General features: G+C 41.6%; 1 protein-coding gene across 15 annotated transcripts; it reads right to left on the bottom strand.

Annotated features, from left to right (window-relative positions):
- Window positions 1-10,378: 10,378 nt before the first annotated feature.
- On the bottom strand, window positions 10,379-62,057 carry Fktn (fukutin). 15 transcript variants are annotated; one of them, NR_156448.1, is made up of 12 exons: window positions 61,969-62,010; window positions 55,955-56,157; window positions 51,422-51,559; window positions 46,125-46,184; window positions 44,829-45,032; window positions 41,037-41,314; window positions 38,505-38,637; window positions 33,398-33,668; window positions 31,416-31,545; window positions 29,022-29,155; window positions 27,668-27,795; window positions 10,379-14,990 (listed from the first exon to the last, which is right to left on the bottom strand). NR_156448.1 is itself a non-coding variant. In NM_001363128.1 (11 exons), the coding sequence occupies exons 5-11, from the start codon at window positions 45,009-45,011 to the stop codon at window positions 14,777-14,779; spliced, it is 1,200 nt and encodes a 399-aa protein (NP_001350057.1). In that variant the 5' UTR covers window positions 45,012-45,032; window positions 46,125-46,184; window positions 51,422-51,559; window positions 55,955-56,157; window positions 61,618-62,010; the 3' UTR covers window positions 10,379-14,776. The 15 variants fall into 15 exon arrangements, 7 of the variants coding, with proteins under 7 accessions (NP_001350057.1, NP_001350056.1, NP_647470.1 ...); XR_003954952.1 differs by lacking the exon at window positions 51,422-51,559 and adding an exon at window positions 36,238-36,393 and having other exon boundaries at window positions 10,380-14,990; window positions 61,969-62,057; NM_001363128.1 differs by lacking the exon at window positions 33,398-33,668 and having other exon boundaries at window positions 61,618-62,010.
- Window positions 62,058-63,088: the final 1,031 nt, after the last annotated feature.

Below are 63,088 nucleotides of genomic sequence, written 5' to 3'. Positions count from 1 at the left end.
AGAGCTGCTCCTGGGGAGGATCCAGGGGGATGGGCAGGTCCTGATGCTGCGTCAGGCTCCCTGGTCCTGCAGCTTTAATTGATCTGTCTGGATTAGCTACTGGGCTTCTAGTCCTCTGTACAAAATTGTCAGTTTCGGAAAAAACAAGGTGTTCCTGGAGGTTCTGCCAGCCCAGTGGGTATGGGTGGCCAAAGTCATTTTGACTAGAGGTTCCGTATCAGCCTTAACCAGTCTTAAACTTTCCTAACCCCTGTCCCCCAACCCCCCCCCCCCCCCCAGTAAACTCCATTCTCAATCCTCAGTTCTTGGTTTCAAGATGTTATTCGTCTCTTCATCCAGTCAGATATTCTCCCCTGCTCCCAACAACACATTATACATGGTATTCCCAGTTTCTTCTTCATACGAAATAGCTGGTTCTTGACATCTAACAGAACAGTGCAGCCATATCCTTTTTCCGTCATGGATTCTATCATTTTAAATAAAATTTTGGCAGTTTACTGTACAAATTTTGACCTTTTCAGATTCATCAATGGGTTAAGTTTTTATTTCAGTTTTTTGAGACAGGGTTTTGCAATGACGCCCAGGCTGGGGATGTGTGAGCAATTATCCTGTCTCTGTCATAGAAATGTGTAGTGACATCTGGCTGCTTTAGTTTCTAAAGTCTGTTTTTGTTTGTTTTTCCTCTTCTACTAAGTGTTTAAGTAGTTTTAAAGCTTCCTAGTATTTTTGTTGTTAATTGCAATGGCTTGTTATTAGTTTCTAATGTTATTGTGGTGTGCTTAGAGATGTATGCAGTATTTTTTTTTTTGGCTCTGATATATTTTTTGAGTTGTTTTTCAAACAACTTATAACATTTTTTAAAAGGGTCCTAGTCACTACAAGAGGAGCGGTACTCCTTGTTTGAAAGTCAGTGCTTTCTCATATACTCCCAGTAGGTCAGACTCTATATTCTTGGAAGGTTTGATCTTCTTCTTCTGTGTCTTGGATTTGTTCCTTTGTGTTTGCAGGAGTGTTGCCTTTGTTTTTCCAAAAGGGTCTCAGTAGGTAGCCCAGGCTGGGAACTCACTATGTAGACAAGGCTAGCCTCTCTATCTGACTTTTTCTCCCAAGTATTGGGATTAAAGGCAAGCACCACCAACCCCAGCTACCTTTAGGTTGATAAGTCTTTTGATGAACTTCTTTGGGGGCTTAAAGGTATGTAGGAATTCAGATGATTTAGAAAATGTACCCAAACCAATTAAAGATGGCCTTTGTTGGGTTTTCCACTACAAATTCTGTTTTATATTGAGGTTATAGCCCTTCTTTTTAAGTTTTTATCTCCAAATTCAACTGTGCATTTTAAACTTACAGGTTTTGTGAATGGTGTGGTATGCATATGTATGTGAGTGTGTGAGTGTGTGTGTGTGTGTGAGAGAGAGAGAGCATCTGTGTGTGTGTGTGTGTGTGTGTTTGTGAACATGTGTGGGTGAGTGCATGGAGGCAAAATTAATGTTGGCAGTCATCCCCAATCACTTTCTACTCTATAGAATGAGTCAGGGTTTCTTGCTGAGCCCAGAGAATGATCATTTGGCTCGTCTACCTAGCCAGCTTGCTCCGGTAGCCCCATTACTACCTTTGCAGGCAGGTAGACAGATCTGCCTGACATTTACAGAGGGATCTGAAGTCCTGTCCTAATACTTTCTCTACCCAGTGAATCATCTTTCTCTACCCCCATGCCCTGTGCCCATTCTTTTACAGTCCATTTATTGGTCTGGTGTGACTCTTGGCCAGAGGAAACTTTCTCAGTAACTTTAAATTTCTTGTACCCCTTTTACAAAGGACCCCCCTCCCCCATCGCTTTGCTGAGTTTTTCATAATAAATCTCATTTTCTGTTCCTTGCTCCATGGTGAGCTTCTGGAGAGCCGGGGAAACTCGCCACTCTCACATACTGGAGCTGCTCCAGAGAATGAATGCCAAGAAGCACTTTCTGTAATTGTTTTCGGTTATCTTTTACTTTTGTTTTTCTCCCCTCTGCTGTAGCCTCCCACCTTTCTCCCAGCAGACACAAAGCTTGTTTCTTGTGACTGTCTGCAAGGCCATGGAAAGGGTTGAGGCCATATGAGGAGGAACAGGAGCCAAAAGAGCACAAAGAGTACTAGTCAGAAGCTCGGGGCAGGACGGCAGGTTCATGGGGATGATGCCCTGACTCTGGTCAGGAATCTCTCCTTCCTCCCTCATTACTTAACCCTAAGCATCCGTGCCATCCTGGCATTTCACTCAAGGTCCCTCACTAGTGTGTTCTCTCTCTCTCTCTCTCTCTCTCTCTCTCATACACACACACACTCACACTTGTGCGCACACACATATGTACATGTATCTGTATGTAAACATACAATATATGCATACATATGCATATGTATGGACAATATATATATATATATATATATATATATATATATATATATATATATATATACAATGAATGTATATGTGTGTGTACTATATAAGTTACCAGGCAAGTTATAATTGTAGACAAAACAAAATATTATTCCTAACAAAGTTAAGTACTAAAATATATACCAAAAGGAAAAAAAACAAAACAAACAAACAAAGAAAGAAAACCAAATTGGGCACAGAGCCGACTCTGTTGAGTTGGCAGAGGCTACAGGCCCTCCTCAGTGTGGACTGCTCCATTTACAGAGCACACCACTAAACTCTGACTGATTAGCTTCCAGCTTCTGAGCCTCTTTCTACTTCCTCACCACAACAGCCCCCCTAAATAAGAAGGGGAGCTATGGATAAAAGCCAGTGAGATAGCTAAGCAAGCCATACAGAAGGGAAAATACACTGATCTGGCCTCCATTTCTGAGTGTGGAGGCAGAGGCAGGGGCAGGGGCAGGGGCAGGGGCAGGGGCAGGGGCAGGGGCAGGGGCAGGGGCAGGGGCAGGGGCAGGGGCAGGGGCAGGGGCAGAGAGTTGTTTCTCTGAGTCAGTCCAAAGAAGATATGTTAGAACCTTGAAACTAACACATAAAGAATATCTACTAAATGGGACCCACACATGCCCTGGACAGGCAGAAAGCATCTCTGAAGATGTCTCCTATAAAATGGGCATAATAACATCCATTGTTCAGGATACAAAGAAATGGCAAGTGTGTGGCGGCTTACTGTGGTAGTTATGACTTGTGCTTTGGCTCTAGAGGTGGTCAACTGACATCTGTCAGAGCACATATCGATGTGCTCAGACCATCGGTCATTCTAGGCAGAACACTTACTCTCCGGGCATCAGTTTTCTTAATGATAAATTGCAAATATCAACTTCAAGAGTTTTTATGAAGACTCCCTGAGCTATTCTTCTTCTTCTTCTTCTTTGTTTGTTTGTTTGTTTTTGTTTTTTAAGACAGGGTTTCTCTGTATAGCTCTGGCTGTACTAGAACTCACTTTGTAGAACAGGCTGGACTCGAACTCAGAAATCCGCCTGCCTCTGCCTCCCGAGTGCTGGGATTAAAGGCGTGTGCCACCACGCCTGGCTCCGTGAGCTATTCTATGTATTCTAAGTAAGGGGTATGAGGGCTGAGGGTGTGGCTCAGCTGGTAGAATGCTCGCCTAGCCCTGCCTTTCAACTGCACACCGACAACCTGGTGTGGTGCTATAAGCCTGTGTAACCCAGCGCTAACAGGGTGGAGACAGGGAGAACCCAAAGTTCAAGTTTATCGTTGGCAATGAACATTCTGAATTGCCTCCTTTCGCCTGCTCAGCCCTGTATTCTGCCCCTCTCCCCTTTGAGTGACCTGGACTAGTGCTGCGTTGAGGCAGTGTGTATGGAAGATCCAGAGCCAAGGGCCAAAGGAAGGCGATGCCAGTCACGAAACCAAAGCCTCTCTAGAGCATCCAGCATTTCACCAATGACTTCCACTCTCCAGGACCCAGTCTGTCTCCTTGGTAACACCTGCCCTTCCACATCCACAGCCACATCCACACCCACACATATATATGTGTGCTTGGAGGCCAGGTGAGTACTTCCGTCCAGAGCAAATGTTGACCACTGAAGCATAAAGTGGGCAAATAACTGCCTAAAGGGAGTGGGCATTTTTTTCTCCCATAGTTACCAATTAGAGGTTACCGAGCCCAGGGTGTGCCCTGCTGCCTGCCAACCATTCAAAACAAGACTGGCTTGGCCTTAACTCTGTAGGCCTGGAGCAGTTAATGCGTCTGTTTTTCAAGCAATAAACCCCAGAGCAGTGGAGAAAAGGAAGGGAAAGGAGGTGGGGTGGGCAGGGTCAGGTACCGGGGCAGAAAGGGGTGGGTGGGACTGTTTTCCCCTATTTATTCTCTGGTCTTTGTATAAGAACACGACTCATAGACTGGCTCCCTGGACAGGATTTAGATGCTCTGTGGGCAGCAGATAAGAGGGTAGCTTACTTGTAGAAAGTAAATACATTGAATATTCCCCATAAAGTCAATAGTGCCAGGCTTATCAGCTGTCTTCATTCCCCACACCATCCCCAGGGGACCAGACTTAAAATAAAGGCCACAGTTCCAGGAGCAAAGAGTGGAGGTGCTGGGTTGGGCTGAGAGGGGCCCCTGTTCCCCCTGGGCTGTATTTTAGGCAGGTGGGGGAACTCTGCCAGGCTCAAGCTGCTCAGAGCCCCAGGCACTGACAAATCCCAAAGCAAACACACACACCAGGACATGAAAGCCTGGCCTCCTTATCCCCCAAATCCAGCAGAGGGTTCCAGGAAGCTTCTTAGAAAAACTAGGAGATGTCACTTTAAATCCGATCAAGGAAGACCTACAAAGAAAATAGATCAACAAAGAAAAGCTAGCTTTCCCAGCAGGGTTCTCACCTCTGCCTTTAGTGACAGCTATCAGTGCTGACTTCTCCACTCAAGACTGTATCTGTCTTTTTAACCAGTGAGGATTTGAAGTCTTTGCAAACGATCTGAAACAAATGTTACAGCTGCTGTCTCAGACCCATTTTGAAGACCCCACCCTAATGGCAGCCGTCTGCCCTGAGCCTGGTTCAGCTCCCACCCACTGCCCACTGCCCCATTGTAGGGATTCAAGGCTGGCCCAGCACCATTCACTTGTAGTAAGAATTTGAGCTTTCTCTGGCTGAGGCAGCGGACTCTCTGGCTCGGTGGAAATGGCACGAATGAAAACATGATGGACTTATCCCACCTGATTGTTTAAGGCCCAAACATTTGTGTAGAGGGGCAAATAGAACAGAAGACGGAAGGTCAGTGGCTCATCTCAGCCACCCTCACAACTCCAGGAATGTGTGACCCTTCTGAGCCTGGGGTTTCAGGAGCTGAGAATGCAACTTGAGACCCAGAATTGAGCATCTTTACAGAGCCATCTCTGAATGTGAAGTCCATCCTTCCCTGATCTCCAGTTTGCAGCAGGTGCAGACATGTCTCTTGTCTCTTCTTCACATTGCCTGCACAGTGAAGCACAGGCCCTGCATGGAGTACAGGGCTTCCTCATCAACTTGATTCTTAGATTTCAAAAACTGCCTTCATGTCCTTCCCACAACCCAGAAAATCCTACTAGCAGCTTTCTTACCTCTATTCAACTGACTTCTAAAGTAGTTTTCAAAAGCCTGTGCAAGGCCTTGCCTTGCCTTGTCCTGTCGTACGTCCTCTGTGCTACTGAGCAAGACCACTACTAACCGATGCCTCCCTGCTCACCCTGCCCATGAGTAATTTTGATGTTGGAGCCCTGTTTGAGGCTGGCACTGGTAGGCTAGTGCCAGGAGTGACCTTATCTGAGCCATCTTGGGTTCAGTGCTTCCCTGGCTAAACATCACTTGGAACTCTAGGATCTCAGCAATAGATGGTTGTGGGTGCTGGGAATTGAACCTGGGTCCTCTACAAGAGCAACAAATGCTCTTAATTGCTGAAGATCTCTCCACGCTACTATGCTTCTCTTTTTGAATTCCTACTATATATGTTGTTTTTACAAACTCATAGTATTTAATACTCTTCAGGATAAAATCTAAAGAAATAATCTTATCTCCATTTTTAGGAGGCAGGTTTTTAGTTTTGTGTGTGTGTGTGTGTGTGTGTGTGTGTGTGTGTGTGTGTGTGTGTGCGTTGGGGGAGGGGAGACACTAGCACAAGCAGCATGCACAGGGGCCAGAAACTGACATTGAGTGTCTTCCTCTATTGCTCTTCACCTTATTTTTAAAGGCAACATCTCTTACTGAACCCAGAGCTGACCGACTGGGCTGTGCAGCCCACCAAGTCCACCTGCCTCTGCTCCCAACTCCCAGGGCTAGCCTTTCCCTGGCTGTCTGCTGGTACGTGCATTCAAGCTCAAGTTCTAATCCTTAAAGCACAGTCTCTGCACCCACTGAGCTAGTGCTTCAGGCCTTATTTTGCTTTTCTTTCATCACTGATTTACATGGATGGATGAGAACCTTTCTTTTCCTCAAAGATTTATTTCATGTACATGAGTACACTGTAGCCGTCTTCAGACACACCAGAAGAGGGCATCGAATCCCATCACAGATGGATGTGAGCCATCATGTGGTAGCTGGAAATTGAACTCAGGACCTCTGGAAGAGCAGTCAGTGCTCTTAACCGCTGAGACATCTCTCCAGCCTGTATAATAACCTTTTAAAGGTTTTGGGTTTTTAATTTTTATTTTCTGTCATTGCTGGAGATTGGGCTCAGGACCTCATACATACTCCCTAGCATTAGTGTACACAGCCACAGACTGACAGGCATGCACATGTGCACACACACACACACACACACACTATAGTTGTCTTAAATTACATTTATCAGAATAACCATTTAGCAGCTACACTAATTGTTGCTGGGTTTCCGTCTGCTGAAGAAGCAAAGCTATCCTCTTCCCATAAACCATCTATAGTATATTTGTGTGGCTTGTTTTGCTTTACTTTGCTCATCAGTGTCCATTCTTTGTTAACACTATGGTCTCCACTACAGCATTAGATTGTGAGGGCCTTAATAAAGTTCCACACTTCTTGTGTAGATAGTGGACTTTTTCTTAGTTATGGAGCTAGAAATCCATATTAAGGTGTTGGCAGTAGATGGACACCTCTTCCTGACCACACATGGCACTCTCTTTTCGAAACATTCTTGTCCTGCTCTCTCTTAACAATGATTCAATCACCCCTGGATTAGTAGTTACACATATATTTTCCATTTTACTTTAATTGGCTATTTAATGGTTCTGTTTCTACATCCCATAATATTTTGCATACTGAAAGTTAAGTTGGGACTGAAATATCTGAATTTTAAGGGTGCCCCTAACAATTATATAATATAAATAAATGTATTGCATACATTTAGAATTTTTTTCTTTTGGTCTTTTGTCTCTCTTACTATATAATTTTATATGTAAAAGTTAATATTGGGCAGAATAACTGTAGCATCACTGTAAGAAGCTGGGGGTAAGGGTTAGATGGATGGGGCATCTCTCTCAGAGCAGAGGTGAGAGGATCAGGGGTTGTCAGCTGTATTGTTTCCCCTTCCTTTGGTTCGGTTCTCAGGGGATTCCCACGGCAAACAGCAGAGGTCATCTGCCCCCCGAAGCCTGGATGCTGAGATAGATTCTCTGCCTGAGCATGCCGAGTGGTCTCTGGCATTTAGACCCAGATGCCTAACAGAGGTGCTATTCTTCTGCTAGCGCTGGCCTACCGTACCTGGCTCTTCTATGCTCCACCAACACCTCAGCTGGCCCTGCTTTCTCTGTACAAGTCACCATGCAGCTCAACCTCTGGAAGCCCACAGACTGCCCAAGCAGGGGTCTCCTCCTAGGCCTGGATGACATCTAGGGGACTAGCTCTAGGAGCCACCGTGAGCCAGAACCGTAAGGTAAGAAGAAAGCTGTTGGGGTGCGTAGCCCTGTAGGAGGAGGGGAAATTAGGGCATGGGCCACAGATCCCCTTAAGCCAACCTTTAGAAGATCTGGAGATACTGGCCAAGAAATCAGTGCATGGTAGGAGCCACTTACTTAGGTAGGTAAGTGTTGTGGGGTATTCACCAGAGGAGACTGCTCAGACTTTGGGTTTAAGCCAATAGAAAGTCTGTATTAGCCAGCCAGTGACTATACTGGGTATTCAGGATCCCAGTATAACATTGAACCTTTCTCAGGGTGAGCTTTTAAGCATGCAAACCATGGTGTGGGTTTTACATACAACACTCAGGTCAACAGAACCATTGCAGTCCCCAGTGGCTACAAAGCTGGCCAGCCCAAGTCTCTTCAACCCTGGCCTGATCTTCAAAACCTTATCAAGGGACTCTCCAAGGGAGGGTCAATAATCTCATGTCCTTGTGTGGGCAGAGGAACGGAAGAGCTTCAGGAACTTCGTCTTCATGGCCTTGAACATAAGGGGCATGTTTCTTAGTTCTGGAGATAGAAACCTTTTTTCAAGTCGGACTCACTTCTCGTTCAAGAAAAGATCAAGTGGATCATGCAGGAGGTCCCGGAGCACAGAGGCTCATGCTTGAGAGGACTCTGAAGTTTTCATGGAGGCCATGGTAGTTAAGACTGGGGTCAAAAATGTGGGGCCCTGGAGGCAGAGCCAAACACAAGACACCACCAACTTATGGCCCTGATCAAAGCCATGAAGACGAAGATCCTGAAGATCTTCTGTTCCTCTGCCCACACAGGGACATGAGATTATTGACCCTCCCTTGGAGAGTCCCTTGATAAGGTTTTGAAGATCAGGCCATGGTTGAAGCAGACTTGGGCTGGCCAGCTGTGTAGCCACTGGGGACTGCAATGGTTTTGTTGGCCTGAGTGTCATGAGTCCCAAGAAGGTAGCTGCTGGCACCCGTGTCCCAGGGCAGAGGTTATGGTTACTGGTGGAATAAGAATGAAACAGCTCACACTGTACTACATGAGATGACAGGTTGCTGTGGCTCTGCGCTGGGGTGCCTCATCCCTGCCCCTGAGAAGCATGGGCATCACACCCATTCTTGTATTCCAGCTGCTGCTGGTCAGCACTGATGACCGCTATATATGAGCTGGGGCTGCACTGATACACTGGACAACTTCACAAGGTCACCTCTGATGCTATCTTTAAGACCTGGAGTTACTTGACCCTTGACTTCCAGAAAAAGACTGTATTCACCATCTTGTAAAAACTCATGGCAGTCTTGCAGAGGTAGCACCAGGTGGTTTTTATACCAAGCATATACATTTTGAAAAAATGTTGGATTCAAGTTATTATTTAAAAAATTATTTTCAGACCAGTAGTAATAAGAATTGGCAGCAATTGTAACCAGTGGATTTCAAATGAGAAGACAAGGGTTTAAGATCTGTCATATCTCTACAGAGCAACTGCACTGTAAAACACAGGGGACTGTCTAGCTCCCGTATAAGATCGCAGGCCTATTAGGATGAGAGGAGACTCACATCTAGTTCCACATTAGTCTGCTCCTGTTCTCTTGCCTCCCCTCCTCTGACTGTCTCCCTCCCTTTCCTGAAGATTTTTTTTAAATGTGTTTCTTTTGCTTGCATGTATATATGTGCGCCATGTATATGCCTGGTGCCCATAGAAACAGGAAAGGGTGTGAGATCCCCTGGAACTGGAGTTAAGGACAGTTGTGAGCCGCCATGTGCATGCTGAGAACTGAAGATTGCTTGAGCTACTCTAGGTAAATCTGTCATACGAATTTTAGAAAATCATGGCTGAGATTATCATAGGAGTTGCACACCAAATCTATGCATCAATTTTGGCAAATTTTACATCTTCAAGTTTCCTAATGCTTGACACAGTCCCTCCATTTATATAGTCTTCTTTGGTTTCTTCTTGACATTTAAAAATATTTATTAATTTTTTTAATGTAGGAGTGATTTGTCTGCATGTACACCTACATGCCAGAAAAAGCCATCTAATCTCTTTATAAATGGTCACGCGACACCATCATTGCTGAGAATTTAACTCAGGACCTCTGGAAGAGCAGCTAGTGTTCTTAACTGCTGAGCCATCTTACCACCCCTGTTCTTGACATTTTTAGATGAACATAATTCCTTTACAGACTTTTGGGTTTGCATAAACTAGACCTTTCACTTCTTCCTCCAGAGGTATATATATTTTACAGTAGTTGGGCTTACACTCAACTACTATAAAAGACCTTTCTAGAGATCTCTGATGCTAAAGTATGACAGGCTTCTCCTCAGAGGGTGTTTTTCCTGGCTATCCTGAGCTGACAAGCCACACTCTGCATGATTAGAGGTGTCATGTGGTAGACTTTGTCACTGAGAAGTTTTGATCTCAGTGTATGTGTGTAGACAGACTTCCAGGGTTTCCAGACTTGAATTTTAGAAATACATATTTTGTGGCACAATTACTATTTTACCAGTTTCCAATGCAACTGCTTTTTATTTCTAGTTAAACTTTCAAAAACAAACACAAAAGAGCAAGAGATTAAAAATTTTTATTAATCATCTCAAAGTAGATTGTATATTACAAATTCAGATCAGAGTAATAATATTAAAACTATTTTCAGTAGTACCATAAACTATACCTGAAGATAAAACCAAATATTAAACTGGTAAGCATATACTGAAATTTCATGTTTAAAACATAACCTTGTCCAGAAGATTCACATACATGTGTCACAGTCATATGCCACAGGCTGACAGAGCTACATTTAATAAACTCATGAACCAGTTTTCATGCTTAGAATAAACTGTCATAAGGCTGTACAAGCTTATAATTTGTAAAGTGCATGACAGACTACTTTATATGACAGTGCCCTTCTGCGAAAGCTACTCGTAAGTAGACAGAAGTCTGGATGACTAAATGGGCCCTCAGAGAAATTCTCTTAGGTTAGGTCCAGGAATTATAGAAGCAGCATTTTAGCCTAGGTGTTCTGAAGGTGTGGGAACAAACTTCTCAGGGAATGTATACTTGCCGATTGGTCCTACACAAAAGGCATTGACACCGAGTTGGTCTGCCGCCTACAACTGACTACTTAAAATAGCATTATATATCCTGCTATTTTGCCTAGCTTAGATAAAAACCTAAATCTGTGGGCAGATTTATTCTCATTCTATCTCTGTCTCTCTTTCTCTCCCCTCCTTTGTCCTCCCTCAATACAGGGCCTTACACTGTAGCCCAGGATAGGCTGGTATTCACTAGGGAGCCCAAGCATGTGGTAAGCCTTCGGTCTCTGACTTCTGGTGCTTTGTACTGAATCCAGACCTCACACATGCTGGGCAATTAGTGTACCACTAAGCCACATTTCATACAGAGCAGGTAGTTAAATAAAACGAAGCATTCCAAAATCTTTGGTTCTGCAAATCATTATATATAGTGATGCTTGCTGCCCAAAGCTAGATTACAGAAAGGCAAGTCCATATCAGACTAGGCACACAGTTTAAGAGTAATCTGACTGGGCTTGAAAGGAAACAGTGCAATGCGTTAGGACTAGAAGACAGCAACTTGATCAACTAAATGAGAACCGGCCGGCTCTGCTTCAGGGGGAGGTAACGTAGCAATGACTCTGAATTCATAAATCACATAATTTGACCTGTAATGCTTAGATACAGTAAAAACTTTTCTTTATATTTATTTACTCATGTGTGTGTGTGTGTGTGTGTTTGGTGTCCTCTTGTGCTGGAGAGGAGCTCCGAGCACATCAGAGCCTGTGTATTTGAGGACAGGCAATTTGAGGTTCTCTCCTTCCACTATATGGGTCCTGGGGATCAAAATCATGTCAGACTTGGTGACAGTGCTTTCACCTGCTAAGCCATCTCACCAGAGCCTCAGCTCCAATTTTATTTCTAAGCAACTCTGTTGTGCGGTCTTCCAAGTTACGAAGGAACAGTGAATGAGGAAGCGGCACGTCTCATGAGTACTTACTTAACCCTGGTCCTGAATGGAAGCACCTTATACATCTCATTTAATCCGTTAAACATTTCAAGAGTCAGAAACCACAGGTAATGTCTTCAGACAGAAACTGTCTCCCCCACCCAACCCAATCAAGGTAAGAAGGTAGCCTGAGGATTCTGGAGAAGAAGGAATATCTCTGCTCAGCAATTTTGTCCCCACACGCCACTGAGACGCTGGAAAACTCATCACGCACTGAGGTGCCATGGAGGCTCCACAAAGACCTGATCCCAGCTACTCTTAGGGATGCCCGGTTTCAGTTACTATTATTTTACCTCAGTGGCCAAGGTCGGTAACTGTAGCCAAGAGAAGGCGAGGCAAGTTGTCCATGCTTAGGGAAGTAGCTGGCTGTCAGAAACTGACAACGTGTCTGCTTCTCAGGGTCTCCCTGGGACTATCCTCGGTGACGTGAGAACAAGTTAATATAAAAGGTATCTTCAAGCAAGCCAGGCAAATGGCAGCAGACAGTAGTCGCGTTAGGAGAATAAAGTTAGCGTACTCAGGGAGGGAAGAAAACTGATCTGCAAAGGGTCAGTCAGGTGCTGGGCACCCCCGACCCAAGGTCTTGGGCCACTCATCAGAGCTCCAAGGTCAAGAGCACTGGCTTCAGTATGACTGAATCATGGAGGTATTTTCAGACGTAAACCTCACCTGCAAATTCTGGGAAACTTTCTCCAAGGTGGGGCAGAACCTAAAAGCTAAAGCTAAACCAGGGTGAAGACAAGTTTGCCCATCGTCTATGGAGGGAAGACTGCAGAACCTCTGCACAGGACCAAGAGAGTTTGTATTCTGGACACTAGCAGACCTTGCCCTCCAATGATAGACGTGAGAGAAGAACCTGGAGCAGGGGTGGGTAAGATCTCCTGGCAGAAGGTGGGAGCTCTCAAGGAACGTGATGTAAACACGCCTACTCCTTGATATTGAGTACAAGCAAATGACCCTCTCCAGATAGGGTGGCTTTGTCCTCAAGGACACTGTTATCTGGTTGTTGTTACTGGGTTTGTTTTGTTTTTGATTTTTGTTTTGTTTTGTTTTGTTTCTAGGTGCATAAAAATATATAGGGTTGGCTATCTAAAACTTGGATACATATTCTATGGACTTATTTTCTAGGAAAGAACTGATTATGATCTGTTATTTGGGTACAAGTTTGCTAATAATTACAGCAATCTGATGAGATGCATATGGAGAGACAATATTCCTACAGAGAGGCTGCATCCTAACAGACTGCTGCTTGTCATACAACAAAGACAGTTTTCATGTTGAAATTAAAATTTGGAAGTAGCTGGCTTTAAGTTACTTCCTTCATTTTTTTGTTGTTGTTTTGGGGGTTTTTTGGGTTTTTTTTTTTTTTTGTTGTTGTTGTTGTTGTTTTTTCGAGAAAGGGTTTCTCTGTATAGCTCTGGCTGTCCTGGAACTCACTTTGTAGACCAGGCTGGCCTTGAACTCAGAAATCTGCCTGCCTCTGCCTCCTGAGTGCTGGGATTAAACCCGGCTCCAAGTTTTTCTTTTTCTTTCCTTCTTTTACTTTCTGCCAGCCCATTCCCTCAGCTACTCTTGTTCGTTTTAGTGACTACACATTCCAAGGGAGATCTGCAGGGCGGCCCTGAAGCACATCCCTAAGCAGCAGGGAGCAGAGCCCCTCCCCTTCCAGGCCAGGAAGACAGGCATTCACTGTGTCATCTCTCACTGAGAGTGCACAGCTACCCCAACCTACTCATGGGTGTATTTTGAGAAGAAAAAGAAAATCAAGGGGTCCCACATGTGCAGTACTTGGCAGTAGGAAGTCCTTGCCCTCTTACACACAGCAGAATGAAAAATCTAGAGATGGACACAGGCTTTAAAGACAGTGATCTGGAAAAAGGAATAGTTTCCAGGTTCATGTTAACCTTCCATTTTGGAAACTTGAAGTAATATTGGAATAGAAGAACAGTCATATCTTTATGCTAAATAAATTATTATGTAGGCCATAAATTAAACATGGAGCTATGGTTGATAAATAAATAAAGAGTATTTTTTTAAAAATTCAGAGGTATGTCTATTAGTATTTAGTGTGAATATTAAAATTAAGGGCAGAAGAGTTATACATTCATAAAATATAAAAATATTCATGAATAACTTCCATTTTTAAATCTAAGAATGATTGAAAATGAAATAAGGAAAGTAAGCTTTGGGATGTCACACCTTTCGGATAGCATGACTGGATGATTTATCAGCAAGTACCACTGCAGGTCAGGGAAAATATCCTATGATGTCAGGCATTCAAGCATCATCTAAGCACCCACTGTCCACTTCAGATATGAGAACAGTGTATGTCTTGACAATAGCTGATATGGGCTCTCATCTTCCCTTATAGAACCCCCTGTGCTTGAAGCCAACTGTGTACCACACTGCTTATAAAATGAGTTTGCTACCATCTTTTCTCTGTGAGACAAAGTCTAATCACTCACTGGAATATTAACTCATGTTCTACAACCTTAAAAGCAGCACTAAAAATCCTGAGGACAGGCAGGAGTGAATTATTCTTAACTAACATATCCTTTGTAAGCTTCATCCGATGAGCTCACTTTCCAGCATAAAGATTAATTAACATTTTAAAAATTATGATGGAATACATCATATCGTGTACCAGCTCTTCAGAGGGTGAGTAAGTTTCTTTCAAAAGAAAACTGTAGTGCTTACCAACAGGACAAGAGAGGCTGGCATTCGCTCATTCACCAGCTCCTCGTATTCCACCTGGTGCATCAACTCCTCAGGAAATGCTGAATGGCAGAACTAATTAGATGGCCCATGAATCAGAAAACCTTTTCTGTCTTCTAACTTGTCATTTCTCTTCTTTGGCTCTCACATCAGGCAAAAAACCAGTAGTGCTTTAAACAGTTACCCGCCTTCTTTCTGGGAAATGTGCCACCTGAGCTTAGTTTTCTCAGTACAACTGGATAACCTCATCCCACTCCGAAATAGGCCAGATGCCATTGGGCTGCACATTCGGGGGTGAGCTCTTCCAGTCCCATGTCTTGATAGGAATCTTCCAGGTCTTACCATAGTTGGCTTCAATGTAGTCAACCGTTTCACAGGGAACATGCACTTTGATGTCTACAAACTCAGTCCAGCACAGTGTAAACTTGGGAAACAGATACCTGCAGCAAAGCATAGGCAAGCAGGGAGCATTAGACCAAGTAACTTGGCTGCTGTGCATCTTCAAACCTGCCCAGCATCCCTTCTGTCTTCCTGGATTAATGCTATCTCAGTCTTCTTCTAGTCTCTACCAATCTGAAGGAGAGTTAATCCCATCCATAAGCTCCGAAGATGAGAAAAAATACCAACCAAACTATAAACTAAACCAAATCCAGGCTTGGTACTAGCTAAGTTACAGTGACTGCTACAGAGATGGGAGCCTACCAAGATTAGACAATCAAAATCAGATCTGGGATTGTGTTGGGAAACCTAGGGAAAGAGGTGTCATGGCAGAGTTTCCACAAGATGTAAAAAACGGTCACGTTCTTCTCTTGCATACTCTGGCGTTCCAAGGGATATGGACTGAATCCAATAGCACCTCTAGGCTTTCCCCTGCTCTACAGACAATAGCTTTACCTTCTACCTCCCTTTCCTCTTAGAATCTAAAGAGCATCTCTAAACCTGTCTAATACTGATTAAAATGAATCGCTCGCATCTGCTACACAACTGTAAGAATTTGTAAGCTTATGAATTAACCAAAAATAGGCATTTTAAAGGTACTTTGATAATGATGGGCATAGTGACACATGTCTATAATTGCGGCACTTAGAAGCGAAAGGCGTGAGGATCATAAGTTCAAGTCCAGCATTAGTCATGTAGTGAGTTCTAGGGCAGCCTGGACTACATAAGACCCTGCCTCAAAACACAAAATATTTAAATAGGTACTTCAGATTAAGTAAAATTATACATGATATATTACAAAGGAAAACTAAAAGTAGTTAGTCTATTTAGAGTTACATAGGTCTATATTTTGTGTTAAGATTCTTAATGAGAATTTTTTTTCTTCATAACTCAAAAAGGATTTTCAGTAATTAATCCTGAAATGGCAATAATAGGGACCATAAGAGTTTAATATACTAGAAAGCTAAAGACAGAGCAGTGAACTGGAGGAAAGGTATCTGATTATCACGTTTACCACTAAGTGAACCCCGAGAATGGATTCTGCTTTTGAACATCTCATCTCACCACTAAGTGAAATGAAGTCGTATGTGAAGGTCCATCTGAATAAATTCTAAAGAAAGCAGCAAGCGCCTCAGTAAAAGCCAATGGGCACTGGTGGTGAGCGGACAGCCCCACCCAGCTGGCCTCTCTGAGAAGATGGTCACATAAAGTCTCCTCACTGAGAAAGAAATAAGATGCTGCTTAGAAGCAACATCTGCTGGTCCCAATTTTACCCTGCACACTCATAGCCATGGAATTACTCATTTTGTCATGAGACAGAAGCATCTGTCATCAGCCTCCACCCTCCGCAATCACTTGCTGGTCAGCAGAATGTCCACCTGTCCCACACCATCAAGTTGACACAATGAACCTGAAGTGAGGCAGACATGATCTCCCTTAGTAACAGCAGCCAGGAAGCATCTCCTTAACTATTAGTTCTACAGTCTCCTCATACAGCTGAGAGGGAAAGACAACAGCTTTAGGAAGCATCTCCTTAACTATTAGTTCTACAGTCTCCTCATACAGCTGAGAGGGAAAGACAACAGCTTTAGGAAGCATCTCCTTAACCATTAGTTCTACAGTCTCCTCATACAGCTGAGAGGGAAAGACAACAGCTTTAGGACAGACGTCGTAGAAGGCTGCAGACTACACATACAATGCCTGGGACAGTGAAGAATCTGAGAGCCAACCCAGGACATGTAAAATGCAGACACACCATGAAAATCATACAAAAACAATCCAACTCTAGTGTTAGCTTTTGTTCCTACACCTGCCCCTCCCACAACCCCCAGCTGCCAAATCCCCTAAACCCTCCGTGATTCTTGTTTCTCTGCTCTGTCTATTCAACCAAAGAATATCTTAGCATCCTAGAATAGAGAGGCAAACAACCCATAAAACATTTTAACTAATTATGAAGTCAGGACATGGACAGGAGAAGGGCAGGAAGTCACACAGAACAACACACGCCATGTACATTGCCTGGGTCACCAGTAAATACTGATTGATCCTACATCTCTGTGTTACCTTAGATTTAAAAGCTATGATTAAGTCTGGCAGAGCAGTCTGTACTTTAAAGCCTTAGGATGGGATCCACAATGGGAACAGGTTTGAATTTAGACTACGGCACTCTAACTTAGGCTACACAGTTAGGAGATCTCGCTACCACAGAAACTGCCCCATCTGTTCCTAACTTGAACCACTTTGTGCTGCTTTTTCCTAAAATAGCAGTTAGTACAGTTGCTGGATTGGAGAGTGAGCGAGAAAGGAGGATAGGTTTATTTTCCTCCAAAATTCCTTGAAACCAATAAAGCCACTTTGTGGTAGTTAAGAATAATTTTGTCAACGTAATTGTACTATGTATGGACATAATTGCGAAATGAGAAGAAAGCGTTTCCGGCAGCCCAGATCACTGTATTCACTGGTGCTCATTAAGGAGGCTAAGTGAGACAGACCCATCAACTACAACTGCACTTGACCTTTCCACACACTTGCAAGAGCACAGCCAAACTCCCCTCCCCCCAGAACTTCTTTCAAGGCAACACAAACGGTTTATTAACATTAGCATCTTGTATAGTCATCCTCGCTCACTTTATCTGTTATTCCAGAGCCTAAACACCAGCGTTCCACTTAATAGGAGTCCACGAACACTGCTTCTGCTGACTGTAATGGAAAGGCTTCTGGAGTTTCACCATTAAACGTGGTGCTCGCTCTCGGTTTTCACTATCTTCCGTTCATCAAGTCAAGGACACCCCATAGCCCTTTTAATACAAATTTTCTTAAAAGACTTTTGCTTACAGAATTTTTTCAGTGACATCAATTCAGTCAGCAGCCCGCCCTCCAAGCCCTTGTGGCAGGCTGGGGATGGGATACCAGGCCTTCTGCACAGGGATGTGTTCCCTCCAATCCTTTACAGTAAAGAATCACCCTAACATGCGTGTGCACTAGGAAACTATTCTTTTAGCATGTTTCCACCTGGGCTCACAGTCTTACATCTTGTCCCCATTGCTGAAATGCTTGATCTAGGTCTCCTGCAGTAGTTTTTCATTGTTAGCACAACATAGACAGCGAGAAGTGTAAAGGGCCAGACATCTTGGGTTTGGGGAGTAAATATTATCTTTACTAACCCCACTCCCACACCTTGATCAATTGTGCTAAATGTATGCTATACAAAATTTTAAATTATTTTTTTAAACAAACCAACAGGTGGAATTGGCCTCTTACACTGTTTACTGCTTTATTAATTTTTTTGGTTTTTGGCTTGCTTCCTTTACCTGCTCTGCTGGCTTGCATGGTAAATGCTTTCACCACTGTGCCACCTCCCCAGCACCACTTCTGGCTTCTTCACTATGTCTCTGAGTACAGATCTGGGAGGCCTCAACCTTCTCAGCCTTCCTAAGTATTTGTAAATGTTACTTCTGCCTTGCCCTGAATGTGACTTTTAATTGTTGATCACTAAAACTTGATCATTATTATTGTAGCTTTTATATGACTATGGAACATCATCTGCTGCCCTGTATTATTGATAAGGCACACCTGGTACTCTCTTGTTGCATCTCAAGCTTTCACTCCTCCTGCCTTAGCCTTCTAAGTGTTCAGACCATACTATTACAATTAGTTCCTATTCCTTTTTGTTTCATATTTCATTTTCCTATTAATATGTATTAACCATATATAATAATGAGACTCATTATGACATCTCTATACTTTCCACTCTCAAATCTGTATATGTTTAACAATCCTGCTCTTACACATTCATCCAAGCATTAGACTCAACTCTTGAAAACCCACAGTCACAGCATGCTGGTGAGTATTTCTTTTTAAAAACTGTTAGGTGGTTGGTGGTGGTGCACATCTTTAATCCCAATGTGATGGGCACAGGCAGGTGGATCTTATGAGTTTGAAGCAGCCTGGTCTACAGAGTGAGTTCCAGGACAGCCAGTGTTAAACAGTGAGACCATGTCTTGAAAGAAACTGAAAAACAAAATAGTCTCTTTCACTAAACATTTCATAATTCTACCACAAGTGATACCATGTGGAAGGAGTCATAGAGGAATTGATATACTCTCCAGGACATAGGCTGAAATAGTGTCTGAGATCTTATGTCTCATTCTCTACTCCTAAATAAACATACACACACACACACACACACACACACACACACACACACGAGAAAAAAATGAAGGCAGCAGAGGAAGAAATACAATTTATATTATTAATGAGTAGACAAAATTAAGATTCTAGCTATAATTATTTTCTGTCAGATAATTTTTGAAGAATTTCTCTTTAGATGTAATAATTAGATAGAGAGGTTAAAGTTAGGAGTTCAAATTTCACGCCAGATTCAAAAGGATTTTAAAAATCATAGTCTGTTACCTAATTTGTCTAATTAGATGCCAAGGTTTTCATGCAATTAGGTCTTCCTTGGTCAACTTCACTGCCTCTGGCCCATACAGTGCTACTTCTCAATGTGCAATCTCAGACTATTTTGTCTTAGCATCGGTTTTCAAAATTATAAAGTATTTTTGTATTTTTAACCTAACTTAATGCTTTGAGGTGTAATCTTACAGGATGAAATGCATTTATTTTAAGTGATTAAAAAAAAAACCAGCTGGGCGGTGGTGGCACATGCCTTTAATCCCAGCACTCGGGAGGCAGAGGCAGGCAGATTTCTGAGTTCGAGGCCAGCCTGGTCCACAAAGTGAGTTCCAGGACAGCCAGGGCTACACAGAGAAACCCTGTCTCGAAAAACCAAAAAACCAAACCAAAACAAAGCAAACCAGTGAGTGGTGGCTGGTGGTCAAAGGCACTTGCTGCCATACCTGATGACCTGAGTTCAATCCTATACGGAAGAGAACCTGCATGGGAGCGTTTTTGATTCTAGATAGAGCCTGGGGCACTCCTGAGCTTGTGGCTAGTCCTCGGACTCAGCCTACTGGGAGCTGGAATTCCATATGCATACCACTATGCTCAGCCGACAATTCAAATAAATGAAAATGGACAGTTTAAGTCCCCCTCGCATCTGACTTCCTTCATCCATGTTAGTATATCTGGTAACTCATTCCCCTTCAGCACTCAGTAGTATTCCATTGTGTGAATACACAATGAATGCAGCTGCTCACCAGAAGGTGAACAGTTGGACGTCTGGGTAGCATGGTTAAAACCAAACCATTCTGCTTATCTGAATATAACTGTTAACACCTGTACATAAGTCTTGTAATGGAAATGTCTCTTTAGACACTATCAAATTAGTATCTTACAGAATTATGTTTAACAAAATACATGTTTGAAAAAATTACAACTTTGACTTCCCATAGATGTTTTGTAGTACAATTTTCTCCTTGCAATAAAGCAAGGCTCACTTTAGAAGAAACTGCCTCTTCAGTTTCTCCCTCAGTCTTCCTCTTACACCTGCTCCCCCCTCCCTCCCTGTCTGGAGATTCAATTACGGAGACCCAGGATATAATCGGTATATTACAAAATACAAAGATATAAATAGAGCAGGAGATGGGATCACTTGGGAAAAGCCAACACTTTAAATATCCTCATTTAAAGAAATTACTCAAGTCTGCCTTTTAGCTTTGCGGCTGTATGTCCTGCAGAGACAGATGTGTTTCTTGAGAGCTGGAGCTACAGGAGCACAGCATCAGCCTTGGGCTGGGAGTGCACGAGGGACAGCTCCGAAGCTAACTCCATAACACAGAGACAAGCACAATGACCTAGCTTCACTCTTTCACCTCTCCTGCTCACCACACAGCAGAGAGCTGATTCAGAGTCAAGCGGCACCTAGGTTTCACTCAGCCTGAGAGTTATCAAGACGGACTTTATCTGTAATTTAGGGCAGACAGGTTTGCAAAGGACTCTAAAACACTCAGCAGAAAGAACTTGTGTGGGGCTTAGGGGAGATCTATGACAACTCGGAGGGAGGGAAGATCATGTCTACAGGGTACTAAACTTTACAGAGAGAGCAAGTCAATGCCGTTGACTGGGAAGAGCCAGGACAATGAGGGGTGGCAATCTGGAATCACTGGTGGCATTCTTAAACTCCTGGATTAAAATAAAGGATCAAAAGCCAAGGAGTCTAAAATAATGTGGCACACTGGACTGACTCTTGGAACCGAAAGAGAATACTAACAAAAAACTAATACGAATAAAGTCTGGAGGTTAAACTTGATCTTTATGTTGTTACATAAAAAACAGTGTCTAAAAGACGACCAAAAAATACCTTCATTACCTCAAATAGGAAACTATTGTGTAAAAAGGGCACCAAGGTTCTGAACATAAAGACTGATAAACAGAATTACATTGAAACTAAGAACTTTCAGTGAGTAAGCTACTATTGAGAGGAAAAAGAATAAAGGGCATACTGGAAGGAGATTTTTTAATACATAGAGCTATGGTTAGTGAGAAGAGAACTGATGTCTCAGAGGAAAACCACTAAGATAGCTAATAAGTTCCCCACAAAACAGAGCTAGTCAATGAATACAAAAAAGTGGAAATTAAATCTATGGTATGGTAACAATGCATATCTAAGAAAAATGGTTAAAAACTAAAGAGAATATCAAGTGCTGCCAAGAACGTGCAGCAAGTGCGTGTCTTATAATACAATGATGGCCGCATGAAGGATGGCAAAGAACAATCCCTTAGCAAAGTCCTTAAGGTGAAACATATATCGAATGACCAGGCAACTCCACGTTATGCATACATATGCATAAGAAAATCAGCCAGTGCGTCTGCAGCTCAGCATGAAGACCTTGGCAACTGCTGTTCACTAGCGTCCTCAGCATCGCTCCTACGCTTCACCAGTTCTTAAGAGTCAACTCAAGGTAACTTACTAGCAATCCCCACTCCAACTGTACTAAGTCAACCTTTACCCTTTGTAGGTCTACAATTCATCTCTCTGTCACAGTGTGTCAGAAATCGGCCTTCCTCCTGGAACATACGGTAGACTTTAGTATACTAATACATTTCCCCTTAATTACTAGATGATACTGAGTCAGACTTCTAGGAATTAGGAAGAGATGAGAGCTATTGTGAGCTGAGTCCTACAACCGGTGACTTTGCAGTACGCAACTAAGTAGTACATGCTGTGAGGGACGCAGTGTCTTTCTCCTCATTGAGGAAAATCTGAAGCTCAGAGGCTTAGGTTGAAACACTGATCTTAGGCTTGAATCCAGGGCTAACAGACTTCCTGGACCCACTGTCCTAAACTCATACTTGTATAAAGTCTAGATAGAGGTTTCTACATAGTGGTCAACTAATATTTAAAATGATATAATATAAAGTGTTAAAATGTTTCATAGCTGAACTTTGAAATGGAGACTAGAAAATAGTGGGAGATATGTATCTAGTGGGACCAAAGAGCCTATGGATTTTGAAATAGTTGCCAGGTAATAACTTTCATAACCTCTCATCAATAACTGATCCTGTTTTATGATATGCTATATTAATGAAAAGCTATGGGGGGAATGACTCAAAGGAACAGTCTTACAAAGACCAACATTACAATGTAAAATTCAGTAGCATAAAAGTATCACTTATTATTGGTAACTATCAAAAATTTTAATAACTTTTTGGGACCACAATCTGGCAATATATATCATAACCCTATTAATTTATTTCTTCATCCATATTTATTAGTTCAATAGCTGATGAGGAAGGATGGGTCTTAGCTCTGAGGATACTACATAAAAATGTGACATGATTGCTTAAGATCTGAACTGCATGGATATTAGATTTCTTTGTATGATATAGCATAGCCAAATGATGACAACATGACCCTATTTCTGCTTTACTTTTGACTAATACATATCAGTTAATGTGCATATCAATATGGTCCATGCATACAGCATGTAGGGACCAACTTTAGGCTCCCTTTCCCAGTCTGCAGTAATTGCTATTCCAAATTCATAATTACTGATTTTTGTTTAGGTTAGAAATGTTATTTATAAAATATATATCTAAAAGTTTGTTTGCTTCAACTTCAAACCACATGCAATTAGTTCTATTAAGTTAGTTGCCATATAACTTAATGAGTTACAAGTGGGTGTAAACAATTCTGCTTTTTTGTTTGTTCTTTGTTTTGGGCTTTTCAGAGACAGAGTTTTTCTGTGTAGCCCAGGCTGTCTAGAATAGAACTGTAGTCCAGGCTGGCCTCAAACTCAGAGGTCTGCCTGCCTTTGCTTCCCAAGTGCTGGGAGGCTCTCACCACCACTGCCTGGCCAAACCTGCTGCTGTGACAAAAAAAGAAGAAGAAGAAAAGAAGAAAAGAAGAAGAAGAAGAAGAAAAGAAGAAGAAGAAGAAGAAAAGAAGAAGAAGAAGAGGAGGAGGAGGAGGAGGAGGAGGAGGAGGAGGAAGAAGAAGAAGAAGAAGAAGAAGAAGAAGAAGAAGAAGAAGAAGAAGAAGAAGAAGAAGAAGAAGAAGAAGAAGAAGAAGATTATTGCCTTTCATGACATTATCTGAAGCACAGTAGGTGGTTTAAGGCCCACAGGGAATCAGCAGCTCAAAAAATAATGGAAACAGTACTTTACAATGTCAGTCCTAACAGGGTATTTAACTGTCAGGAGTTCCAAGACAGCCAGGGCTACACAGAGAAAACCTGTCTTAAAAAAAACAAAAACAAAAAAACAACAACAAAAAAAAGGCGTCCTGACCCAAATGTTTGAAATAAAATGCACTTATGAAACTCATTACTGTTTACAATTAATACAAGCTAATAAATTTTTTGTTGTTTTTTTTTGTTTGTTTGTTTTTTCAAGACAGGGTTTCTCTGTGTAGCCTTGGCTGTCCTGGAACTCACTCTGTAGACCAGGCTGGCCTCGAACTTAGAGATCCGCCTGCCTCTGCCTCCCAAGTGCTGGGATTAAAGGCGTGTGCCACCACGCCCAGCTTGCTAATAAAATTTAAAAAGAAAAAACTTCCTACCATGAACTTTGGGCTAAGATAGCTTTATCTGTACATTCCACTGAATACGTTAGAAGGCAATAATGCTAATAATTATGCTTGTATAATTATATAATTGTGCTTATATAATGCTAATAATAATGCTTACAAAGTCTGCAGGAAAATTAAACAGATTACCCTCTCCCTCCCACCACCCCTCATAAACCCTGTTAGAGCGTCATCACGTCTTACTACTCCTGATCTGGACTCTATATATGAAATGCAGATGAGAGAAACATAGACAATGTTGAAAATGAAACCTACAGAATATATACCTTTAGAAGATATAAAAGTGGAAAAACCAAAAGACTTAATGGGGACTAAAGAAGCGAAAGACTGAATGATACCTGGGAGGAAAAGGCTCACCTAAAGGGTAACTAAGCCATCAGCACCTGTTGAGGTGCCGTGCTCTGTGCCAGGCCAGCACCTTAGGAAGTCAGAGTAGTGATAATCTAGTAGCGGTAACAGAAGCAGTACTTAAGGCTAATACAGTACTGTTCTAAGTACTTGACAAGGATCAACTCACTTATGCTATTAAGCCAAGTATTTAGGAAGAGCAAAACAAGCCTGAGGTTAGAGAGTGGCACAGTTATTAATGGTCCACAGCTTTAGACAGAATTACCTTCATATCACTGTCTTAAGCTTCCTCAAGCACGTGTAATATAAAATTATCTAAAACTATATACAGTGGGCCACATCTAGCAGACATTCTGGTAACTCCATCTTTACAGTTGCTACTAATAGTAAAATTTTTATTAAATCTTAGATTTCAATTTTTCAGTCTGAAGGCAAGTGGAGCCCAGTGTAGTACAAGAAGCGTTTCCCATGGAGTTCCTTCCTTCAAAAAATGCTAAGCATTCCACAGGTTTTTTTTTTTTTTTTCTCAACATGAACAACACATGGTTTTTTGTTTGTTTTGCTTTAAACAGTACTATAAAATTAAAAACAAAAACCAACTCTTACTCTTTATTGGAAACTAGCAAAATAAGCTTGTCCTAGGTACTGCCGTATTGTTTTCAGACTCCATTAATCATAGGGAGAAATTAGGTTCAAGGTCCCAGGCCCCAGGGGAGCTGGGGGCTTCCTAATAGCTGAACAGCTTCTGTTTTAAGGAGACAGTTGTCAGAGTTCAGCCATCTCAGGGACAACTTCTCCATCTTGCTGACAGGGTTAAACGTTCATATTCCCAGGCCCAGGAACCGACTCCCATCCTGATTGGTAGGAGAATGTGACAATGATTTGGCATGGATCTTATGATTTGCAAGCTTAACCACTCTGGGAGAGTCTGGCTCATTGCTGCAGCCCAGCGCGGCCCTGATGGATCAGCAGCAGCTTCATTACAATACATTGTTGTCATCTGCATTGAGCTGGTGTGTGAGTTACACTGGACTGAAGCGGACCCCATCACAGTTTCAGGTTTTCCCCTTTGAAAATGGCCGTGTGGTACATCCTGTATTTCCTTAAAGTAAATAGTGCTGACTATGGCATATGGTTGGGGAGTCTTCCAAAGAAACCACTCTACACAGCCTCCCCTGTTCTTTTCTCTGCCTTCTAAGGTCATAGTTTCATGACAGGAAGTGTGGGACGCACACCATCTGTGCAGACAGCTCCCTCACTGCTCACTTCTCCGTTAGTGAGAGCGCTTCACACTTCCCAAACACTGCGACTGGAACGAGCTGTGAGGAGAACCAAAGTTGTCTCTACCAGAAGCGCAGCGGCTGAAACGAGCGCCTCCTTTGGGGATTATGGGTCAGGACCACACCCGGGAGAAGACAAACTCACCCTTAGTGGGAAATCTAAGACAGAAGAGTGACGGCTTACATGACTTCTCAAAAAGCAGACGAAGCTACTTCATAACGAGCTCATTAGTACATCTGTCATAAGCCTAAGAAAGGCATAATTTTTTGTTGCTATTACTGTAGTGGTATTAACACCAGCTAATAGCATTCAGGATATCATGACACTCTTAAAATCCCTCCCAGCATATTAATAGTTTTAATCCTTAAAACAAGGCTGCATGGCAAAGTCTAATATTATTTCCACTTCTCAGTGGAAAAACCTTATGCAGAGAGGCCAAATAAGAAACCTGCTGTTGTGTAACACATACAGCTGGGACTCAAAAGCTGGCTCTGGGATCCTAACTTCTATGGTGTGCAGTCTGTAAGGAAAAAACTCTAGACACCAACTTTCACATCTCTGTTATATTTTGAATAGACAAACTGTGCATATTTCCAACCCCCACCCCCTCACCTAACTAACTTTAGGTACTACTTACTATTCAGCTGGGGAGCTGATGTCAGCTCAGCACAAGCTAAAGTCATCTGAGAGGGAGGAAGCTCCATTAAGAAAATTCCTCAAGCTCACACTGTAGGGAACCCTGTACAGCATTTCTTAAATGAGTGACTGATGGGGAGGGCCCAGCCCATTGTGAGTGGTGGTCCTGGGGTTTATAATACAGCGGGCTGAGCAAGCCATGATTAAACAGTACCGTCCATGGCTTCTGCCGCCAGGTTCCTGCCCTAAGTTCCTTTGATGATGGACTACAGTGTGAAAGTGTAAACCCTTTCCTCCCCAACTCACTTTTTGGTCATGGTGTTTCATCACAGCAGTAATAACCATGACCAAGACACTTATATGCTCATTAATTTACTTATTTCTAAGTATATTTAAAAATTTTAATCGTTTTTTGTGTTTGTATGTACACCTGTAGTGGGCACAGTGTGCTGCATGTGTGGCTATCAGAGGACAACTTGTGGGAGTTGGTCTCTCCTCCCACCATGTATGTCCCCAATGATCCAACTCAGGTTGTTTAGCCTGACAGGAAGTGTCTTACCTGCTAAACCATCTCTCTGGCTCATTTTTCTTCCTATAAAAATCTGTATTCCTATGTACTTTATAATTGGATTTACTCAATAGCATTTGTTGTCATAAAGCAAAGTAGTTTTTATAACTAACAAAAGTTTAAAGAATATGCTCTACGATGAGAGTCAATTTGGAGATAATTTATGACTTTCAGAAAAAGGTCTGGATTACTCTCAAACCTCCAAAACAAATTTACTTTACAATCTTCACGTGAAGACTCAGGGACCCTCGTAGGATAGATGAACCTAAGAACAGCAACACTGTAAGTCTAGAATTCCTCCTCTATGTATACAGAATAGTCTCCTTCCTGCTTAATGACTCAAATTGATGCCTGTGGTCACATGACTACCAATAGCAGCAATGATAGTAACTATAAAAGAATCATGACATTAGGTGACTGCATCAGTGATAATCCTACATGCTGTTAACTTGCTAAGTGCTAAGTACTATGCTAAGTACTTCTTACTGTCAAGTATATTATGGAGGCCATGTGGAACAGTGGCCGAAAATACGAAGTCTATAGAGTCCACTGTCTGGAACAGTTGTTTGTGCATTGCTATAGATTATCAAGCGCTATAACTCTGACAGACATACTTCTGCCTTAGGCTGTGGGCTTGATATTTTGCTGTTTGTCCTATGGTAACTCAAGATTTTGGTCATAAGTCCTCAGCTGAGCAGCCTTGGTGATCCCTCCTCATGCACTCCCCACAGTGAGTTCTGAGAGCTTCACAGGAAAGCTGGGCTCTAGGTAAGCGACAGCACAGTAGCAGACTTTCTCGTTTCTGGAGTGACCCCCAGAGCCCCTTTTTGTTTAGTAAGCACTTATCTGATTCATACTTAAACTTTTTTCCCGTTCTGGCCTGCGTGCCTCCATTCCACAGATGGTCAGCCTCTTCATAGAAGAAAAAAATATCAAGTTTTACATCATTTTTCCCCTGGAAGGATAGTTCCAAGCTGTCTTCCACCTATAGGAGAGTGAAAACCTTTACAGACTGAAACAACAGGAACACACTTTCATTTTTTAAAAAAGGAAATATGTTAATGTTTTATGTAGAAAGCATTAATTCTAAGATGCACGGATTTTAACCTTAAGTTCTGCGAAATAGCAGCTTCAGAAAGTGGGATGCTATACTAACTTTTCTTAAATGCATATAAACCAACGGTTCTTAAACTGACAAAACTTCCTGAGTAAATGCCTCCTGGTATTTAAAACTGTCACTCTACTGGGAAAATGGAAACATCATATTCCCAAGCCCATTTCTAACTAAAGAAGAAAGGAAACTTATCCTAAAAGTGTGGTTCACGCTGGACTTGATGCGTGTGTGCCTTCAACAGCATCACTTAACAACTCATGTGACCCTCACGGAAGTAAAAGCTAATGCATCCATGCGTATGCTCCACTGCAAAGCACAGGGCCACACACCAGCGCGTGGCACGTGGCTGCTGAACGAATAAAGCTATTGCTTTGCTTGGCTGCAGAAAACATTAAATGTGTGTGTGTGTGTGTGTGTGTGTGTGTGTGTATTTTTTAAATTAGAATGATTATTTCCTATTGTGAGAAATAATTTTCCAGGAATGAACTTTTCCCTTTTTTTTAAAAATTGCTTTGCAGGATAATACTCCTCTGTGGACAAATTAAGAGCAGGATTATCACAAAGGATCATGGGCTTCTAGAACAGTAATCAAACGGTGTAAAGTAAGAGTTCATCTAGGCCATGGTGCCCTGGCTCTTGCTAGCTTCTAAGGAAGTTGCTCACCTTAGGACAGATGAGTAAGACAAGACATGACTCCAAATTTCTATCCCTTAGCAAGCAATGGATATTTGTGCTGATGTTATTATGAAATCTGTCCTAAATGGTCATAGAATAAGATACTCAGAAAAAAAAAATAACTTCAGATATCTTAGCTTTATATTAATTTTGTACCATACCATCGCCTAATAAAACAGCAATACAGCCTCTTACAAGGACCAAAGAACCTTCTTTCTTCACTATTAATAAAAGGCTGAATTTTCTAGCTTCCCTTTAAGGAGCACAGAAATCTTAAGGGATAATGGCTTCCACAAGCCTATCCTGATAAGTACTGGGTGATAAAACTATGTTTGTCACAAATTTAAGTATATATACAGTAGATAAGGTAAACTTTACAATAGAGACACACTATTTACAATATTAATTTGACTATTACCAACCTTCCCAAACTTGTGTTTGAGTGGAAGTCCTGCTTCCTGAAATGCCAAAATAATATCAGGTTTGTAATCTTGTATAAAAATCCCTAAGTCGACATCTTTGCTGTAAGGAATAATACCGCACTGCCGATACCATCCTAAAGTAGGGGAAGGGGATAAAAGGCTTAAATTATATTTGGAAAATTAGTCATTATAATGAACAAACTTTATAGTAATGGTTATATGATTTCATAGGGTTAAAGTTGGGATGCTTTGGCAAGATTATTTTTTAAAAGTTAAATCCCAAACTAAACGACTAGGCGTTTCCTTGAAGAACCAATCTCCCTCTTTCTCTCCCTTTTTCTTTATTTCCCTGGTCTGAGTACTCAGCTTCCTCAAAGGCTTTAATGATGTCAGGCGTGGTGGCTCACACCTTTAGGCCAGCCTGTTCTGTTCTACACAGTGAGTTTCAAAACAGCCAAAGCTACACAATGAATCCTATGGAAATAAGAAAAAGTTTTCAGGATCCATAATAACTTCTGGATAGATCATTACCTTTAATAATATGGTAAACAGATGATCCACTTAAACAACTGCTGTTCAGAGTTTAATCATTAACATTTCATGACTGAGACTGCCTTAAGATGTGCTAAGAATATTTAGTTCTCTTAATGGACTTTCCTGAGTCCATAACTTATAGCACTTATCAATTCCAAACAGCTCATAAGCAATGGTCACTTAAAAAGATCTGATTAAGGTCTGATGTCCAGCAAAGCTATTTCCCAGTGATTCCTGTGCATCTCCTTGTTTAGATGCCTCAGAATGTTGATTCTAAGAAAGCTTACTCCCTAACATTACTAATAGCTCCTGAGTCTTCCCTATTACCTTCTAATGTTTCTATTCAAATGGCTTTGAAGTATGGAAATGTCTGATAGGCACCCTGATAGGCATTGCTACTGGGTAATATTATTTGTTGAATTATAACAAAATTAACCCCACCCACCCACAAAACCGCCCACCAAAATGTAAAATCGAAGGCTCCTTAAATACTATAAATATCATTTAATACACAGTACCATCAAATACAATTCTCTTATTTTATAAATGAAATAAACTCGAGGCTAAAAACTCGAATCATGACAAATGACTAAGAATTTTTAATTACTGACTATAAAACAACCTTGCTTCTCTAAAAAGTTAAACTCTAAAGCAAATATCATATATACAAGAGATTACCACTGTGATCTTTTATGTTTTTATTATTTTGTTTCTAATTTAGGGTCTCATGTATCCCAGACTGGCTTTGAACTTGCTATGTAGCTATGGCCTTGAACTTCTGAGCCTTCTGCCTCTACCTCCTGTGCTGGGTTACAGGTGTGTGCCACACCCAGTCTAAGTGTGTAATCTTTCACATAACCTACTCTGTAGGAGAGCCACGAATCCTAGGTTACAACCTGCCGTACAATTATTTAAGGCATTTCCTTTCAGTCTCTAAGTGTCCTGAATTGGACATCAAATTCTATGGTGTCATTTTTAAAAGATGAATTAACCTTTGTACAAATATAGTCACAATCAAAACATAGATATCACCTACAGTAATAATTGCGAAGGAACAGATAAAAAGAACAACCTTAAGGATCTACATAATTCTAAATTCCAAGAAGCTGACCTAATGAATGTGTATCTGGAAACCTTCTCCAGAGTTTAATAGCTGCTGCGTAAGACTACAAAAGTATCTTTCCCCATCTCAAGTGAGTGGTGATGCCAAACCAGTGATGCCCTCAGTGACCTAGAAATGCTAATGGATGACCTCAGAGCATGCCTTCAATCTTCCTCTCACTAGAAATGTCTCCTGCAATGTAAACGTTTCTGTTGTTATTTTAATGTAAAGCAATAATAATATTTGAGAAAACAAAGGTGTTCAGGATAACAAAGGTAATTTAAGAATCACCTGAAAACCAACCATAATATACATGTCTGATGTAAATTTGTACACATTATAACTTGTAGTAAATACAAGTGACCTTAGAGTCTATTTTATAGGGCTGGAGAGATGGCTGAGAGGTTAAGTACATTGGCTGCTCTTCCAGAAGTTCAGAGTTCAATTCCCAGCACTTGCATGATGGTCCACAATCATCTATAATGTGACCTGATGCCCTGTTCTGGTGTGAAGGTGTACATGCAAATAGAGCACTAGTAAACATAAAATAAATAAATAAATAAATAAATCTTTTTAAAGAAGGTTCTATTTTATATTTTATCAATTACTTTTTTAAAGCAGTCAATGCATCTTTGCTTTGTACACTAATGCTTATTCTGATTATAAATAGTACACTGTCAATATTACTGATGCCTGATTACCACAAGCATTTACTCCTAAAGCCAGAGACAGAGAGAGAAAAAGTAAAGCATTTTTACCTAGACAAGTCCCACTGCTCAGCCAGAAGGGCACTCCCAGGTCCTTCAGCGTCTTGGCTGCTAGTTGCAGTAACTCCTTTGCCCTCTTTCGAAAGACCATAGCATCCACAGTATTATCATCAATGTACTGCTGCAGGGTTAACAAACAGTTATCTATTATAACAATCCCTAAACTTCTAGAAACACTAATACGATATTTGAATCAAATTGAGAAATTAACAGTGCATCGTTTTTCCATTGTAAAAAAATCCAAATTTAGGGGGCCTGGGTTGGCTCAGTGGGTAATGTGTTGCCATGGGAGCATGAGGGCCTGAACCTGGATTTTAAACACCCAGATAGAAGCTGGGAGTGTTGGTGTGTGTGCCTGCAACACCCATGCTGTGCAGGTAGGGACAGACAGACAGATCCCTGGAGCTCACTGGCCAACCAGTCTCCAGCAGCTCCAAGTTTAGTGAGAGACCTATCTAAAACCTAAGGTGAAGGAGTGTGTCTGCTGCTAACTTGTCCAAGCTCTGGTGGATGGCCCATGTCAAAGTGCATGTACAAGTACTAAGTGGATTCTGTGGATTATAAACATGAAGGAAATGAAGGCAGAAGGGGGTGCATTGGGCAGGAGTGCAGGAGACTTGGGAGTGGACAGAAACAAGATGTAGTAGAGGAAGACACCAAGTGTTAGCCTCTGGCCTCACAGATACAAGTGCACAACTGTGCCCATACATCTATATACACAGGCACAAACTCATAGACCCAACACGCCCAGAAATCAGAGTTTCCTAGTCACACATTAAAACAATTAGGATAGATTCTAGAAGAACCACTTTAGAAGGAAAGAATGGAAGGAACTAGTATTCCCCAATGATGAGACTTCAACTGTTATCACTTTTCTCTGCACATCAGAATTTAGCAGGCTGGGCAGCTGGGGGAAAAGAAGAGCTAATTACACAGCTAGAAGCATTAAACAAAATAGATTACATGATGTTTCCATTGTACAGTCATTTACTTCTCTTTAGACACTGGGTAGTCAAGCAGGGAAGGACACTTTCTGAATCAGATAACCTGTGTTTGGCTCTAGGTCCATCTCCTTTCACAAGAGTGTAAGCTTGATGAAGAAAAGACATCAAATACCCATGTCTACACCAGTATCTCCACGTCTCATGAATGAACAAGAGAACGGAGGAAGCAAATTTCATTGCCACTACTGACTTCATTTATTTATAACTTAAAGACAGTAACTGTGCTTTGCAGAACCACTCTACAGGTCTAAGTGAAAGCCTTCTGTAAAATACACAGTTTTGTATAATATCATCTTTACTTAGTCATGTTGCTTGTTTGGATTTACTGCATTTTATCCTGTAACTGAAGAAAACAGGATGAATTCTTCAGTGATAGCTCACTATGGAACAAAATGTAAGCTATTTGGCCTAGAAGAGCAAGGACACAGGTCCCTCCTGCCTTCTGCTCTGCCTTCATCACTAGCCTCTTTTTACATGTCCTGTTATAGCAATAAAATGCAACTTCTCAGCCCGGCAGTGGTGGCCCATGCTTTTAAAGGACGATCTCTCTGAGTTTGAGGCCAGCCTGGTCTACAGAGCAAGTGAGGTCCAGAACAGCCAGGGCTACACAGAGAAACCCTATCTCAAAAAAAAAAAAACAAAAACAAAATCAAGTAACCACCCAAACAAAAGCAATATGGCACAGCCTTTCTAGCCTATGTGACCTTATATGCTGTTTTCTTTTTTAGTGTGCCTCTGACTCTGAATACAATGAAAATCATGTTTTCGATCCAGTCTCTGAGAAATAACCCAGTTTTCCTAAAAGACAGGTGAGTTTATTTTCCCAGTGTTCCCACTGATCATGTACTAATACACAAAGCCAAATACATCAGTCAGCTCCTCCATTAACCTACAACAGTCACCACTCACACATACTTTTAAATTCTTTAAAAAATTAATATTTTTTATGTCTGTGTACTATGTACATGCCTGGTATCCATGGAGATAGAAGAGAACATGAAATCTCTTGAGGTTATAGATGGTTGTGAACCGCCACGTGGGTGCTGGGCATCAAACTTTGGTCCTCTGGAGGAGAACCAGCGCTTTTAACCACTGAGCTGTCTCTCTGGCCCCGCATGTTCATTCTTACTTTAGTTGTTACTGTTGGTTTTGTCTCAGTCTCCTCAGTGAGGCTGTACACACGAGAGCAGGCACCGCACTTCTCCCCACGGAATCTATAACGCTGGAATGTCGTGTGCTCCTGAGGAGGTGAGCAGCAAATACTGTAGGGAGACTAAAGGAGGAAGTAACTACTTCTGACAATGTCCTAAAGTAACTGGGTTCCTTTACAAGAATGCAGGAGAGATACAGTTTACAGAGATGTCACTGGGACAATAAGGAATGGAACCACTAAATGGCTCTCTTCAGGAACAAAGTGTCTTATGAAGGAGCGCTCCTTGCAGGTAAATTGTTCTTATGGATTAAGCAAACTATAAAGAATCTCCTGAAATAAAATATCCCTTTCCTGAGCCACTGCTTTTTTTAGAGCACACGACTGGATTGGGAGATATATGTTCCTATGCTTGTTATAAGGAATGCCTAGAGCTAAAGTTTACAGACCCAGCTGCCATGTAGACTACATGCTAAGCCAATATGACAGTGTTAAGTGATATCTTGAGGCTACAATTTTCCTTTCTGTTAAAAAATTCTTGCCTTATGAGAAACCTTTCTTCAAGCTGTTGATCAGAGGAGTCCAAGAAACTCCCAAACGATATAAGCCATTGTCCTTGGTTGCCTTTCAGAACATGAAGGGAAGGCACTAGCTGAAGACACTACACACTTTATTCACGGGACTCAGAGGAATCTAGCTAAAAATGACCTGGAAGCCTTATTCCTGAGGACTGCCTCTCATAGCATCTGAAGGTGCTCATGCAAACTGCAAAGGAGAAAAGCAGTAACAGCCTTACTCAACTACAAACCCTACACCACATCAATGAGCCGCATGGCGAGATGCCACCAAGGATTCCACAGTGGCACTTACATCTTGGGAGTAACCAACAGCCACCTAATTGGACTTAAGGCTTGCTCAGTAGGAAGGATCTCGTGCCTGGTTTTGTAAACCCGGCCAGGGGAGGAAAGAGGTCATGGAGCCTAGAGGAGAACCTACTACTGCCCCTTTCCTAAGCCAGTGTAATTCTACTGAATTCTGAATACGAGTATTTGCCTTGCAGCCACAGTAAGCATAGCTCTCACCCCTCATCAATGAAGCTTCTTTCTACGTCACATGGAGACCACCATAGAGAGTCACAGTTAGCCACAATGCAGAGAACTGAACGTGGGGTGCCTAGCTCAGCCAATACATGTACAACCCAATCCCTGTTCTATGGAAGAGGGGCAGGACTCAGAGTGAAAAGATCACACTGTCAGACAGCATCCTCTATAGAGGACACGACATGAACCCCCAAACTTTAACAATATGGTCACCTCAACAGGACTACAGGTACAATGAGTACCACTGACATTACAGTGTGGATGGGAGAAATCTCATAAGGCCCTAATCCCTAGATGAAGAGCTATAGGCAGTGAATGGCTGCTAACAGATGGACAAACAGTTTTCTCCAGTCCCCTGATAGGTTATCCAATGTTGTTTAGCTAGCTCTTATAACTTAATCAGGGTGGAAATAATGATTTGAATTTACAGATTTCATCAAATAGACACAGAAATAAATATATACAGACATATGCACAATGTTTCTATTAAGTGAGACAGCTGTGTACAGCAAAACCCAAAGAGCAATGGGCATACTACCTACTCCCCAGATGTCGGCTTCTACAAGGACTCAGGAGAAATGGCTGACCCCAGAGCTGGGATAGGAAAATCACAGGATGAGCCTAGAATATCTGTATTTTACTAAAATGGAAGAAAGAATGAGATAAGCCAGAAGATACAAAAGCTATCCGGAAGAGTTTTTAACTGGCCAAATGTGGACCAATCTGAAGATTAAAATAACTCATTAAACAGGAAACCATGAGTCTCTTATCTTAACAATAAATTTGATAAGAAATATAATATTTTAATAGTTACAAAGTAGCTTGCAAACAAATGCTTCTGATTACAAAGGGAAAAATGCAATAGCACAAAAGTGAAGGCAGCAGGTAAGAGGCAGGATGCAACCCCAGCAGTGTTCTGTGGCCTTCCTCTGAACATTCCCGCCAGAGGGAGAAGGGAGGCCACAGGACTCGAGAAGTCATGAGAACTAAAGGTCTCAGGAGATCCCCAAGGCCTTGCCCCTAGGCAGTCATAGTAGGTGCTGAGACTGATGATGCCCCCTGGTGCTGTGTGGAACTTCAGGGTACACAGCTTTTCTAAGTGTTCCTCACACAGAGGTGAGCTTCGTGGTGATGCAGCTGACAGAGACATCAGACTCCTGGAACTTCTCACCCATGGTCTCGGAAGTAACCTTAACAAACTCAGGGGTTCACCACGCTAGACTCGGGTGGAATCGGTTTTCAGTGTGCTGTTAGTGTCCTATCTGGGGTGAACACTAATTGTTCACGCTTCCTCAGGAAAAGCCAGGCGAGAAGCAGTAACAGGGGGTCAGGTAGCACCTTCTGGGACATAATGAGAAGAGCAAGCATAGCAGCACTGCCATGCTCTTTATGAGGAAAACCAGAGGGACAGTCTACAAAATAATATAACCTCCAAAATTATCAAAGCTATGAGAGTAGTTACCCAAACTGGTAGAGAACCCAGCACAGACTACAAGAAATTAAAGAAACAGGAAATCAGTATAGCATGTGATTGTAAACAGAATCCTTTCAATACAAACCTATTATGAGGACAACCAGCAAGATGTGAATGTGGACTTTCGTTGTTGTCTTTAAATTGGTCTTGCCATATGCCTTGGCTTGCCTGGAACTTTTGGCAATCCTCCGGCCCTGGCTTTCCAAACATGAAGATTACAGGCATGTGCCATCATACGCAGCTTAGATTGAGATTAAAAGCAATTTATGTTAATTCTTGATTTTCATGTTCAGACATAGGAAATAGTCTAGTTTTGTTCTGTTGTGTTTTTAGAAAGAACTAAGCTATGTGAGGCTTTGGGATACTGGTTTATAGATTACTCTCAAATGTGCCAGAAAAAAAGAGGCATTATTTCTATTGTACTGGCAACTGTTACATAAGTCAGACACTGCTTTTAAAATATCATTATTAAAACAAACGAGAATGCTAGGGGGTACTCTACTAGGGTTATTGGATTAGTTCATCTCTACAACCATTTAAGACTGTTTGGCGCCATCAAGTGTTCAAATGGGTGTATGCCAACTTTAATTTGAAAGTGTACACTCCTGGTATCTTACTCATGGTTCTAATGTAAGAGGATAAAGTAAGACCATGACCAAGCCCTCTAGTCACTGCACATCACAAGGGCAGCGGTGAAAACAAGTCAGGCATCACTAATGACATGGCTGCAATGACTGTCGTGAATAAACTAAGACGCCTGCTACCAGGAAGCTCCCAAAATTAGGAGGAAGCAAGACACTCACAATTCACCATGGCAACTGCTAGGGCAGAGGTGGGCAATGCCCATAGGGCAGGAAGAAGCACTGAATCCATCCCTCCTACCTCTTATCACTGTGTGGTGGAGGCAGAACTTGCCTGCACAACAGGCCTAACACACATGCTGCTCTCTAGCCTCTACCACGAAGCTCAGTAAATTTGACAGCCTTACAGTAATAAATTCAAAAGACCAGGAAGAGCTAGAAGAACCTCTTGGGCTGTCTTGGGTATCAGCATACAGTATGTGAGAAGCCTTGTATTTGAGTCTTGGACCTGGGGCAGCAATGAAAGAGCTGGCACTTAGTAGCTCCTATGTGCTCTAGCTTGCTCTCCAGTACTGTGATAAACACTACAATCAAAGGGCAACTTGGGGGAGAAAAGGGTGTAGCTCACCAGTCACAGCTCATGCCTGAGGGGAATCGGGGCCAGCACTCAAGTGAAGAACTGGAGAGCTGGCCATGATGGCACAGAGGCAGGCAGATCTCTGTGAGGAGAGGCAGAGAACCCCAGAAAGTGAAGGGCAAGTAGAACTGGGGTACCAAATCCCCACAGTCCAACGGCCTGTTTTCACTGCCTTTCTGGTCTCATATGACTTGTTACAGTTGAACTTTTACGCCCACCAAAATCATTTTTATATCACTACAGTCAGAAACCTACAAAGTTAGAACAGTAGAGGAAAAGCTGAAAATTCAGCCGGTCTTTGTATAGCTCTTTGCCAAACACACACACACACACGCACGCGCACACACACACACACACACACACATACTCAGTGCCAAACTTAGGAAAAAAAAAAAAACCTTTCTAAATTCACATGACCCCTCTTCAGTGGCTATATTCTAAGCCAACTTGGACTTCTTTAAAAAAAAAAAAAGTAACTTTAAAACAGTTAATGAGCTATCATAGCTGTGGAATAAGCCAGTGTTAATCCTATCAGGATCTAATGAAATAAAACAATAAAGTAATAAGTATATGATCATTCTCCATTCAGGGAAGAAAAAAGTTTGCCTGCCTCTGTGTGTGTGTGTGTGTGTGTGTGTGTGTGTGTGTGTTCGCGCGCCCATGCGTGAGGTTCAGGGCTGCTTTTAACTTGAGATCTCTGGCTGAGTGCTGGCTGTGGTTACAAGCCTGCCGTATTAGCCAGCAGAATTCAAGTTTTCTTTTGAGATAGCGTCTGTTGGTCAGGGTTGCCTGTGAACTCACCACATAGTGGAGCGTCACCTTCAACTCTCTGCCACTATCTTCCAAGTGCTGGGATTACAGGCACCTGTTACCATGCCTGGTTCATGTGGAGACGGAGAGCAAACTCAAGCCCTGTGCATGCTAGACAAGTACTCAACCGACTAGACTACATCCCCAGCACTCGGGGAAACAGAGTTTAGTGTTTAACTTTAAATGAGAGGAAAATCAGTGATCGACTTAAGAAGCCATTTGAGCCTAGTCTGCAGAAGCCTCTCCATCTCCTCTTATAAACTAAAATAAGCAAATCCTCTCCTTAGCTTTAGCTTAGAAATGCAGGTTTTGGTTGTTTCTAACCTGGAGGAACGCCCGAGCTTCCTTATACCTGCACTCGATAAATCTGGAGTGAGGTACTTCTTCTAGAAAGCGCCCTGGGTCTTTCGGAATAAGCATATCTAGTCCATCAACAGTAACTTGCTGTAACTCTGGCCTGAAAAACAAAAGTTAAAAAGAAACTTTACTATCAAGATTTAACCCAGAGCACTGCCAGCCTTTTAAGACAGTAAACACCAACAAAGAAGCTAAACATCATGTGAGTTTTCTTCAAATCTTTTGGGCATCAATCAGCAACTTTATTAGGACCTTGAAAATCAGACATCAAGTAGCAACACAGAGTTTGAGTTTTAAGTATTTTCACTTATGTAGCTAAATCTGAGGGGAAGGAGAATCGATTTCCCTCGAGGGATGGAACCCAGGGCCTTGTACATGCTACCACTGAGCTACACCCTAGCACCTTAAATTAAAAGTTTTTTCTTTTTTTGGGGGGTGGGGGGGAACAAGCTCTGCTTAAATAGCTGAAGCTGGCACTGAACTTGCTACCCTCCTGCCTCAGCCTCCCAGGTAACTGGATTACAGGCCTCTGCGTCTACAATAGTTTTTCCAGGTACTCTGGCATTTTAAGCAGAAATGAAAGTTGAATGACATCATTTTCAGTTACTAACTTATTTTAAAGTTACAGTTATAAACAGTTACAGTTACAGTTCTTACAGTTATAAACTCCAAGTGAATCATGGTAACCCAGAAGCCTCGCTGACCGGAGAGACGCCTGCAACCCACCCGCATGAATACTGCTTGGGCACTTTCTACTCCTCTATGTGAAACTATAAAGCACACAGACGGCTTTATCTACAGGCTGGCACATGTCACACTCACAAGTTATTTTTTGGTCGGTGATTTTGAACTAAATTATTAACTAAACTTTGAAGTAAACTTTTACTAGTTGAAGAACTAAATGGCTTACTTAAAAAGCCTGTTTAAAACACAAAATAAGAAAAAATGCATAAATATAAGTAGCCGAAGATGTCAACAAACTGTTTCTGACAACCCGGAATCATTTTGGCCAACGATATTCCTGACTTCTCCAGTTCTGACCACCTTTTCAGCTCTTTCTCGCATGGGTAGTTTTAAACACTAAGATGAAGACAGAATAAATGTGCCTTATAGTTCTATGGCATAACAGTGAGCAGTGTATCTCTGAAAAGTGCCCCAAAAGGACTTTGTTATGAAAATTCTTATAAATGACGAAGTTGAAAGCAAAAGACATTCATTGCTATATTTACATCAAGGTCTAGTATATTAACATATTATAACATCATTATTAATGACTTCCAAAGGGAAAGAAAAGTACTACTCTGGGTTATAAAGTTGACATTTATGGTCTAATTTTACATGAGTCTCATCAGGTACCCATTTCTTGCCAGCAGTATTTTTATCATTTTGGTAGATAGTTAAGGGTATACTACTATACACAGTATTATTTTTATCATTGTGATAGTTAAGGGTATCATATAATACACAGTATTATTTTTAGTTTTATTCCTATAATTTCTTAGTTTTCTGAGGCAATGTCTTGTGATTCCATCTAGGCTGGCCAGATCTTGTTATTTAGCCCAGCCTCACCTGTGGCTGGCAAATCTGCTTCACCTTGAGTGCTAGGATTTACAGTTGCGAGCCACCACCTCAGGCCATATTGGAAATAAAGTAATAATAACACATGCATACACACTCAAGTGTATGTATAAGACATAAAGACGTAAGACCATGAGTTACAACACTTGCGATCTCACCTTCATCACATACACTGAGATTTGCCAGTTACCCTAGAGATCTCTGTGTACCCCACTCAGTAGCTCCCCCTCTACCTCCCTATCCAGGGATACACTCTATCTTGCTTTGGAGTAACTTTTCCTTACTAGTCTCAGTACCATTATTCTATTTTAAATATATCCACTGTACTGGCTAGTTTTGTGTCAACTTGACACAGCTGGAGCTATCACAGAGAAAGGAGCTTCAGTTGAGGAAATGCCTCCATGAGATCCAGCTGTAAGGCATCTTCTCAATTAGTAATCAAGGGGGAAAGGCCCCTTGTGGGTGGGACCATCTCTGGGCTGGTAGTCTTGGGTTCTATAAGAGAGCAGGCTGAGCAAGCCAGGGGAAGCAAGCCAGTAAAGAACATCCCTCCATGGCCTCTGCATCAGCTCCTGCTTCCTGACCTGCTTGAGTTCCAGTCCTGACTTCCTTGGTGATAAACAGCAATGTGGAATTGTAAGCTGAATAAACCCTTTCCTCCCCAAATTGTTTCTTGGTCATGATGTTTGTGCAGGAATAGAAACCCTGACTAAGACATCCACGAACACAGTATACCTCTATCCTGTCAGTCTTTTTTGCCTTGAGACACTCACCACTGTGGGACCCATCCACACTACTGCAGAATCACAGTGGATTTCCCTGAGTTATAATACTTCAATGTGTGTATCTATACATACATGTATATATAAATATAAACATATCATATTATTGACTTATTACTGTTTATTGTTATAGATTTACCTGTCAAAGGCTCCAGGATAACGACCAAACTGTAACTTTCGAAAAGGAACAAACTTCCTATCCATGTGTCCTTTGAGTCGTAGGTGACCATGCCAGAGGTAGTTGCCACTCCTCTCATGAAAGACTACCAAGTGGATGGCATGAGTGGTCAGCTTACAGACGTAGTGCAGAGGGATTTCAGTCCCAGAAAGTGAGTCTATTCCATCTAGCCGAGGATCCTTGCTTTCAGTCTTTAGGCATTGAAACCCCATATTCTCAGCTATCCGAAACCAGCCATCCTAGCATAAGACAAGGATCAAGCATGATTATTTAAAACCAAATATTAGTGACAAGATGAAAGCAGCTGTTATACCATTAATTAGGCCATGTTTTTATCCTTGCCTTTTTGCTAGAACATTTTTAATGAGAGTAGTGAACAGAAGGTAGCACGGAAAGACTAAAGTAGCAAAAGAAAGCTGTGGAGAATGGAGACTGTCCCTAAGGACTCTAAAAATTAATGCAAACTTCTCCCCATGGGATGAGAATGCTCATTTAGCGTTCTCTCACTGATGTCCATGAAGTGGATGTTAGGAGCAGGAACAGAAAAGCAAACTTGCAATTGTTATCTCCTATGGCTTTAAAAATGCTTTAACAGAACCCGCACCACAACGCAAACATCAGGAAACCCAGCCCAGCAAACTGTAAGACAATGGATGCTTTTCAAAACCATTAAGATTTAAATCTTATTAAGATTATCCTATATGTAGATTTTAGTAGATGATTAAATATTATTAAGAGTATCTGCTGACCCAGTGGATATATATCCATCACAACTCAAGCATTTATGGCTCAGGGAACATTGCAGGGTGGGGTCTGAAAAATTGTAAAAGCCAGAATACCAGGAAGCCTGATGGGAAACAGTCCTCCTAGAAATGGCTGATATAATTCTGTTTCAATTAAACACACACACAGACACACCCACACACACACCACATGAGTATCTGCTAAGTATGGTGCCCTGTGAACTATAATCCTTACAGAAAGATTATAAATTTGAAACAAAAAAAATCTTTCATTTCACTAGAAATTTAAAATCTCCAAAGAACTTTTACTTATATTCTTACATATGCATTTGGATATGATATCTACTCTATATAAGAAGCAGCATGAGTATTTTAAGTATGGAAACATATTTAAAGTCAACTTTCAAAACGGCTAATAATACAGAGGCACTTAAACTGTACAAGGTGCATGCGCACTGATGATCTCCTTTGATACCCACAGAAACTTTGTGAGGTCAGCCAGGAAGGTATTATTTATGACTAACCTACAGTCATGGAACATAAAGCTTTAGGAAAGTATACCTCTCTGCTACAGAATTCAGAAACAAATATTGACGATCAAAGCTAGCAAGCTCACCTGATGGGTCATCTCACCAGTCTCTAACTGACCTTTGCTTCGTCCACGGACTCTGTTGTTTTAGTCTTGACAACTATAGAGCATATTGCTTTCTTTTAAAAGTAGCAGTGTACCGCACTCAAGGGACACTTTGGAAAGGTGGAGGAATATTTCCTAGATCAATAAACTGGCATTTAGAGGCTGAGGTCAGAACACTGGTGTTGTGAGTGACCATCCTGTTTATGTCCTCACCATTTATGTCCTGCAGCCCCTCCCCAGAGCTTCACCTGGTGCCATTAAGGCAGTGTTGCATACAGCAGTTGTTAGGTAACTGTTGAGACCCTGTCTATCCCTCCAAGAGGGCAGAAACAGTCAAGGCCAGCTGGAATGATCTGTCTGCAAGACAGCACAGCTGAACTCACAACACCAATCTAAAAAACACAGAGAATCCTATGAGCAGAGTAAGCTAGTTAGTATTTACTTATGATAAGGTCGACTGACTGACTATCATGTAACTATAAAATGAGTGACGATAGGAGAATTCTCCTAACTCCTTATCTAAGTGAGATGCTAGTTAACACATAAGCATTTTTGAGTGAGAAAATAAACAAGACAAAAGGGACCGGGTCCAAGGCTCACAGTAAGCAGGAAAAGGAAAGGCAGACAGCGCCCTAGCTTACTGAGGTCTGTGTTACTATCTGACCTGCTGAACTCAATCAATACCAGTATTATTTTTGCTTAAAAATAAAAATGAAGTTTAAAATATCACATTCTCATTTTTCTATAGGTTGAGACATCTTTAGAATATAAAATGAGAAAAAAAGCAAGCCAACAAAGACCATATCCTTATATACACACACTTCACCTGTTTCTTACCTGCTTCACTGCCTAGGCAGAACCGTGGGACACGATCTCTGACACTGACTTTGAGGCAACCGAGGAACCTGCAGCATATACTGCTGTCCCAGAGTACACTGCCACTCCAGAAGGAGTCCAACCTGCCAGAGTCAACATGACTTACCAGATCCGCTATAGAATGTCTGCATTTCTCATGATGGCTGACTACTAGTGCTCATATTTCTGATTCAAGCTATCTTAATCTCTTTCCCACCAGACTCTACCACTTATGGTCTATATCCCTACCTCTGCTCCGGGGACCAAGTTTACAACATATAAACCTTGGGGGAACAACATCTACACTGGATGAAAATGATGACAGATACCTGAAATAAAGAAGCACCTCTCCTCCTTATTCCTGTCTGCCTTTCATCTTGAAACTACAAAGGAGGATGGAAATATAAGTTCAACTTTTGGAAACATCTAAAAACTACTCCATGACTATCAAACTAGTACTGTGTACATACAAAATGGAGGAACACTGCTGTAGACAAAAATCACACACTGAGATGTACCTTCTGCAACAGAGTGGGAATGCAGCATAAGACCCCTGCTTGCCTGTCTACAGACTGAACATCCATGTTGGCCTCCTTAAGTATAGTCAAGACTGAATTTCCCAATAGAATATCTGAACAGCAGTTTACTAGAAGCTTCTGAGAAAAAAATTTCCCTTGGAAAGGCTGATATTCTTGTTCCTGCCTCTCGTTCTCTGGTCTTGAGCATAATGTTTCTATGCTGGTACTGATTATGCTGGAACAACAGTGGAAATGGAGATAGAACTTCAGCCCTGGTCTCAGTGGAGAGGCAAATTAACATCAAGAACCACCATTATTTTATTATATTGTAAAAGTTTCAGGAGCCATTTAGGAAAGGCTAAGACTAGCAGGTGGCCTACCTGGAGGTGGCCAACCTTTTTGCATGCCCTAAGATGGGTGAACTCTGAGAGGCAAGGTCCCAAGAGAATCATCTCAGGATTGCTTCTTGTAGAAGATATGCCTTTCCTGTCACTATTACATAGCCTGAGGGTTCCTGGGCATTAGCCTACCCTACTGAGCAAATTTCCTATAGATCAACATGAAGATGAACTTTAATTAGTACTATTTAGATAAATTAATAATTTTATAGAATTCCTGATTTGATTCTGGGAAGAAAGTTTTAAGAGATGGTTTTAGCTGTTTTGCTAAAAAGATGTAATAAAGTTAGAATCAAGAATAGAATGTTAGAATGTGCTACTCCACATAGAATAGTAAGTAAAGGCTGCATAATAAGGAATACAATGAGCTGTCACAATTACACTAAAGGGAGAAACAGGCTTGGGAAAGATTTGTGTTCAAGGAAAAACATTCATTCTAAGTCAACTCTGAGGCTGCAGCCACAGGTGAGCACTATAAGGCAAGGCCATGTGAAACTGTTGCTTTGAACTTATAATGAGTTGGCAAAATGAACTTAATAGCAACGTCCTTCTGTGGAAATCTTCCCAATATGACTGTAGATGTTTTACATTTTCAGCCCACTCACCTCATTCTTCCACAGGTGATACTGCAGTGCGAACGCAGTGAAGTCTCTCGGAACACAGAAAAATCTGCATTCTGAAGCCGGGCCTTGAGAAGCATTTTTCACTTGTTCGAAGTTTTTATTAATTGATTCCAGAATCCATGGGTCAATAAGGAACACTGGCACATTTTGGCTGGATGTCAGCATAATAAATTTCTTAACTGCACGCTGTTTCAGAGGAAAATAATCTCTATGAAGCCATTAAGTCAATAGATTTTTTTTTTCCAGTACTGGCAACTGAACCCTGGATCTCACACTTACTAGGTAAGTGCTCTGTCACTACAAAAGCCAAGCATGGTGATGACCGCCTGTAACCTCAACATTCCAGAGGTAGAGGCAGGAGACTATCACAAAGCTTGAGAGGCAAGCCTGGTCTACACAGAAAGTTCCATGCCAACCAAGGCTACAGTTGTCTCAAAATAACAGACATAAATAAGACAAAACAAAGAAGCAATAAACAAACAAAGAAAACTGTTAAATCAAAGGCTTTTGTTTGTTTGTTTAGTAAACCAGCATTACTTTTCAGTGTTAAGAACTGTCGTTGACACAGGATCTCATGCAGGCCAGGCTGGCCTGCACAGTGTCTGTCTGTAGCTGAAGGTGATCTTGAGCTCCTGGCCCCCCTGCTATCATGTCTGGTTTATACAGTGCTTGAGATTGAACCCAGGGCTTCCTGCATGCTAGGCAAACGCTCTGTCAACTGAGCTACAGTTTAACTCCACCCTCTCAGCATTGTTTTGCATTTTTAATTAGGTTTAAAAAAAGTTTAAAAAATGCATTTTTAAAATACGGAGGTTATGAAATTTTGTAAAACAAAAGATGTAGTGTATATATTTCATTATCTGTTCCTTTCCTCTTCCAAAGAAAGCACCGAGATTTTTATTCCTGATTATTAATTTCCCTTTATGTTTGTAGATCAATTCTGATTCATTTGTTCATTGATTTGGGGAAGCAATATAGCTCAGTGAACAAGAATTTTAGAGATGGAACACTTTCATCTGGATTCAGATACTTACTAGCCAACTAACCTTACTCTCTCTAACTAGCTAAACTGAGAACAGCAATAGATACTGATTTTATAAGGTTTCCACACGGACAAAGTGAGATATTGCATGTAAAGCTCTTGGTAGAAGTTCTACCCTCATAACAATAACCAAGGTAGTTATTGTTACTGCCATCCTTCAACACATATTAGAGGAGTAATCAATGAGTGAGCTACAGACAACATTGTAACTGAAACTTCTTGTCTGGTGTACATACCCACTGTGTGCTATCAAATCCAACTCGATTCCCTTTGGATTTTGATGAACCCGGTCCATTCTAACAGAGGGGGAAAAAGGTATTTTAGTAAATTCATAGCCCAGCGGGCAATATCTACATGCTTATTTTCATACTCAGAACCAAACAGTAATATAATTTTATACTACAATCCAAGATGTAAAACATTGAAAGAGTAACACAAGTTGCTGAAATAGTTCAATGCTATGGCCAGCATTTCTGAACCAATTAATGCCCATTAAAAAAGAACATCCACATTCCTGTGTCTGTCTGTCTGTCTGTTTGTCTGTTTCCCCTCCCCACCACCTCTCTCTGTCCTGCCCCAGTCCCTTAAACCCTGAGATTACAGCTAGAACCAGCTGTCTCTCTGAAATTAGGGTCATCCATCTTGCATCATATTCCTAACTTCATCTCCACACAGAGTTGGTGAAGAGATGGCAAAAAAGTATAATGAGGAGCAGTTCCCGAGTGTCAGGGTCTGTTTCATACTTCCAAAAGAAAGAAAGAAAAGAAAAAGGGTGGTTCCTCTCTCATCCACACCCCCTCAACATTCCTGCAAAGCAAGGTCATTATTTCTAGTTGAGAGATGGGCCCCAATGCCCACACTTTTCATGATGTACACTATTATTTCACATGCTCTAGGTTACTTACAATAGTGCTTTTTAAATGTTGTGGTTTAGAGAGTCAGAAGGAAGAAAGCAATATTATCAGTATTCATATGATTAGCCCCAAAATGCTTTAAAACTAAATAGAAGAAAGAATGTGATGGTCTAGAAATCAGAAGACTGTCTCAAACTCAAAGAAGTCTGACAGCTCCTTATGTTTTCAATGTTTTTATACCTGTGAATTATAAATGAGGATGCTGATAATGAGAACTGCCTCATCCTACAAACACAATGCCCTCAACATTCTTAAAAAGAACGTTTGTCTTCTCATTAAATTGCGTCCTCAAGGACGGGTGCGCAAGCCAAGCTGTCTGTATTAGCATGTCTGCCATAGTGCTTGGTTAAATGTCAGGAAGAATTGCTAACTGGAGGAGAAAGACAGGAGGAAGAGTAACTAAGGCAGAGCTGGATTCAGTGTCTCCAAGATCTGCAACTGAGTAATAGCTGAATACAATGTACATTTGAGAAAAATAAACAACAAAACTAAAGAGTAACTTTGTTATCTTCAGTCTTGACAAGGGTTGGAAACTGCAGGCAGATCCTCATCTTTTCACTACAGCCCTACTTTAGGAGAGGACACTGAATATGTTGTACTTGGAATAAGTACATTTCAGTGAGCTAGTAGATTACAGCTTTTCTTTGGAATTAAGAGCATATATCAGAAATTCTACCTCTTTCTTTCTTTCTTTTTTTCTTTCTTTCTTTCTTTCTTTCTTTCTTTCTTTCTTTTTCTTTTATTCATTTATTTATTTATTTATTTATTTATTTATTTATTTATTTATTTTTTTGGTGTTTTGGTTTCTCTGTATAGCCCTGGCTGTCCTGGAACTCACTCTGTAGACCAGGCTGGCCTCAAACTCAGAAGTCCACCTGCCTCTGCCTCTCAAGTGCTGGAATGAAAGGCATGCGCCACCACTGCCCAGCAAATTCTACTCTTTTAAACTGTATAGTTGACTGCATGTATGGTTGTCAGAACACAGTCCAAGAATGGAGTCATTCAAGGAGAATTCTGAGAGCTTGTAAAGAAACTCTTAAGACAAGAGTCTTGTGACCTGTTTGTTCAAACTCAGAAGTGTCCCTGGAATGTGTTTTTGTGCTCTTCCTAGGTGCAGAGGGTAACAGTGAGTTTACCTGAGCTGTTGTTATTCATGTGTGTCTAGGCACATGAGGTTGGTCTTTGTGATTGTACACTTTACTCAGGTGACTTTCCTTAGCCCTCAGAGTGTAAATTGCCTGATGCTATGAATAAGGTTGGCTATCGCATGAAACTTTGGTCACCTCATTTTCAGGCCTGCTCTCTTAGGTCCATGCCACCGACTAGAATGGTAAACATATATTTACAGTTGTTACTATCACGTCTACCTAGAACACTCCACCTTGTCCAAACCACATTCTGACCACCAGTCTTCCACTGTGCCACCACACTAACATTAATATACATATAATCCATGGGAGGGCTGAGGCCAGAGGATCATTAGTGGGTTCTAGGACGTCCAACCTGCATGACACTGTGAGTTTCTTAGTCAAAAAGCAAATCAAGATAAACAACAGAAATCCAGCTACTCAGTTGTCTGCACATGAAAGCACACAGCTAACCATGGCTGTTCACTGCTGTCACTGCCAATTCTCGACAGATGTTGAGTAGGCCTTCATTCTGTGGAGCACCTACACTCTCTTGCCCACTAATTCTCATCCCCTTGGGTGACTTCTGCTCTTTCTGCCTTTTTAACTCATTTCCTCATTCTATCTGTCAGTAGCATAGCTCTCTCTTTCTTGAGAAAAGGAATTAAAGACCTCTCAAGGGCTGGAAAGATGGCTCTCAGAGATGGAGGGCACTGACTGCTCTTCCAGAGGTCCTGAGTTCAATTCCCAGCATCCACATGGTGGCTCACAACCATCTGTAATGAGATCTGATGCCCTCTTCTGGTGTGTCTAAAGACAGCTACAGTGTATTTAAAATAAATAAATAAATGAATAAATCTCTAAAAAAAAGAAAAAAGAACTTTCAAGCACTCCCAATAGTTTGCTCCCCAGTGAAATGACAGTCACACAGTCTGACTTTGCTTTTCTCATAAGAGATAAACTGTCTATATTCCTATTTATAGTTACTCTACTTACTAAATTGCATGCCCTTTTGCTTGGCCAAAGACACTGCTCCAGAACTTTCCTTTCTCTGCTGGACCATTCCTCTTAGTATATACACACAACATTATTCTTCCCACTAAACATAATTAAAACAAGGAACAAACAAAAAACTCTTAACAGCCCTTTTCCTCAACAATTTCTTGTTCTCTTTTATGCTGGATAGTTGTGTTGGTACAGCCTTTAACCCCAATACTTGGGAGGCAGAGGTAGGAAGATCTCCGTGAGTTAGAGGCCAGCTTGGGCTATAAAGCTAGTTCTAGGACAGTCAAGGCTACACTGAGGAAACCCTCTATTAAAAACCAACCAACCAACGAAATAAAAAACTCCCAATGGTTGCTCTCCTTGCCTTTCCTTCCTACGAGATCACTTGAGCTCAGATCCACTCTGCCAAACACTCACACCTACCACTGACTTCCACAATAGTAATTCCGTTGGTTGTTAGCTCTTCCTCATTTCTTCTAACAAGACCTGGTAACCTCTGCTTCACTGGTGTACTTCAGTTACTGGACTCTCATGATTCCCATACTACACTCTTGCTGTGTGTCTCTGGTTATTCCTTTTTAGTCTCACTCGCTAGTTCTCAATTCCTTGAAAGGAGCTTCAGGGGCCAAAGCTCGGATCCCGAGATAGTCTCTCTTTTAAATCTATGTTCACTTAGTATTTGGTATCTCATTGAGTCTTGTTGCGTTTTATTTTTATTAAAGATTTACTTATTATATGTGTATGAGTGTTTTGCTTATACATGTGTATCACATGTGTGCAGTGCCTGCAGAGGCCAGAAGTGAGTATAAAATCTCTTAGAATTAGAGTTATAGGAGGTTTGAGCCACCCCACAGGTGCTGGAAACCAAATCTAGATCCTCTTGAAGAACAGCAAATGTTCTCAACTGCTAAGCTGTGTCTCAAGCCCATAGCCGCTGCTGCTGCTGCTGCTGCTCCTCCTCCTCTTCTTCTTCTTTTTTTTTTTTTTTTTTTTTTTTTTTTTTTTTTTTTTTTTTTTTTGGCTTTTTGAGACAGTGTTTCTCTGTATTGTCCTGGCTGTCCTGGAACTCACTTTGTAGACCAGGCTGGCCTCCAACTCAGAAATCCGCCTGCCTCTGCCTCCCAAGTGCTGGGATTAAAGGGGTGTGCCACCACGCCCGGCCCTCCTCTTCTTTTAATACTTTCTTATTTTAGTGATGGCACATGCACCATGCTATGCATGGGGGTCTGAGGACAACTTGTGAAAGTTTGTTCTTTCCACTATGTGGCTTCTTCGGAGGCTCACCCTCAGGAAGGTACCTTTACCAGAGCCAGCTTGACCCGAATCGTAGAACTGGATATACCATCTACCTGCTTATAACTCCAAACCAGAGTCCTGTGAATTGCAGACTTGTACATCTGGCTGTCTGTTTGTCACCAGGATGTCAACTAGGCACCTAAAACTGGCATATGCAAAGCCTTCCCTCCACCCTGCTTCAGACTTGCTTTTCTAGTTTTTCTCTCAATAAACTGCAAAGTCTCAATGTCTCACTTCTATTGCCTAGGTCAAAACACAAGTAACTTTTGGTTCCCTCCTGTCATTCACACCCTGCATCTAACAATCCACAGATCCTCACAGCTCTGCTTTTGGTTTCTTAGTAATTCCCTTGTCTAAGCTATTGCTACCTCTTGTGTAAACTACAGTCGCTTTTAACTAGTTTCTTTCAGCCTGTGCTCCTATAATCTATTCCTAAATAGAGCAGATAGGTTAGTCACAACTATGCCATGTTAATAGCTCATTCCTATGGTTCAATCTTACCAATAAGACCCAAAGTTCTCATGGTGGTCGATAACACTCTCAACGACAGCAAAATCTTCAGTTTTCCCAACCCTCCTCTCATCTCTCACTCCTCTCCAACTACAATAACACCCAGGTTATTCCAGACACTTTCTACCTCGGTTTTTATGCTCTATTTCCTCTCGTTCTACACAGAACTCTTCTCCTATAGATATCCACGCAATTCATTCTTTTCCAACAAGCTTTTTCTTAATTGTAAAGGCCTTCTACATTCCTCATGCTCATCTGGAAAACTCCTACACATCCCATAAGACCAACTTAAAATATTGTGCACCCATGAACTATCCAGTAACCCCGTCCTCCAAGGATGCTACTCTTCAGTTTTTTTTTTTTTTTTTCTTCCAGAAAACTTAACTTGAAGAGTCAAAGCTAAGAACACTATGGATATCTAGTCTTATAAAGCTTAAAGACCATATAATTTTAATGGCCTCTTGTAAGAAAAGAAAAGCAAGGGTACATTTTGCAAATGTTCTAAAAACTATGTAGTTTTTGGTCCTAGAATTAAAATTTCATTATCTTAATAGTTGTTCTATCTATGGGAAGAACAGCTACTGGTACCCAGTGGCTACAACTGTAAATGAATAAGAAAACTGCAGCCACTGCCAACCAATGACCATACAAACAGAGAACCAAAAAAGTAAATAACCTGACCTCTTCTTCCTAGTCTCCAGTCTCCAGCTGATGCTTCCCATTGGTTGAACCCAACTGGAAACCAAAAGGCAAGGGAGCTCAGCTAATGAAGTCCATAGAGGTCAGCCTCCCAGGGCATAGAGCATGGTGAGGAGAGATCTGGAGAGGCAAACAGAGAAGAGCCTCATACTATGCTATGGACTTTTGGTTAATTCTATTGGTATGCTATGCTATGCAGAGAACTTGATCAAAAATTCTAAAATTTGAATTTTAGAAATAAGTCTAACAGTACATAAGAATTACAAAGTCTAAACACTAGGGGATAGAAGAATTCTTAACTAGTAAAATATTCAGAATGGAGTCTTGTAGAAATTTATTTAAATTCCAGCCCAAGGTTTCTCCCACCTTGCCTATTTAAGTTCCCAAATAAAAGACACACACAACCTTTATATTTTCAATAAGCCTTAAACAGCACAATAGCTGGGCAGCTGTCTAGCCTCTATGTGATTAGAATCTACTTTCCTATTGTTACCCTAAGTTATCACTTACTATGCTTCATCTGGGCTGCTCTTAACTCTAATTGGCCAGTCCTCAGAGGCACATTCTCTTGACTCCTAACCCATGGCAGCTTCTCCTTCCTCCTCCTGCACTCTTCTTCTCTCCTCATGGTTCTTCTCCAACCCCAAGTCCCCAAAGCCTAAACCCCACCTATGTCTCTTCTGCCCAGCTATTGGATGTTGGCATCTTTATTTACCAATCAAATATAACTTAAAGACAAGATCCCTCAACGTCTTACATGCAGACTCTCTCATCTCTAGGACAACCAATCTTAAAGGTCCAAAATTAACATTAAAATACAAACAACCTTGGGTCAACCCACTGAAGAAGTCTGAAGAAGTAAATGCTAAATTACTCCTCTATTTCCTCATATGTTCCAAAGCGCCTCAAATTGTGAGCTTAGGGAGTTAGTCTATTACTGTGCTCTGCTTAAACAGTTTCCACAAAACAAGTCAAGGGGTTAAGAAAACAAGCCTACAGATATTTCAAAAATATTTCCTACTGGATAGTGATACTGAAAAGTTAAGGGCCACCAAGAAGTAGATGGGCTGACCCAGATTCTAGAAAGAACTGGTAGAAGAATAGTTGGTGACTACTGAAGTCCAGTGACCCAACTATAATGTAATTAAAGAAAAGGCATTCCAGAAACAAGATACTAAGACTTGGAAAAAAAAAAAAAAGTCTTGTCATTTCTGATGCACAGTATCTAATAATCAAATTCTTACAGGAATCCAAATTCTTAATTTGTATGACTGTTTAAACATGCCCACTTAGAGTCACATGGCTACTAATTTGTTAAAAACTTTAAGGTCTTCAATACTTAATTTTTTCCCCCAATTGTTTATAAGCCTGCACAGATAAAGCTGGAAGGCCCTAACTGTGGCGAATCCCCATCTGTCTGGGCAGCTGCCTTCTTCTGCATCTCAGTGCTGCTCCTTCACACAAAACACTTCTCTCCAGTTCTCCATGGACTCCTAAGTGTTATCAGCAAGGGGAAGAAAGCTGCCTGACTTAGTAAACCATCTGAAAACCAATAATCTACATCCTGACACTATACAAAAGAATAAAAACCATGTGTAAAAAACTGTAATAAAAGAAATTCACTATTTTTCTGGGTAATGAAAAACTGGAGGGATGGAGGAATAATGGGGGGTGATATTTACCCAAATTTGCCATATTACACTAGACTGTAGTCTAGTGTATGTCTAGTATACTTCCATTCCAGGAATAACCTATATATTTTCCTTTAGAGAAAAATAAAGCAAGGCAAAAGTCAAAGACTGAGTGAAAATCTTTGCAAATTTTAGTAAGCAGCGAACTTAAAACTATTCTGAGCCTTTGCTGCACATGTGCTACATACATGGCTGTAAGGATTAATTCCCACTCTTAATGATGGCATACAAAATTGTTCACTGTGAATAATTGCTGCCATTCTTCTTTCAAAGCTCTCCCTCTAACTGAAAACAAATTACTCAGCATAGTGGGAAGCTAGCCCAGACTAGCACCCTGTGATGGCCACTGTTGATACCAACAGTGATTGCTGAAGGCGCTGGTGTGCCGAATCTGACTAGAAAGCACAGTGCACGATTTGCCTCACATAGTGCTCTGTCTCTACTCAGCCATTAAGCTTAATATTTTCAATTGTCCTACAGCATTCTGAGAGCCAGTTTATTACCTATCTGCCAATGTGAACATATTCTGTTAAATATAGTTTTCCTTACACATCAGAATAGCTCTACGAGTAAAGGTAACAGTTTTAGGTCCTGAATCATCAGCGAGAAACATTCTATCTAGAGTCCAGTTAACTCACTGATAAAACAGTGAAAATACAGGTTCACAAGGACTCTAATAACTTACTTCATTCATTCAATCATTCATTCAGGGGTGAGAGAAGGCCATGACCCACATGTGGAGGTCAGAGGACAACTTTGAGGAGCCAGTTCTCTCCCTCTACTGAATGTGTTCTAGGAATTGAATTCAGGATTGTCATTCTCACAGTCAACTATTGGATGGAACACAGGGCCCCAATGGAGGAGCTAGAGAAAGTACCCAAGGAGCTGAAGGGGTCTACAAACCTATAGGAGGAACAGCTCGTGTCTCTAGCTGCATATGTAGCAGAGGATGGCCTAGTTGGCCATCAATAAGAGGAGAGGCCTTGGTATTGCGAAGATCATATGTCCCAATACAGGGGAATGCCAGGGCCAGGAAGCAGGAGTGGGTGGGTTGGGGAGCAGGGTCGGGGGAGTGTATAGGGGACTTTCGGGATAGCATTTGAAATATAAATGAAGAAAATATCTAATAAAAAATGTTTTTGAAAAAAAAAAGAATTCAGGATTGTTTAGCTTAGAGGCACTGAGCCTCTTGCCAGCCTCTCAACTTTATTTTAAAAATTGTAATGTAAACCATTGGTATGAAACAGAAGTTATTAAACACTATTGTTTTTTAGCATGTACTACGTAGAAAACAGTGAGTGAGATGCATCACATCAACTAGGTTACCTCAACTGGCAATGTTGCTGTGCCCCAGTCAAAGAAACCAAAGCTTAAAGAGGTGATCTGCAAAAAGTCAGACGACTGAACTAAGATTTGAACTCAAAACCCATACTCAAGAATTACTATCAAATTATGAGTATCTTGAAAGTAAGAGCTTTGCCCTATTAATCTCAGTTTTCCTGCTATGTACCCTATGCATTAACAAGTGATTAGTAAATACAAATTCAATAAGCACACTGAGCTAAAGCCACATTAACCTGTTGGGTCTAGTAAGAAAAAAACAATGCATGGTTGAAACTTCCCTAGAAATATGTCTTCTTGGTGTGAACTGTAAGCTGACTCTGGATGGATCCCAGCTTACAGTGGGCAGACTCACAACATTTTGAGCTTATAATGACATGAAAGTACTACTATGCACTGCACGGAAATGATACTTTATGTTTGGAATTTCATCTCCCCCGGGGCAGGCTACTCAGTACTCACGATGCTGCTATTCCACTGGAGTTTGTTTCGGGATGTGAGGGGACCTTGCTGTGCTCTCTGTTACCCCACTAACTGCCAGGATTGACTTGGCTGTCGCAAGTCGATTGAGAGGCAAGTGTCCCCTTCCTCCCTCACTGCTCCATGTTTGCCCCTCTTGAAGCTGTGCACTCAGTCTGTCAAAAATGACAACGTTCCCCTCAAGAGGAGGACTGCTGTTGGGCCAAAGGCATATGAGAAGTTGTGCTCCCGCACAGAACATCCAAAGAAAGTTTGCATTTTAAAAACCTGTCTTCTGTCAAGCCTATCCCTCTATGAAATACAGTGTATTTGCTCCTTATCTTTAATTATTAGATAATTAGATTGATTTTATTTGTAGAGCACAGAAAATCTAAACATCTAAATAAGCAGCAAGGGCCAAGAGGATATCTACAGTAATGCTTGCTCCAAACATAAGCAGAAATAGGCCTTCTTTATTCTAAGACAGCAAATAGCCCCCTTCCCTAGTCCACGACCCACTCAGGGTAATCTCTCCTAAGACCCTGGAATGCTGGGTACTCATCCCGACCTGGAGCTACAGCCATTCACTGCTACGACTCCAACCCACTGACTCCAGCCCAGTATCTTGACTTCATTCCCTCAAACAGCATCAAGGGTAAGTTACACTACAATTCAAGTACATTCCGAATCAAAATATACACTAGCAGATAAAATAATTTTGATAGGTTATCAAAATTACTTATCAGTGACTTAATTTAACTGATATTATTTAGGGATAACAATTTATTATTCAACAGGGAATATGAATAGGTTAAATACTATTGAAATATTACTTTTGATTTAATTGTATAATTACAAAAACATTTAACTGAATTTTAAACTGCCTATTACATTCTAAAAAGATGAGAAACCCACTGAGAAATGTTTCTTTAAAAAATAAACATTATTAATTTTCTATACTGAAATTTAAATATATTAAGAAAACACAGAGCCACAGTTATGTCGAATAAGAAAAGACAATTACCCTTGCAGACAAATAGTGCTTGTAGTAGTACAGCTGAAACAGCAGAAAGGCAGAACTCGTCAATGTTAAAAGGGCCAAGACCACGTTCTTATTGATTCTACTCATTGGTCTATGGTGTTCTCTTGGGTGGTTTTTAACAGTAGCCCAGTTGTTTTCATCTTCTTCATGAAACAGAATCTTGTTTCCTGTGACCAGAGATACTTCTGCAAAGAAAAAAGGCCAATTTGACAACAAAAAAATTAACTTCAATAATTATTGACAACACACACACAGTTATTTATATTTACCCAAGTATGGCAGTACACGTTTATCGTCAGCATTTGGTATGCTGAGGTAGGGGGATAGCAAGTACAAGGCCAGCCTTGGCTACATAATGAGGTTAAGGCCAGCTTGAGCTCCACAAAAAGATTTTGTCTCAAACCAACAAATATGAAAAGCAAACGTAGAAAAGACAAAATGAAAGACAGGAAAGGCTATCTGCAGTTCAGGAGAGCACCATGGCAAGAAGGAGTGCGGAGGGAGGCTTCTCCATGAGTCTGACTCAACAGAGCTGTCCTGGGACCTCTGGGCCGCAGGGTCTATGTCTGACCAGTTCAAAGGCGATGCTACTTCTGACCACGCTGACTAAAGAAGGAAAAACGTGAGACAGCCTTTAGTCAAGGATCATAGTATCTAGCTGTTTATTTTGTGAGACGTGTGTATGTGTGTATGAGTGTGAGGTATAGGATATTCATATATTAACTTGGTATTTGCAAAGAAAAAGGAAACTTTGATAAACATTTTGATCTTTCACCCTGGGTACCTCTGATTACCTTTTTAGTATAGGAAATTTAATATGTATATCCTCTTACCCCCTCTCCAAAAAAATGATTTTAGTTAGGTAGATTTAAAGATCCCCTAGTATTTAGCTTTATTTTTCAATATTAATACAGCTTTTACTTAACATTTACGTTTTCTTTTGTTCCCTGGTTATAATGAGAAACTGACAAACTATGGTTCTTTCTTTCTTTTTCCTACTTATTTCTACTTGGTTATTTTATTCTGTCCCGTAATTATGCTATTTGACTCTTATTCCACAGTGATCCTACTGCCATACCCTGTGCCCACTCATCTCCGCAGCTCATCAAGAAGAGACTGTGAAGGTACCACTACTGTTAGTGTTGGTATTGTTAAAACACGATGTCAGAAAAGTTTGGCTGGGAGGTCATACTTCACGTCCCCTGATAGGTTACAGGATTTATATCACTGCCCTGTAAAGCTAAATGTTCTTTTGATAACAGTCAACACCACAGCCCCACATACAGAGAATCTGATCTGTTTTGACAGGATGTACAAAGTATGCAAACATATTCCCTACCTGTAAAATTCAACTCTTGTTTACCTAGACTATATAATGATGGTGGTAACTGTATATTCATTTTCTTCAGTCTTCGAGTGTTCTTTAAACTTATAATGATTATAGAAAGCTTTTTGAAGTTATGTTTAAATAACTTCATTAGGACACTGGATTCTCTATTTCCAGAACTAAAGTATAACTCCTTCACTGCCCTTTCAGTTGTTCAACTTCCAAAGCCTGTTATCATGTCACCTTGCCGAAGCTTCAAGGTCAATTTTCCATTTCATAGGCTGTTATGAAATCTGTGTCTCCTTGTGTGTCCTTTCTTCCTGAACTCTGCCAGACTGCTGTCTTACAACCAACTCCTAGCACTTGAGCCAATGAACGTTGCCTGATTTTTTTGCAATGCTGCTAATTGAACCCAAGGCCTCACTCTCTCCAGGACTGGTCAGCACATTACCCCTGAAGGACAGCACAACACTGTCATTTTAAAATGAGTTTTTACTCTTAGTAAATGCGTGGGTGTGCTCACATGTGTGCAGGCCCCGTGAAGGACAGAGGAACTGGAATTCCCCTGGAACTGGAGTTACAGGTGGTAGCTGTGAGTCGCCTGTCATGGGTTCTAGGAAGCAAAATCAGACCCCTGGGAAGAGCAGTGCATGCCCTTAACCACGGACTTCCCCGTCTTCCATTAGTTGTCCCCTTTGACCTACACAGCTATCACTTATTTTCTCATTTATTTTCTTCCCGCTGTAACATTTTTAAATGTTCATTTTATTTTAGTTTCTTATCTTTAAATGACCAGACCTCCCCCAGATCAGTTATTCATAAGAACACTGGGGTAGTAGGAAACATGTTCTAGACTAGATGGAAGGTTTTTTTATGACAGAAAAATTTATACACATGTGTACATATGTGAGAAAGATAGAGAACACATTATATGTGAAAAGTTAAAACATAACTCCTTCATGTTATCAGGAACAAGTCGCAAAGAGTGCCTGACAATCTCTCCATTTTGCTGCTGTACGGACAGAGCATTTGTGCATACAGTTTGCTTCTCTTCTTGCTAGTTCATGCTGCCAAACAGCTGTGACTGCTCTCACATCTTCCCTACATGTCCTGACCACAAACATAAATACTCCAAACTAGACAACGTACAGAGAATGAGAGACTTTGGAACACTCACTCCTAAAGGGAAAACCTATCAAAGCCCTCCCCTCAAGGCTCAGGGATATCTGTAGAAAAGGAAATAGAAAGCCTGTAAGAGCCAGAGGAAACAGCGTTTTCCAGACACAACAAGGCCAATGAACTCACAGAGACTGTGACAGCATGAACAAGACCTGCACAGGTTCAAGTCAGACAAAAATCCCAGCTCGGAGAAGGGGAAGTGGGCATGAAGTCCCACCCTGAGCCAAGAAGGTATTTGTAACTAATAACTTCTGAAGGGCAGGGGGAGAAAACAGTTTTTCTTAAATGGAGTGACAGCATGTATCAAACGTAGCTCAGGATAGACTGCATATTCATTAATAGTTAGCCAACACAAAATAGACCCCCATGTATTTTTGTTTTGCTTTGCTTTTTATAAGAGAAAGTTGAGTGGCTTATCAGGGAAGAATTTGGGGTGGGGAAAGAATATAACCAAAATATATAGTATGAAAAAAACAAAGTCTAGTAGGGCCTCATGGCACAGACCTGTATATAATACCACCTAGTCTGGAAGGTAGACAGGGTGATGGTAAATTCAAAAGCTGACTATGCTGCAGAGTTCCTGGCCAGCCTGAGAAACTCAGTGAGACTATCTCAAAATACAAACTGAACACGGAGCTGGGAATGTCACTCAGCAGTAGAGTGCTTGCATACACAAGGCCCTAGATTCAGTCCCAGGACTGATGATAATGATAGACCTTTACCTAATTAATGTTCACTCGCTTCTTCATCCTTTACAAAATAACCTCTACCTTGCCACATTGTCACTGGAAGATGACAAGGTAAAATACTGTACTCTGTCTATGTGACTATCCAGAAGAATCATAAGCACATGGTGACTCCTTTCTGAATATGCTGGAAGGAAAGTTCTTTGAGGAAATAAAGGACCTAGGGAAGAGAGGTTGCATAAAAAGTTAGCTAGGTAAGGTTGACTTTCAGGTGAAGAAATGTAGATGTTTTTCTTTTTATTTAATGTCTTTCCTATTTGAACATAATTCTGCAATACAAATAAAATAGAATAAAGTCTACTTTCAATCAGGCATGGTGGTGTAAGCCTTTAATTCGAGCACTTGGGAGACAGAGACAGGTATACCTCTGGGTTAGAGGCCAGCCTCCTCTACCAGGCCAGAGAAGGCCACACAATGAGACTCTGTTTCAAAACAAAACAAAAGAAACCCACTACCACCAGCAACCTTATTTTGCCAATGTTCTCACTGCTAGAATGGAATGTGCTAAATCAGTTGTTACTGTGCACAGAGGGGATGAGTGCAAATCAGTAAATCAGTGCCTGCAAGTCTGTGGAGGTCACACTACCTCTGGGGTCACTCTCTGGGTACCACCAGCCTTTGTGTGAGAGGGCAGGAATGTGCAGGCCAGAAAATGCCCAGTATTTGCTCTATCACACTCTGCCTTACTCCCTCAGACAGAGCCTCTCACTGATGTTGGAGCCAGGCTGGTTGGTGGCCAGCAATCCTCTCATTTCTGCTGGCTCCCCCTAGTGCTGGGGTGACAGGCATGCACATAGCCATGCTTGGCTTTCTATGTGAGTGCTAATATCTGAACTCAGGTCCTCATCTCATGCTTGCTCTTAGTAACTGAGCCACCTCTCCAACCCCCTCCCCCCACTCCTGCACACCCCAAAGACAAGTCTCTCACTAGCCTAGAATTCACTAAGCAGGCTGGGCTGGATGGCCAGGGATCCTTAGGAATTCTATCTCCCTCTCCCCAGCTCTGAGATTATACGTTCAGGCTACCATGCTCAGCTTTTTAAAGTACCTTCTAGAAGAGGGCAGAAGTCGTATCACCATGCCTACAATGGCAAGCACTTTAGTGAGTGAGTTGAGCCAGCTCAAATCAAGTTACTTGATTTACATTTCATGTTATTTTTAACTGAGTGTACTAGCTAATTTTATGTCACCTTATCACATGCTAGAATAATCTGGGAAGAGGGAACCCCAATTGAGAAGATGCCTCCACAAGACTAGACTGTAGGCAAGCCTCCTGTAGAGAATTTTCTTAAGTTGTGATTTGATGTGGGAGGGTCCAGCCCATTATGGGTGGTGTCATTCCTGGGCTGGTGGTCCTGGGTTCTACAAGAAAGCAGGCCAAACAAACCATGAGAGCAGGTAAACAGCATCCCTCCATGGTCACTGCATCAGCTCCTGCTCCAGGTTGCTGCCCTCAGTGCTTTGGATGATAAACTGTAATCTAAAACTTAGCAAACCAAACCCTTTCTTCCCCAGTCACTTTTGGTCATGGTATTTCACCACTGTAGTATTAGCTCTAACTAAGACAGTGAGTAAAGCCTTTCCCTCAAGAGGCAAGTGACTAACTGCTTGGTTGAGAGCATTTACCCAAGGCTGGTCTGTCGATCATTATGCAGCTCTGTTTCCTAGTGCTTTTTTTTTTTTTTGTCTTGGCCTCCAAAGTGCTGGTATTACAGGTGTGTGTTACCATGGTTGGCTCACAGGCTGACTTTTACTTAATGGAAATCTTCAAACTAGAAAGACTGGAATATCATTCTTTATAGCCGAGAAAGCTTGAGACATACAAGAAAGCGGCTTGCCTTGTACTACCTGAGAAATTGGCGATCGTGATGAAATCTGAATTCAGTTCTCTGGACGACTTTTATCTAAAGCTTTTAACTACCCGGCCCCATTTTTATCAAATCTTTCCCGATATTCCCCAACTGATAATGTAAACGGAAGACAGGAACGTTCCTACATGCAGTTATCTCGCATCGCTAACCGCGCCCACCTTATCATTATTATTGTTACTTATTATTATTACCATCGTCATCATACTATTAAGCATAGTGAGCACTCCTTCAAACGAACTAAGAATGACTACTGAGGAGTCTAAGAAGAGAGGAAAGCGACTGGTAAGCCAACCACCACCTCTCTTCGAAGCAGTTGCAGCAGGCTGCTTGCTGTACACAGAACTTGGCTTTGGCGCAGCATCAAAGTCCTTCTCAGGTGGAACCCTCCCTGGGCGGCTGCCCTGCCAACCCCCTTCCTTTCCCTGTAAGTTCATGCCACGGCGTCGGATGCACTCAGAGCAGCAGCAGGCTGCATCAGTTCCTCCCCGGCGGAGCCACCTTGGCATGCATTGGTCCTCACACCTGATCGGTCTCCCCGCATCGTCCGCTCTCGCCAACCAGCTCAAGCGTCACTGTCCCAGCCCGGCCTCTTAAGCGTCTCCATGAACCTCCAAAATCGAACCCTCGCGGGTCAGGACGATCAACGGACAGCATGGGCGTGTGGGAACGATCTGTCGCCGGGACAGCGGGGACGGCGGCAGCAAGCTCGTGCACGGACTGCGGCCGACCTCGGACTCCTCCCCGCCGCCGTAGGGAGGGTACCCCAAAGGTGGACGACCGCTACTCAGGGTATACCAGTAGACCAGCGACAGTGCCTGAAGGAACCCGCCCACGCCCAGGCTCGGCTACCCGGCCCCGGTGCCCTCATCTTACCTAACTCTAGAGCTGCGGCGGAGGCCTCGCTTTACGGCAACTGTCGCAAAGAAGCGGTCAAGCGCGCAGCGGCGTACGCTGGCTGTTGCTTTGTTCTCCGAGCGCTCCTATTAGTGTGGCCTATTTGGCCATCAGAAATCTGCAATCAGCCGTCCCTCCGGCAGTGCCCTGAGGCTGCCTGGAGTTTAGAGAAAAAACAGAACTGTCCCCCGTAGTGTACGGCTCATCAGACAGAGCGCAGAAAGTGCAAACCTAGGGTGGATAACGATTCTTTTTCTCCCTCCCTCCCTCCCTCCCTCCCTCCTCCCCCTTCTCCTCTCTCTACATTCTGCTATTGGGGACAGAATGGGGAAGAGCACTATGTAGTGATGCAAGTACTCATGAAGTTGAGGTGCCTACTTGACATCCAGGTCTAGAAGATGCGATCTTCCAGTTTGGGGCTTGAAAGAAATATAGATGCTTCTGGGCCTGGCACCTAGCATCTTTGCTTTTAGCAGAGCCATTTAAAGAGTTATTGGCAAGGAGCAGATGTGGATTTTGATAGGAATTTTTGAAAATTAAAAAGCACTAAAGAAATTATTGTAATTTTACGTTCTTTCTACGAAAATTACTAACGGCGTATAGAAAAAAATGAAATAATTTACCTACGCACCCCGTTCTATATCATTTAGCTCAGACTGGCCTTAAATTCTACTCAGCCAATATGGTGTTCAACTGATCCTACACATCTTCCACATCTCAAGTGCTGAGATAACAAGTGTGCATCGCCATGCTTGTCTTAAAACAGAATTTTTCAAAAAGTTGTGATGGAATGTGGCTGTATCAAAAATTTCTATTGTCTGACATGCCTACAATTCAAGTATTTGGGGGGCCAAGGCAAGAGGATCTAGAGTGAGCTCTTGTCTTTAAACACATGCAAACGCACATGCACGCACGCACACACACATGCACACATGCACACAATATAATTGATGCCTATTGGAGTACTAAGAGGTGATATTTTAAAAGATATTAGGAATGCTTATTATGCTCAACTATGTCTGGAAATTATAAGGAGGAAAAAAAAAAACTTCCCGGGTTTTAGAAGTGAATAGATTTCAAGTGCATAGTAAATATTATC

Source organism: Mus musculus, chromosome 4 (assembly GCF_000001635.26).
Source record: "Mus musculus strain C57BL/6J chromosome 4, GRCm38.p6 C57BL/6J".
Taxonomy (NCBI): Eukaryota; Metazoa; Chordata; class Mammalia; order Rodentia; family Muridae; genus Mus; species Mus musculus.
This window is presented reverse-complemented; position numbering and strand designations above follow the sequence as displayed.

Bases quoted from the DNA above. Each gene is read 5' to 3' on its own strand.
- Fktn (XM_006537941.4), bottom strand. The intron at 41,315-44,828 runs GTGAGTGGGCTG...GTCTTATGCTAG, and splicing joins ATCACCTGTGGAAGAATGAG to GATGGCTGGTTTCGGATAGC. The intron at 31,546-38,504 runs GTTAGAAACAAC...TTAACCCTGCAG, and splicing joins AAGCTCGGGCGTTCCTCCAG to CAGTACATTGATGATAATAC.